The sequence below is a fragment of the Thermobia domestica genome, chromosome 3, assembly GCF_964235325.1.
Source record: "Thermobia domestica chromosome 3, izTheDome1.hap1.1, whole genome shotgun sequence".
Lineage (NCBI taxonomy): Eukaryota > Metazoa > Arthropoda > Insecta > Zygentoma > Lepismatidae > Thermobia > Thermobia domestica.
Window position 1 is genome coordinate 334972227 of NC_137456.1, and position 72089 is coordinate 335044315.

At 36.8% G+C, this 72089-nt stretch overlaps 1 protein-coding gene and 1 long non-coding RNA gene across 3 annotated transcripts; one reads left to right on the plus strand and one right to left on the minus strand.

The window, feature by feature from the left end:
• The first annotated feature begins 18238 nt into the window (after positions 1–18238).
• Positions 18239–36583, plus strand: LOC145681231 (uncharacterized). Of its 2 annotated transcripts, none has more exons than XM_081752783.1 (2): positions 18239–18768; positions 33497–34915. In XM_081752783.1, exons 1-2 carry the CDS (start codon positions 18359–18361, stop codon positions 33522–33524), a joined length of 438 nt encoding a protein of 145 aa, XP_081608909.1. In that variant the 5' UTR covers positions 18239–18358; the 3' UTR covers positions 33525–34915. The 2 variants fall into 2 exon arrangements, with proteins under 2 accessions (XP_081608909.1, XP_081608908.1); XM_081752782.1 differs by lacking the exon at positions 33497–34915 and adding an exon at positions 34934–36583 and having other exon boundaries at positions 18242–18768.
• An 898-nt stretch (positions 36584–37481) lies between these two features.
• LOC145681234 (uncharacterized) lies at positions 37482–57235 on the minus strand. Its single transcript, XR_014130743.1, has 4 exons — positions 57052–57235; positions 43460–43566; positions 40983–42420; positions 37482–37662 (listed from the first exon to the last, which is right to left on the minus strand). It is a non-coding gene; the product is annotated as an uncharacterized LOC145681234 (long non-coding RNA).
• Positions 57236–72089: the final 14854 nt, after the last annotated feature.

Genomic DNA, 72089 nt, shown 5'->3' on the forward strand with positions numbered 1-72089 from the left:
CTGGACAACGTTTTTTTTCTGTGAATTGATGATCTGAATTAAGTTTTTTTTTTAAATCTATTTCAACTTGGAAGAAAGCTGTTTTCTCCAAATGCCATATTCTTTTGTGAATTTGCCAACCGAGAGTAGAATAGACTCCAGTGTGAGGCCCGAGTTGAAGCAAGAGGTCTAAGTCTGTTACCACATCACAGTTGGATCTAGAAGGATTCTCGGTATTGCATTGTACGAAAAAGAAGCTGGAAAACAGGATAAGACCATTAAAAAGTATTCAACTTTAGTTCTCGTTAAGTTGTACGTTGAGAAGAATGAGAAAACTTGGGTAACTGGAACTACAAACCAATATAAAGCATTAGGGATAAAAGGAGTAAAAGATTATAATTTAAAACTTGTAATAGAAAAGTGTTAGAAAATTGTTCGAGAATAAAATCTACCGAGTGATGTGGTAGACGTGCGATGAAAGGAAAACAAGAATGGAAGAGAAATATATAATTAATATGTAGTGTTAATGACATTCGTGTAACGTGGGTTCTTCCCACCACGGCATGACGCATCCTCAGATTAGGGATTAGGGAGAACGCATCTAGATACAGAGGTTAGCTGCGAATATATTGGAAAGCAGTCGGGGACAGACGGCAAAGGGTGGTCCTCCAGCTTGGCGTTTGGCATGATGCTAAGAACCTCATTCTGTGAAAATGGCTCTCGTTCATAAAGGTACAAAAAAGCTTCGGACCGGGACTGATAACTTGGCACGATTAGTAATGGTAAATTCACGGGAAGATATTTTTAGGGAGTGTTCCCGGGAAGATTCCCAAAATTTGGAATCTTCCGGTAATTTATATACCATCACAAAGAATATATACAATACATTCTATTACTATATAATGATTTCAGAATTAAATTGTTTTTTTTTTATCACTGTATATTATTACTGTTGTCTCCAAAGGATTCTTTAAAATGTATATTTTGGACGGTATTATGATATTTTATTAATATTTTTATTATATTTAGAGTATAAGCATAAACATATATTTACTTACAATATGCAAGTAAATGTGTGGAAAAAATGATATAGTAAGTCCACATACTATTACACCGCTAAAAAGATTAAATTTATATGTAAGTGGATTTTCTAAACTTCACTCTACTATTTATATTATAAACATATTGAATTTTTAAATGTTATAAACAAATTAGGTTAGGTAACTGCCAGAAGACACATGTCTTTCCATTTTATCAACATTTGCGTATAAATATTTATGTTCACAATATTTGCAAAATACTGACTGATCTTTATAATTTTACACCTAACATTGCCACACACGATCTTTCTTCCCACCTATTTCTCGAAATTTGATGCGTTAATTCACATGTAAAAGAAGTCCCAGCACCTTTTCAGAAACTCGAGTCGTAGATAGGAGAAAGGCCTACGTCTATTACTAGCGATGGTTCAGGGTGTATTAATAGTACTTCATCTCTATTTCTACATAATTTCTACATTACGTTACAAACTGGTTCCTTTTCATCATTTATAAATTAGTACTTTGATAGCTTTTAGTGCAAATGGAAATGGAACTTAAAAATCATGTTATTAGTTATATAAAGTACAGTCAAAGAATTTTATTTTTTTAACATCCAAAATTATTTAACACCTAGAAGTAAATCATAATAAATGTAAATAAAGTAATTAGTCATATGGTTCTTATAATTTGGAAGATAAAGTAAAGAAATGGAAATAAATTTCTTCCCGGGAATTTATACGCCAGGGAAAACCCCCGGGAATGTTCCCATTTTTTTATTTTCCTTCCCACCAGTGGCGGATGTATAAGGTAAAAGCTGGAAGGACCGGCTAGTACCCACACAATGATAGGTATATCGTATCATAAACTTTCAAAAATATAAAAAAAACTAACAGCACAGGATGTGCTAGGCACGTGCCATTTAGGTGTCCCAGCTACTTTTAGATACCCGACACTTGGCACATATTATATTCATGTGCTAAGTATTTACTTCAGCTACCTACAGGTGTAGGTGCTTGTTACACCTAATTGATATTTGCAACTATGTGCCACAAATATAGCATTTATATACATGGCTTAGTTTCGCACTCTAACAGTCATTTGTTTTTATGTCTTCACTTGGGACATGAATCTTTCATGTTCTAGGTACGTCCTTTAGGTACATACTGTTTCAGATACTCTAACAGCACAAGATGTGCTAGGCATGCAACATTTAGGTGTTCTAAATTCATCTCCCACATTGGGTTCATTTGTTGCTTCTTTTTCTAAGCGATTGTGTACCAAGCAACAAACGTACCGACTTAAACATGTGTAAAACAATTATTTAACTTTTAATGTTTTTTTTTATTTGTAATACTCTTTACGTTTAATGGTTTTATACTCTTACGATAATTATTATTGCCGTTATGAGATATCTACAGGAATTTTGTCAGTATCATTATATTTACTATTATGTATAATAATATAAATATTATATGAACTATCTATATTAAGTACCTTCTGTAATTGGGGATTCTATCCTCCGTTGAAAGAGAAAAGATAAATAAGCTTTATTAGAGGGAAACTGTCACCGATCATTTGAAAGTGAATATGGAAGAACTATGAAGTAAAGTAAATAGACACTCGTCATTTTGTTATAAAATTACATCGCGAATAGATTTTATCTGATCCCAAACGGTTATCGTCGAATATACGCGGCTAAAGGAGCACTCTGATTAGCCCAATTCAAATGACCTCAAAAAAGTTTTCCCTCTACAAGCGACATTGTGTTCTTCGCCTCCGTGGCCAAGTCGGTAGAGCACGTGGCCAGTAATCCTAAGATTGGCGGTTCGCACCCCTCCTAGGGTAGCCCTACCTCTCTTCTTACTTGTTCAAAGTGTTCTTTAGACTCACCTTAATGTAAACACATTACGCATATAGGCGATGTAACTTTTTTGGGGGGAATAATATTGTGGTTCATTGACGCTTACGGCACATGGAACATAAGTAGAACATACTAAGCACATTCCCCAGATATGTCAGACATGTACCTAGAGGCGGACGTAGACTGTGGCTATCACTTGCCATCCCTGTGATTTCTTTCTCAGCGGTACACTCATATCCAAAGTGATTGTTGCATATCTATAACTGTCATCTTGTAACAATATAATATGTTAATGATTTTGCAGGGTACTTTTAATACTGATACTATGTATATGATCGGGAAATGTATATTTGTGGCAAATTTCATAGCAAAAGAGTTATAAATACGAAAATTAGAATGAGTAAAACAAAATGTTGATAAAAGGACAAGAAAGTTTTATTTTCGTTCTATTGTTCTTCTTTACTGCTCTTTTGACATGACATTTGCCACACACATGTGTTTGGAGCCTATACAAATACTAACAATATAAGAAACATAAGGCAAATTCGTTAGCAAATTATATTGCTACAACAACATATTTATAGACATGCGACAATAATTTTGGACATAAGTGTACATAAGGCACATACTGGACACATTCGCAGGTACGTGAGGGAATATAAAAGGCATATGCCTGCTATGTGATTGTGCTGTTAGGTTAATAGCTTAAATTATTTTGTCACTGAAAAAACTGGAGGGCCTAGAAACAGGAATCCAAAATTGAGAACGGGTTCAGTTGGCTAAAAAAAGAAGTCAAAATGGAAATCTTTTCTGAACGCGGCATTGAATATCGGGGTTCCACAGACCACAGTGTTAGCTAGTTAGTTTAGTTGGTATTAATGATATAATCCCTACCTCAAGACGAAGATCCATAAGAATTATATAGGATGGAAACTTCACAAAATGGAAGAAGTTATCTATTATAGTAGTCGGCCCGAGTCGTCCTGCTTGACCTAGATCTGCCGATTTCACCACCCAATAGCACGTGAGGGTGTGTTCCAGTTGTCAACCCCCACTCATCAAATTTTGTTACTGCCGTCTCTTGCGCTAGACGGAAGACATCTTCCGAGACAACAGTGTTGTAGGATTGGCGCCAAGTTTAGTTTTGTTAATTGTTTATAGTTGCGTTATATTTTTGTTGTTACTATTCGTGTTATTATTACCGTTTTAGAATAATTGTAACAGTTGTTATTTTGTGCTGTGTTATTATTGGTAATTTTAAGTGTTTCCGTGGGCCTCTGTGTATTGTGATATACGTGTATACTATTATACGCGTACTTGTTATTGGATTCGTTTATTCCCTCTTTCACCTTGTGTTCGTGTTCTGTTCTCGAGATATGCAATACAAGTGACATCAGATACAATAAGAAGGTAATTCACAAGCAAAGGAGATATATATAGTATTCTTCAGTTTTTAAAAAGAAGCCAAAGTAGGAGCTCCTCTAATCAGCATAAACGAAGTAAAGGAGAGACCTGCAGAAGCTTGTGGGGTAAGCAGGAGCTCTGTTCAACTCATAACAGGAGAGGCAAAGGGAGCACAAGCTTCAGTAGGTGAAACATCTTTTGTTTTCTAGGCGTTCCTCTAATCAGCATAAACAAAGTGAAGGAGGGAACTGCAGAAGCTTGTAGGGTAAGCAGGAGCTCTCTTCAACTCATAACTGGAGAGGCAGAGGGAGTACAAGCTTCAGCAGGCGAAACATCCTTTGTTTCTCTAGGAGTTCCTCTCATCAGCATAAACAAAGTAAAGGAATGAACTGCAGAAGCTTGTAGGGTAAGCAGGAGCTCTCTTCAACTCATAACTGGAGAGGCAGAGGGAGTACAAGCTTCAGCAGGTGAAACATCTTTTGTTTCTCTAGGCGTTCCTCTAATCAGCATAAACAAAGTGAAGGAATGAACTGCAGAAGCTTGTAGGGTCAGCAGGAGCTCTCTTCAACTCATAACTGGAGAGGCAGAGGGAGTACAAGCTTCAGCAGGTGAAACATCTTTTGTTTCTCTAGGAGTTCCTCTAATCAGCATAAACAAAGTAAAGGAGAGAACTGCAGAAGCTTGTGGGGTAAGCAGGAGCTCTGTTCAACTCATAACAGGAGAGGCAAAGGGAGCACAAGCTTCAGTAAGTGAAACATCTTTTGTTTCTCTAGGCGTTCCTCTAATCAGCATAAACAAAGTGAAGGAATGAACTGCAGAAGCTTGTAGGGTAAGCACGAGCTCTCTTCAACTCATAACTGGAGAGGCAGAGGGAGTACAAGCTTCAGCAGGCGAAACATCCTTTGTTTCTCTAGGAGTTCCTCTCATCAGCATAAACAAAGTAAAGGAATGAACTGCAGAAGCTTGTAGGGTAAGCAGGAGCTCTCTTCAACTCATAACTGGAGAGGCAGAGGGAGTACAAGCTTCAGCAGGTGAAACATCTTTTGTTTCTCTAGGCGTTCCTCTAATCAGCATAAACAAAGTGAAGGAATGAACTGCAGAAGCTTGTAGGGTCAGCAGGAGCTCTCTTCAACTCATAACTGGAGAGGCAGAGGGAGTACAAGCTTCAGCAGGTGAAACATCTTTTGTTTCTCTAGGAGTTCCTCTAATCAGCATAAACAAAGTGAAGGAATGAACTGCAGAAGCTTGTAGGGTAAGCAGGAGCTCTCTTCAACTCATAACTGGAGAGGCAGAGGGAGTACAAGCTTCAGCAGGCGAAACATCCTTTGTTTCTCTAGGAGTTCCTCTAATCAGCATAAACAAAGTAAAGGAGAGAACTGCTGAAGCTTGTGGAGTAAGCAGGAGCTTTGTTCAACTCATAACTGGAGAGGGAAGGGGAGCACAAGCTTCAGCAGGTGAGACATCCTTTTTTCTCCAGGCGTTCCTCTAATCAGCATAAACAAAGTGAAGGATAGAACTGCAGAAGCTTGTGGGGTAAGCAGGAGCTCTCTTCAACTCATAACTAGGGAGGCAGAGGGAGTACAAGCGTCAGCAGGCGAAACATCCTTTGTTTCTCTAGGAGTTCCTCTAATCAGCATAAACAAAGTAAAGGAGAGAACTGCAGAAGCTTGTGGGGTAAGCAGGAGCTCTGTCCAACTCATAACTGGAGAGGGAAAGGTAGCACAAGCTTGAACAGGTGAAACATCCTTTGTTTCTCTAGGAGTTCTTCTAATCATCATAAACAATGTGAAGGAGAGAACTGCAAAAGCTTATGGGGTAAACAGGTGCTCTGTTCAACTCATAACTGGAGAGGCAATGGGAGCACAAGCTTCAGCAGGTGAAACATCCTTCGTTTCTCAAAGGAAACGAAGAAACAGAAGATCAGTTATCAGTGATCTGGTTGATTTTGATAAAAAATGTTCTCAGGAGGAGAATATTCCACTAATATGAGAAGGGTGAGTATCCCACGGTGGATAAACTTCTTCGTGATATGAGGAATGAAATTAAGGGGTAAGTAACATCCTTACGTTTCATTTTGAAGTCAATGGGTTTCCATTACTGGAATACAAACGGTGGTCGAAATTATCTTCTTGAAAGAAACGAAATTGCAGCTTCTCGTTTAACATTTTTATGCAAAATCTGCAAGGCAAAAGAAGAGGGGGGGAGATATTTTAACGTAATGAGACATTTGTACAAAACCACTCTCATTCCAAGGTGGCAAGATGAAGACGGAAGAGGTGGTTTAAACGTGCCTGTGGGAAAAGGGAAAAGAATAACAGAGTGCCATGTGGGTACGGGAAAAGGAAATTTCTGCCAGGATTCAAATTAGTTTTCCGTGGAAAACAGAGCTCGGCTGATTAATACCATGAAATGAACGCAGCTGTTTCCAAGGAATGGTTTTTAAAGTTCCTTAATAAATTACTTCACTTAGAGGTGAAAAATGGGGTAATTGTGATGGACAACGCTAGTTACTATTCAGTAATCTTGAATAGATCGTCAACTTCGAACACAAAGAAAAGTAACATGGTTAAGTGGTTATCAAGAAACAATATTCCACACGATCCGAGGCAAACGCGTGTTGAGCTTTTGAAAACTGTGCTGATGTCCAAACCTCGCGTTAAGATGTACGAATTGGACGAAATTGATTCAAGTTTAGGGCACACTGTAATTGGACTGCCTACCTATCATTGCCAATACAATTCAATAGAAATGATATGGGCACAAGTGAAGTGATCGATTGCAGAGAGAAAAAACACGTTTAGGCTAAACGATGTAGAAAATCTCGTAAATATTGCTTTGGACAGCATATCTATACATCAGTGGGAAACATGTGTTGGTCACGCGGAAAAATTACAAGACGAAGATTTTCCTCTTTAATTGGTTGCTGATAGCACAATGGAAAATATAAATTTACAAGACAGCGATACAGAGAGCGACGTTTGCGTAGAAGCAGACGAAGATGTACAAGAGGATAAAGATGAAGAACAACTTGCTGTCCCTCTGGAATAGGTAACAAGTTTTCTTTCTCTCTCTCTTTCTCTCTTTTTGTTCTGACTTACTATGTCATAAGTTTGGCAACATTGTTAGTGATTTTAAGCTGTTTGACGTTTCGGCAAGTGCGCGCTCGGGAAGCGACTCCACGAATTGTACGGAAGTTTTCCGATGCATCGGAGCTCAAGCAAAATATTTCTATGGTTGGTTTAGATCCGAAGCTTCACGACTGGGTGCGACTACTATAGTGATGGAAAAATTGTAAAATAATATTGAAATGATAGAGATAGAAATTGGATCCCACTAGGTCTGATTTGAAGTAGCTTTTAATTTACGAGTTGGAAAACACAAGCCTTCTTTATTCTACTCGTCTCTCTCATTTTTACATGTCACAAACATCTATGATTTAAAAAAAAAATAAATGTGTTTGAACACGACAAAGTTAGTGATGAAATGACACATTCGACTGGGAAGAAAATCATATGTGAGCCAACCGTTAATAATCGTTATATAAGAAATGATATAGACAGAACATTAGCTAGGGGAAGAGACAATAGGGGCAATTGCCCAGGCGCTCGTAGCAAGAAGAAAGATAAAGTGTTGGAAATGTGTCAACTACGCAACACTTCGAAAAGGTACTGGAGCCCTAATAAATCAAAATTGTTGTCAGTTGGTAAGAAATAGATTTGTTAAAAATGTTCTTACAATCTCCGTTCGCAACCCAAAAGTTTCAATAATAGTCACAAGAAACTTTTACTTATTACTTAAAGAAAGTTTGTTAATGACCATATGATATACAAGGCGTCAAGTAATGAATCATACAATGTGCGCAGGAGCAAGTGTGAAGTACGTATTCGGCGGTTTCACAGTGATGGGTTTGATCAGTTAATCACGCTTTTCTACGACGTTGAGAATAAAGGTATGACAATTGAGAGGAGTGAAGAGAAACAAGCAGGCTGCTGTTTGCGCGGGAATATTAACAGTGAAGGTAAATAAGGGGGAAAATAACATTTTCGAACTTCCTGTTGATTCTTGAAGAGTAGCACCACGGTTGGATTGTGATATGCTAGAAGTCATACTAATAATTCGTGCAATATTGAGCTCCAACAAGTATTCCTGAGTTAGAAATGTCACAAATCATTGACTTTCGGTATTATTGATGTTATTGACTTACGACGTTTATGAAATCAGCTACTAAATTGTAAGAAATGCAGAAGTCATATTAAACGCTTGCAGAGACACGAGTTTAGAAATAAATGCACAAAAAAGAAAAGACGTCGAACTTCGCCGTATCGTAGTACTGCAAATTGTGAATTCGTTAAAATATCAAATAATACTTTCGATACATTGGATACTTTCGAATATCTAGAATCCTGATATTAACAAACCAAAACCATATCAACGAGGAAATTAAATGTCGATGGAAAGTAGAGAAGTCCTATTATTCAGTTCAAAATTTTTGTACTCGCGATGACCATGCCTGTTGTCCTGTATGGTTGCGGAACATGGTCGCTTACTCTGAGAGGAGAGCCCAAACTGGAAGTATTAGAGAACAAGATCCTGAGACTAATATTTGCACTGAAGAGGAACGGGAATGGTGCATGGCGAAAACTTCACAACGAGGAACTGGATAATTCATACCGTTTAACAGACTGTTAGGGTCATTAAGTCTAGTAAGCTTGGTGGGCCAACCTTGTAGCAAGAATCGAAGAAAATACGAACGCTTTCAAAGATTTAACTGCAAATCTAATCGGAAAATGACTATTACGAAGACCTACTGGCAGGTGGGAAAACAATATTAATATGGATCTCGCAGAAATAGGAATACAAAGTCGGAACTCTATCAAGATGGCTATGGACAACAGTCAAATTAGAGCTTCTTGTGAACGTGACGTTGAACCTTCTGGTTTCATTGTCCATAGAATTATGGTTAGTTAGTTACTTAGTTTAGTTATTAATGATATAATTTCTAAATCCAGACGTAGATCTAATGATCATATTACTTTATACGGAAAGTCCAATAAATGCAGCAAGTGACCTAATAATAATGGAGGAAACCATAATTAATAGTACTGATAGAGACCGAAATCGTATCCTAACAGTTTTGAATTCAAGTAGCTTTGAATTTATCTAACTTTTTTTAACGTAAATTTAGCTCTCGCCTACATATATTCTTTGTTCTACTCCTCCCACTTAATTTTTACATGCCATGGACGCCCATGATATAGAAAAAAACTTTAAAATCTGTTTGAACTGGATGATGAAATTAAACATCCAACCTTAAAAACTTGAATAGCTATAAGAAATTATATAGAATAATGAAGTCAGGATAGATACTGAACAATTTATTATCTTTTGAGTGACATATGTTCATCATACTATCTTGAGTAGTGTAAAAGAGTTTGATTACGGAACAGTTAATTGACAGAAACTAGAGGAACTAGTATCAAACGATAGTATGTTTGGTTTCCAACTGATATGGCTGCTTTTGGAAATTGAATCGGAAATAAACATGATGTCTGAAAAGTTAAAACATGTAGAAATCATTTGACATTTAAAAGAAAAATATGAAATAAATTAAAAGAATAGTGGGTGGGGTCATTGAGACTGTAGCATTTGTACAAGTCTGAGCAAAGAAAGTTAAAAAGGTGGCTAATTCTCAATACTTGTGAAGTTCTATTATTAACGAAGGTATGAAATATAAAACAACAAATAAAAAGTAACAAGAAATGGTGAAATATTTTTAAGATGATTATTATAATAATGGTGAGAGCACACTAGATGCTATTCACTGACTTAACAGTTACAAACATACGCGAAGATAGAAAGACAAAGCTGGGGGGGAGGGGGCAGCAACACACACACACACACACACACACACACATATATATATATATATATATATATATATATATATATATATATATATATATATATATATATATATATATATATATATATATATATATATAATATGTGTGTGTGTGTGATTGGCTACTATCCTGTACAGCCGTGCATCTACAGTTTGAGGTAGAACCAAAAACACCGTAAAGGGTTTTCCTTCGGAGGTATTTTAATGCTCTCCCAGTGGGAATTTAACTTAGGACTACGTTCATCAAAACCCTATGCGCTAGCCACTGGGCCACTTTTACGGTTACAGAGTCCATCTATACGTAAGGTACGTGTGCTAATCATCCAGCTATGCTGGAGATTGTAAAGGCAACATAAACAATCAAAATATCTACAAGCATTACCAGTACATAATAATTATCAAACACAATAGTGGATTGTTACTTTTTGATCTTATTATCAGAAGCGTTTATCACGGATTGACAAGAGATAAGTTGTGTATACATGTAAAACACAATAATTAGAAAATGAAGAATAACGGGAATTTTCTATTTGTTTACATAACTAATACCTTCTTTAAAAAATGAAAAATTCGTGGAGTAATTTAATTGGAATCGGGAGAAACCCACGAACGCTATGTTGTCTACCACAGACTCACTTGGCCTGGAATCGAATCAGAGACCCCCTTGTACAGTGGGACACTTAAATACTATTGTCTTAAGACTTTATCTTATGTAACCTATTTGAGATGATATTCCACAGGTTGCTGCGAAGCCAACTTAACCTTAAACTAACGCCTGAAAGGCAAGTAGCCTCCGAAGCAGTGGCGGAGCCAAGGGACGGCCAAGGGGGGCCAGTCCCCCTTGCTCAAATTCTTGGCCTCCCAAGTGCCCCCCACACACAGAGTGATACTGCTATAGATCGACAAACGGAGTCGCCACAAGTCGCCTAGTTGATAGGCGAAACAGCAGAGTTACCAACTGCAGAATACCGTATGTTGCAGTAGTCTGCGTTCCGAGCAGGGGCGGATCCAGGACCGACTTCTGGGGGGACGGTGGGTTATCATACTGTTACTTTTAAGGGCTCCAAACTTTCGCTAAATGTGGAAACAATATCTCAATACGTTGCTTCATTTCAAGTCATTCGGGTTTAAATATTTGACCTTTGACCTCGATGGTCAGTACTTCTGGGACATGTAGTAGTTCGTAATCTATCACTAAATGTGGAAACAGCACCACAATATGTGACACCGTTTACGAGTTATTTGACCTTTGACCTCGATGGTTAATACTTTTGGCACATGTAGTACTAGATGACCTATTATTAAATGTGGAGACAGCACCTCAATATTTTGCTGCGTTTACGAGTTATTTCACCTTTGACATCGATCATCAGTACTTTTGGGACATGTAGTAGTAGATGACCTATTACTAAACGTGGAAACAACACCTCAATATGTTGCTCCGTTTACGATTTATTTGACCTTAGACCTCGATGGTCAATATTTTTGGGACATATAGTAGTTTATGACCTATTACTCAATGTGGAAACACCACCTCAATATGTGGCTCCGTTTCCGAGTTATTAGGCTTTATGTATTTTGACCTTTAAACTCGATGGTCAGTGTTTTTGGAACTTGCAGTAGTTGATGACCAATTACTAAATGTGGAAACACCACCTCAATATGTGGCTTTGTTTTCGAGTTATTAGGTTTTAAGTGTTTTGACCTTTGACCTCGATGGTCATTATTTTTGGAACTTGCAGTACTTGATGACCAATTACTAAATGTGGAAACACCACCTCAATATGTGGATCCGTTTTCGAGTTATTAGGTTTTAAGTATTTTGACCTTTGACCTTTATGGTCAGTATTTTTGGAACTTGTTGTAGTTGATGACCAATTACTAAATGTGGAAACACCACCGCAATATGTGGATCCGTTTTCGAGTTTGTCCTTTGAGCTCGATGGTCAACACTTTTGGGACATGTGCTCTTTGATGATCAATTACTAAATGTGGCTTCGGTTACGAGTTTGACCTTTGTTCACGATGGTCAGTAGTTTGGGGAAAGGCTTTTGTCATTTCTGCTATGTTAAATTAAGGTTTGGGAACGAAATCTGTGGGGTGGAGATTGTGTTCATAATGTTATGTATATTCTGCTATGTTAAAATAGGGGGTTGAACGAATACAGCCCTGCTATGTTAAATAGTAGTGTGTTCGTACCCGCTTTGCTATGTTACATAGGTATTCATTGTCTTAAAATAGGGGTTGAAAAAATGCTCATAAAGGAGAATGAATACACCCCTGCTATGTTTCGTAGTCTTATGTAATTTCTGCTATGCTAAGATAGGGGTTGGAAAATAAGCCATACTGTGCTATGTTTAAATAGGGGTGGAACGAATACAGCCCTACTATGGTAAATAGTTGTGTGTTCGAACCCCTTTTGCTATGATACATAGGTATTCATTGTCTTAAAATAGGGGTTGAAAAAATGCTGATAAAAGAGAACGAGTACACCCCTTCTATATTTCGTAGTCTTATGTATTCCCTGCTCTGCTATGTGTTCGTAGTCTTATGTATTCTCTGCTAAGTTTGAATAGGGGTTGGGAAACGATGCTATGTTAAAATAGGGGATGGAAAATATGCTCATAAAAGAGAACGAGTCCACCCCTAAAATGGACTATGTTCAAATAGGGTGAAAAATAGGTCAACTGCTATGTTAAAATAGGGGTTGAAAATATGCTCATAAAAAGAACGAGTACACCCCTGCTATGTTATGTTCAATTAGGGGTGGATTCTAATTTCTGTTATGTAAAATAAAGGTTGGAAAAGTTCTCGTAAAAGAGAACGAATACACCCCCTTATTATGTTACGTAGTCTTATGTATTATCTGCTATGTTATGTGTTCTGTGCTATTATAAATAGTGGTTATTAGCTCTGCTATGTTCATAGGGGTTGAAAAAGTGATCATAAAAGAGAACGAGTACACCCCTAAAAAGTGCTCAAAAAAGGGAACAAATACACCCCTAAAATGGGGGTCGTAAAACACCGTGGGTGGACGGTTCAAGGTGCTCGATTTCCCATATCCCCCCTGTGTCCCCCGGCATAGTGTATCAGGCGGCACTGGGAAATTCATTGTCTGCTTCAGGCGGGACTGAGAAAGTGGGTAGAGGGTCAGTGGTGCAGAAGCCCTATTTGTCTACTACTGTAATGCTATTTTATGTAAAAGTGGTAGTTAGTCCCGTGGCCAGGTTGTTTCATCCCGTTTTCTAATGTTTAGTAATCAGAGAGATATGAGGAGTTATGTGAGACTGGCCCACGGATATTTCATACAGTGAATTCAGTCAGTCAGTGAATACTCAATTTTTTCGCATATTAATATTTGTTCTTTGTTAAAATATGAATTTCTAAGAAAATTAAGCTTTCAGCATTTCTGACAAAATTACATTGTAGGAATTATGCAGAAGAGTAAATCAGTGGTGACGAATTTTTAACAGGATATTCTAACTAATGGCCCTCCTTCAAATCTAATCCGAAAACAAACAATATTAATTTAGTATCGACTACAGGATAATAGCAGAATTTTCTAAAGATAATGTACTAAGAGGCATTTTTTGCCTACTATTGATAAAGCAATCACTGATACGGAAAAACGCTTTGGATCACGTAGCAAAATCATTAGATCAATCACCACGCCACATCCAAAAAGTGAAAACTTCCTAAATTACAACATTGTCGAGCCTATGTACCAGCATTATGGAAATGATATGGAAATATTTAAATGTGAATACAAAACAATTAAGTCGTATGAAGACGAGAGAAATTCAAAGTTGATTTTTTGATGAATTTAAATCCTTAGATCTTGTTGAAGTTGTTGATAAGTTTACTGCTGTCCACAAGAATAGAAAGATCCTCTTTTAAGTAGAGGCATGAGCCTATGAGTTATTTTCTTTACCTGTAAAAGTGTATTTCTCTGTTTCCACTTAAATCAACAAGCCACACTTCTTTTAAACGCAGTGATTAAATAACTACTTATATTAGAAATTAATTCTATAAATGTACCCTAGTTGTTTGAGGTAGTAGATTCTTACATTTTCACTGTAAAAGAGAAAACACACACACACACACACACACAAACACACACACACACACACACACATATATATATATATATATATATATATATATATATATATATATATATATAGGGTAACTTCGGAAAATAACGCCAGTCGGGTAATAACGCCATTTAAAGCTTTCCACAATGCTAGTTTAAACGCGTGGTTCGTAAGGTGACCACTTATGAGTGTATGATAAACAGTGATGCGTATTGTGTTTGTAAGCATAAAGACTAGAGGCAAGCCAGGCGTCAGTAAAGAGAAACCGGTGAACAAATGTTAACGTGACAGCCGCGGAGCAGAGGAAACAGCTCGCAAATTTTTAGTATGTGAAACGAGGTAGGCGAATTGTTTGGGTAAAAGTGAGATTTTACTATTACTAAAGGTATGCGTTGATAGGGACCTACTTGCATAATATTATGAAATAGATAAAATATGCAGGACCACTATTCTTGGTATAGAAATAATGACCAAAACAAAGTCTATTGTTTCTGGAAATAACGCCACTATCGCGTCGGGAAATAACGCCATTCCATCTAATTGCTAATCGAAACTAATACTAGTGTTAAAAGTTTGCATTTCTTTGTCGTAGTTGTAGAGCCGGAAAAGTCTAGTTTTATGCTTTCATGGCAAGACACTCGAATATCGTGTGCAGAAAGGCGGAGAATTTGAGCTATGGTAATCTAATGCGTTTCAAAAGAACTACGTGAACGAATTGTATACGATATTGGGAAATACACTTGATGCTATGAATCTTTTGTGACAATCATGAACTTATTTGCAATGCAGATTAAATGCAGGACTATAACTAGCATACAACAGTAGCCTAACAATATTGGCACATAAAGGGAGCAAGCGAGTATTTAATGCCACACATGGCGAAAAAGGTGAAACTGTGAGTGCTAGTGCGTGCACTAATGCATCAGGTTCAAATTAGATCCCTCCGATGGTGTTATACAAGAGAAACTATTAAAAAAATTGTTTAGTGAGTGATGATCTTCCTCCAGATAACACTTATGCAATGACACCTAAAGGCTGTGTTACAAAGGGAGAATTCCGTACATTTCTGGAACATTTCAACAGACATCGGATCCCTGGCCGAGCGCTGCATGTTGTAGACTGCCATCGCAATCATCTTGATATTACAATTTTAAATGCTGCTGAGACCATGTATATTAAACTGCTGTGCTTGCCTGCACATTGCACCCATGAACTTGAACCACTCGACAAAAGCTTCTTCAAATTCGTTAAAACTGTAACTGTTCTGAAACAGTTGACAGTTATCGACGAACGCATCCCGGAATAACACTTGGGAAGCTACAGTTTCCAAAACTGTTTTCACAGCCATGATTCCGTTCAGCAACACCTCAGGCCACAATTTTGGGCTTCAGCGTTACAGGGCATCCTTTTAACAAAAATGCTATACCCGATGTCGCTTTTTCTCCAAATGATGTCTCAGAGCAACAGCAACCTCCACCAACACCTCCAAACACATGACCAGCCTCCATCTCTCCTTCAACACTACCGAGTGCCTTCTCCATCCACGAGCTTCTACCTACAGCTAAAATAACTAGGAGCAAATCTCATCCCAGAGGGATTTCTCTTACTGCCAGAGGAGTATTGGTAACACTAGAACTATTCGCAAGAGCTGGCTCTCTAACTTCTTCCGGCACGAAGAAACAAGCATCCTCTGGAAACACAAAGGATGGAAATATGCTCCGTGGATACTTTGGAGGCTATTACTACGATCTCAGGGGTCTTAAAACGTGGATTCAATGTATTGAATGCAAGATTATGGTTTCACGACTTTTGTGATTCTGACAGCATTGTTAAATGTGGCTTCTGAACATTTTGTGACGCTGGTTGTGCATTGTTGTCTGCCTCCGACGAGTAGTGCTCCATATGACTGCAGCTGTTATGTTAAGAGGTTCGTAACCATCACAAGAGTTACCGGTTAACATGTACGATGACTATGAGTTTTGTGTACCAGCAAAGCAGGTAGCACATTGCCAAGAACATTATTTAGTTGTGTTCAAAATGTATTTCATTACGATTCCAACACCTTTCTGTTGTTGTAAAGCAAGTGGCGTTATTTGCCGACACGTCTGGTAATAACGCCATCTCATACTCCGATTCTCAGTGCATTGTGGTCGACATTGTATGTGTAGGATCTTTGTTTTCTCATTTCATTATACCGGAGGGTTCACTCCATCTTCCATGTAATGTGCACAGCTCTAGATATAAGAGCACTTGAACACCAGAACAATATGTTGAATTGGTGGCGTTATTTGCCGAAGTTACCCTACATATATATGTCTCATTATGTTTTTCTATTGGCGCGAAATTGCCTTTAGCCTCATTGGTTCCCTCCGACCAATGAGAGAGAAGAAAAGGGCGTGGCCTTTCACTTTCTCAAGTATATAAGATCTGCTGTCACCTGTCTTTTCTCAGTGTTTGTGTCTGATGAAAAGGACGTTAGGTCCTTGAAACTTAACACATTGTAAGTATAGTTTTTAATATATTTCATTCTGCTCTGGTCAGAACTGTGTCTTATTTATTACTCTTCAAAAGTGTTGTTTTAAAAGAGTAATTCAGTGTTGCCAAGCGTAGCAGAATTCCGCTAAACGTAGGGACTTTTGGTTGCCCTGGCGACAAATTGGCGACGGACAAAATATATGGAAAATGTAGCTACTTTTGACAACCTATCTTAAAACTTCGAATTTTCCGCCATAGCTTGAAAGAAGTTAAGAAATTAGGTTATTACAAAACATTTATATTAGGTTAGAAAACATGTGACAAAATTTAATCAATTTGGGCTTGATGCAGAGTTGTTCTGACGTTTGATTAGCGCCATACTAAAGAGATCGACTAACATATTTCCAGCAATAATCAGGCCTTTAGTATGACGCTAATCACACTTCTAAACGACTTTGCATAAGGCCAAATCTATCTTCTGCATTTAATGCTGGTCCAGCCTTAATGAGAGTATTGTTTTGGGGAAAGAGGGTTCACTTGTTGTAAGGTATAAGTACTATTGAGACAAAAGTATAGAATTTTTTATGATGTTAAATAGTATTTTATAGTAGTTTCTTGGGGAGAGAAATTAAAAACAAAGTAGGATTAAACGAAAAACTTCTTTTTTTAAAATAATTGTAATGAAACATTTTATAAATTTTATATTTGATACATGTATCGACATTATTTGCACGCTCATCTTTGTTTAATTTATGTCAAGTGACATTATTGTAATTATTCTTACATTAAAATTTAGAAGTTATTGTACGCAATAAGAATAAAACATATGTGTCCCTTTTCTTTCATTTCTTCTATTTTTTAGAAGAAAAAGATGTTTACAATTGCAACTGATGTTACATAATGTTAGTATGTTAGTATAAAATGAAATGAAATCTTTGAGTTTTACGTCCCTCGATTATGCCAGTTAGGCTAAAGGAGACGGTGATTATGAGAAATGAGTGAAATGGTGGAATGAAGAACGTGGAAGACCCAGAATACCCACAAGCACGGTGTTTGTCCACCACAAGGTCCACACGGCACAAGCTGAGATCGAACCAGGGACCGAGCTGAACGATCCACCACTGAGCTACCGCGTCCCATTAATATGTTAATAAACAAAGTTATAATAAAAGAACGATAAGTATTGACCATGACTTTTACTTTAATAATATTAACTGAAATAAGACTGAAGATCTTTTTTTTAATTCATGAAATTTAATGAAGTACTAAATCAGGGCTTTCCGTTTAGAATTTAGTCCTATTATTAATTTGTGAAATATTTTGCACTTTTGTTAACAGCGTTCTTTTTTTCTTTTTCTTTATTTTTAAAATTTATGTTTAATTTTATAATGCAGTGAAAAATAGCGGAATTTCAGTAAGGGTAGCGGAACGTGGCGGATTTTTGGCGGCCCAGTAGTGACTTCTCGACTTAGGGACCTGGCAACACTGGAGTAATTATTCTGTAATTTTAAAAGATGTGATTGCATGTTTGGTTGCAAGTATAAAATTGCTTCTATGAACGTTCTTGTAAGCCATTTCATTAACACATGTACCATAAAATAAAATGGAAGTATCAAGCATTTTGCAAGTTCGTATTAAATTTGTAGCCATAATGGCTGGTGAAGCATCTGTTAAGGTGGAATTTTTGTACAAAGAAGAAATTGATTATGGTTTTCCTCAGGAAGATCCACTCGAAGGGAAAGGATGGACATACGAAATGATAAATGACAGCAAAGAATTAATATTATCTTCAACCGAAGGAGAGCAAACAAGAGAGAAAGATGTAGCTATGTATTCTTCGGATGTCAAAATAAAAATTGGTATGATGAAATCTGAATTTGCAGTAAAAGATCCTGCCTTTGAAAATAATATAGAAACACCAAGAAAAGTAGAGGTTGAAGAGACTTGTGCTTCTTACTGTGATGACTACAAACAATTAACTACAAGTAGTTCAAATTCAGTTGGGACAGAAAGGTAATGTTAAATTTTATATACAATAACTGGTTCAGATTGATAATACAGTTACTTGGGTACGAAATTTTATAGTTGTATGGAATACTTTTCGAGAAATAGTTACGGGAGGTAGGCCTACGTCTAACATAAATTAATAATCAACAGTTTGGAAGTGGCGCGGCACACATAGACTAGTTGTACCCAGAAACACAATTGAGTGCACCCATCTTAATGAAGGAATCATTACCTAAAAATGAATACACATTTCAAACCAATTCTTGTAGATATTTTTGATATGGGTACTTTGCGATAGTGTTCCATATATAGAGACTTGTTTAAGAAAAAACCTCCGTGGCTGAATGGGATCAGAAAATTTTCGAAATTCTACCGTGATTTTTTTATACCGGACCAAACGTATAGATGTTTGTAACTTTATCCCCAAGTTATCTCGAATACGCCACTTATCCGAAGGTCTTCCAAAGTCATTAATAAAACATAAGTCTAACTAAAAAAAGGTGGATATTTATTGAAAAACCTTTACATAAATTCACTGCATATATTACTTCATTTGCTGAAAGTCTGCTGTTTTTATTTTCAAAATCACTTTTGGGGGACGGAATTGCACTCATCCATATAGTTTCACATCAGCACTTTAGTGTACGTATACAATAAGAATTATTATGTAAAAGACACGAATCAAATTGTGCTGGCTTGCCACTAGAAAGAAGTATGGCTATGTAGGCAGTACCGCAGGACCGCAGCTATGTAGGCAGTTCAGGGCAGGACCGCAGGATGTTGGCCGGAGAAGGAGCGAATTGTTGCGTAGGGAACAGGCGCGTTACAAAAGGTCAATATACATGTAAACAAGCATAGGACAAAACACACTATATGGCATAAAGTGTATTATTTTTCATGCTGAATTGTGTATTTGTACGTTAGTAAAGATGTTATATGAAACATTCCAATATGTTGCCATTGCTTACATATTTGTGTTCCAGTATAATACATTACTAACGTAAATTTTGCAATTATCTTGATCCCTTAAGTCTCGGATATTTCTCTAGTACCGCGACAATTACATTTATACTTCATTTCATTTACAATGGTTAATCGCTTCTTTGTGTGTGAATCCGCGTATAGCAGGTTCGATCATGATTAATTTATTTTTATGAAGGTAGGTATCTTAGAAGTAAGAACACAAGATATTTAAGATATCTATGTACTAGTCTATTAAAATATTATTTCGAATTGGGTCAAGATTTTACTTTGGCTCGGGCAATGACTTCAATCGGTTCTTATGGGTTCAGTCACTTCCTGGAACTGTTTCTGCCTCAGTCAGTTCTTGGAACTGTTTGTGCCTTTGGAGCTTTCACGTGGTATATACCTTTCACACGCAAATTCACTAACAGTTTGGGTACATTGGTACCTCGCGTTTGCAAAATTAACGTCTTAGTTTTACTTTCACAACACTTTCTCTGATTATTTAATTAATTAATTACATTAATGAATTTCATACAGTCCACGTTTCTATGACTTCATTACACAAAGTCACGCATATATATATATATATATATATATATATATATATATATATATATATATATATATATATATATATATATATATATATATATATACGAAATACGATTTGCTTATTTTCCCTACACGTTACATATATTAATACTTTGAAGTAAAATAAGACATTGTTTATACACGGAGCAAATTCAAATATGTCTAACATTTCTTCTCTTGTTACATTTGTGGTACACATGAGGGTAAATATATATTGGAGGGCTCGACGTTTTTACGCATGAGTACACTTGAATACCTACAAGCTTTTATTTTAGATATATATTTACTATTCTTACAATTCACTTACTCTTAGTATATGTACCTGTATTTATTAGTATTTTTATAAGCTATATAACTAGTACTTTTTAGGAAATTGAAAAACTTATAATAGCAAAAAAAGTGTTTCAAATTCGATACTAGTCATGAATTTTGCTGAACATAAACTAACAGCCTTTTTTCAGGTCTTTGAAAAGATGCTTACAACCCATGGTTCTTTGGAGAACACTTCTGGTGTAATCTCTCTTGACACAGAAAACACATTTTTCTTGTATAAGATTTGCACACTACTCATCGTTCTTGTAATGCATCTACAATGTAATGCGTGTCAGAGTTTCTAGCTTCGATAGGGATATACGATCTTGGACCTGGCCTAATTGATGTCATGTTTCCAATGCGAAAAAGACACATGATAACTTCCCTCAAAAACTAGATGTGTGAGTTCATTGTTCGTGTTAAATTCGCAATGCAATTTCCAATGCAATGAAGAATCAACTGCTAAATCGAGCGCATTATTGAAAAGATTCCACCACCGTTTCTTGGATCTGAGTTTGGGTCTGTATGATGCAAGAAGACGATCCATAACGTCAACTCCTTCCATTCCTTCCTTGTACTTTTGAATAACGAATAGTTGACTAATTGGAACCTTTATTTTATGTACACGAGAGTATCTCCTCACTGATTCTACTGGCAAGTTTGTAAAACAGTTTGAACCAATAGTTACAACCGCACATATTACCTCTATTTCCGCCTTACAAAGCACACATTACCATCACTTTTGTCGTCAAACTTTCCTTTTTCGTCCTTAGCAAGTTTTTCTGTGGAGTCAGAGGACACTGTTGAACACGATTATCTCTTACTGTTTTGTTGCTCGATTGCCTTTTCCTTCTAATTCTAAAACATCATCATAAGATGTGAAGAAATTATAGAAAAGGACTTCGTGCTGGGCATTGTTTTATGTTGGCTATGATTGATGTGAGACTACGAATAACTCGTTCTAATGGGATATCCTCAGTAACGTTATCAGTACTATTGTCGTTTACACCATAGAGGTCCATTGCATATGGATAACCGTCAGAAGAACATAAAAACCATATTTTGTAACCAAAACGGAGTGGTTTTCTACTAATAAACAGTTTGCAGATGTGATGCCTATAGTACGAAACGATGCTTTCATCAATGCTCAGAGATTGGTGAAAGATATCAAACTACTGCAAGTTCTTCTGTAGTTCATCGTATATAGGTCTTATTTTCCCAAATTTGTCTCCTCTTGGTAAGTTAGAATTGTCAACAATATGGTAATATTTTTTGTTCGAAACGGGCTCTTGGCTTTACGGATGACACATTCGGTATGCACAGGTCGTCTGCTGTACTCCAATAGGACTTCTCAGAAGGAAAATATGATACCCACTGAGAAGTAATAAACCAAAAAATTGTAGTAACTGTTCATATGATACTTTTATGTGTGGAGCTCACTTCTGCTGTGCGTACAAATTACACATTTGAACAAGGTGCTCAGTGTATGATGGAGGCAAGATCTTGAAGAAAATATCTATCGGAGAACTACCGTCAAGATTAGGATGAGAAACCACAAGTTTTTCTGGTGAACAAGAAATGGGATTGAGGCTAATTTTCGCAAAGTTTTTGCACTTAGGCACACACTGTTTCCCTTCCTTTTTTAGATGATCAAGTTTATGGTATATTTTTGAGCTCATTTGCGTCATAGATGTTATTATTCACTGCCTCTATCAACTCATCACATACGTCCTTACGCATGACAGGAACTAATTCGTCTTCATTTATGTGCTCCTCGTTTGAAATGTCATCTGTTCAATCTGGAGGGAGAATGTAAATATTCATTTGCTCATGATCAGAAACACACAAAGTGTTCAACGTGCCTACTATTTCATCCAGCGTAAAAAATTACCTTGCCATTTCGCGATTTTATACAACAAATATTCAAACTAACTCGCTACGTACCAATGTTCCCAAATGTGAACATTAAAATATATCATTTGCGCAATAAGAAACGATGGCCTCAGACGCACGTTCTCACCCTAATAAAAAGCACAAACATTGAACTCTCAACTGTCCACAGAAAGTCTTGCCAACTTCTATATTACGTCGTAAGCACTCAGTAATACAACCTCTTGTAAAAAGCACGAAAACATCAATTGTAAAAAAATCGAAATAAATTATTTAATATACATTTTTGTGAAATTAAGGCAAATAAAACAATTAACCATTCTTTCATTTATAATACCACTCAATGTTAGGCCAGAAATATAGAAAATATACAACGCTAGAGCACTGAAAATTTCCTGCTTCGAAAAGGGAAAATGGTACCTAAATGGTTAACGAAAAAGTTACCTATTTCCGTACGAATCAGCTGAGCGTTCGAAGGGAGTTAGAAGCCACGCAGGTGTAATTTCATTGCACTTTTGCCACCATGATAATTCCACACGGCGTTACGTCACGATCGGTCGGAGCGACTGGAATGTAATTCCTAAACTGCTTCGGGAACCGGGTAAGAGAAATCGGTTGCACTGTCCGGGTCAAAGTAAAAGCTTGCCCGAATTTTTTATATGTTGTTTATAATTCTGTGGATTTTACAGTAAATCTGTAAAAAATGAATGCTTGCGTGTTGATTCCTCTGGTGTAGAAATTCACAGAGTAGAGTTTTAGTAGAGTTCGATAGTTTAAAGTAGTTGTATCTAGAACATCATAGTTTGGAAAAAATCGTAGCCTTTTTATAAACGTTTGGTTGTAAACTTTAACTGGAGACAAGGAAACATAACGAAATAGGGTTGGTTCAAAATTTACACACACTCCCACTTATATATATAAATATATATAAACAAATCAATCACGTGTCAAAGATGGAACTCGGTTCGTAGTCTGATTTCAATCAATGAGTTGAAATACACATGTAACTTACAAACCAGGAGAAAAGTACTATCTAGGTGAGAGACCCCCTAGGGTTTGGAATGGGGGAAGATATGAGAACAATCGAAAAGGGCTGCTGTCGGTATCTAATCCATTGTCTTGGCGGTCACTAAACTAATTGGTGATAGATTCAGTAACTAAACCTGAAGTAAGTCAAGAACAATCGCAATTTGCACATTGATATTAATTTTGCTCATTCATAATAATAATAATAAATATATTAATATCTATTATTGTTATTATTAATAGTGAATTGTAATTTTACCGGATGAGGCACGGATAACGCAAAAATAATACTCTTCTGTGTTTATTTTTGTCAGTATCTTTAAAATTATTTTCATGCAGCTGCTGGTGTTTCAACTGGAAATGATGAAATAGAAGTTAATGCCGTTGACAATAACAATTTTTAGCTAACCAAGTGCAATAAGAATTATTTATTTTAAATTACTTTTTGACAAAGCACACAAGAAATATAATTGCAAAATGTATATTGATAATCATATTCGTTGAGTATTTGAGGAAATCACAGGATGCAGTTTTTTTACTGATATGAAGAACAAACCTAAGAAATAATCTTCTTCTTTAATATTGAGAATGACGCCAATGATCCGTAATGTTTCGAAACCCGTTTCAAGGAGGAAAAGCTAGGAAATAGTTCGTGACATATCTAGGTCGATATTTACACTCCTATAGATTCTAGAAAAGATAATAACAACAAAATTGACGTGATTTCAAATTGTACCCTATATTAAAAGATAATATCCGCCATTAATCGTTCAAAATTGAAGGCGTGTATCTATTAGAACTATTGGTAATTTTTTCATGCCTCATACCTATGCCTCCGTACACTTTTCCAAATTCTAAAAAGAAAAACAACTCAATTTTTTTCATTGTTTAAATTTCAATATGATTATTTAAAATGAAACACTTCAATGGTAGTTTTTTCATATTGGCATAAATAACAGGTCAAAATTTAGAATAAATGGAAAATAGAAGAAGAAAAGATTTTCGTTGCTGGTATCTGATGACATTATTACATTAGATTGCATAAAATTATATATATATATTTTTACTGAGGCAGTAGATACAAGAAAATTTCAAATTATATCCTTTGCATTGAGAAACAGAAAATCTACCATTACAAATTCGAAGTTTGATAACATTTCAAATAGTATGATTGGTAACGTTTTCTGGAGTTGTAGTTTTTAAACGGAACGATTCAACTTCAAAGTGCGAAATGTATGATTTTTTATCTTGTAATTTTTATGAGATATGTGTAGTAAATTTCGAGGTTTATCTTTCCGGATGTGAGAAAAATGTTAAAATGTACCTAGCTACAAGTTACAAAGAGAGTTTAGTTCGTTCTATTTCAAACACATTCGGGCTTAGAAAATCTTGTTTGCACCCTATTGGAAACTATCGTCAAAGTATATATTTGGCATGACGCTAACTCTACTGGCAAGCTTTAAAAACATTTTGGATCGTTGTATATAATCTTGTTGTAAGGTTGGGTATCTAAAGTGCTGCTTTTCGGCTTGTAACTGCGGATGGTTAAAATAGAGATCCTGTCATTTTTTCGGTGAGTGACAAATATTGATATCATTTTTGGGAATTTAGGAAACATAAAAGATCTCTAGTACAAGCCTCGAAAAATTTCCCAACCGCTCTATTTCAAGTATATTTTAAGATTCAGCCATCTTCTGTATTGCATTTTTTTCTTCTAACTTCAGAAAATGGAACCTGAGGTCAGTCTTTCTTACTAGAAGAATAAAATAAATTATCTGTTGTTGTTTTTCTAGATTTTGGACGTGAGAATGACCCTAGATACAAAACAACCATATTTTTTTTATCTGTTTCGTTTGAAAGTCTTTTGACATTATGCGGATTATTCTCGCCACTGTAGCTTGTAACTATATGTACTTTCGGCCTTATTTTACTTTTATTATACGAGTGAAATAAATATTTTTGTAATCTCTTAGCAGTGAATGAATCACACTCTGCATTTTGTAGAAATGTTTCTTGTATGCTTTAGTAGAAAATATATTTTAAAATCAAGGATTTTTTTCATTTCTTAAAACGGTTTCGAATCTGAAATTCGAAAATTGATCCTTCTGGTTTGGAATCTGATATAATACCACCTCTAGTTTTATGAACTGTATACAGAAGTCTTTTTGGTAAGTAATATTACATAATGTCCATAAAACCAAAGCAGCTTTTGAGACTTTTAAGGTGTTACATGCATAAGTTTAATATATTTAAGTTTAATAGAAAATTTTATTATATCGAGAAGCGAATGTTTGTGCATGATTCATCGTCTTAGCACAACATTCAAGGCTATTCAATTTATTTATTTATTTATTTAACAATCACCAAATACAGCTCAGAGGCCATTTTATAGTGGATACCTAGCAACAGCAATAAAAATCAAAAGAAATAGGCAGATGTGGGCCAGGGCCTATTTAGTTGGTACTATCCTGGTATTTGCCTAGTAGGACTGAGGGAGACTGGAAAACCCCAGTCAGGATGGTCAGCAACGGGAATGGAACCCAAGACCTCCCGAATGCGAAGGAAACGCTCTACTACTTGCGCTATTTCGCTCAGTTCTCCCGAAACGGAAAGTAGTTCAAATTTACTATGACGTCCGGTTCATGACTGACTTCCGTACAAGATAAACGGTCAATGCTTTCAAGATGATTTTATTATAAGTATTTCAGTGTCTTAAGAATAGGTCCTATTTCGTCCGTTAACCTTGTTTTCAAACCGAACTTTATTCAGTTTAGTCATTTTGATTTTAGCCTTTATTGCCACAGAAGGTAGCTGTAACACACAACGAGAAGTGATTGTTTGTAAACGATTCAGTATCTATATATAACATACGTATCATGACTGTCTGTTACTCTGGCAAAACCGGATATTGTTCAAATTAACTATTACTTCAGCTTCTTACATTTTCTGCTAACTCCTATTCAAACCGGAGCGATTAAAACCGAGTATGATGCGTTTCGGTTTAAATATTTGTCACCATAGAACGGGAACGATAACACATATTGACAAATGTTTTTTTTTTTTTTTTTTTTTTTTTACATTCAATGGACGGTTTAAAAATGACATACTACACGCGCAACAATCTAGCAAATTCGGAAGTGTTTGAAATTTAAAAATATAATTCGTTTCTATACTGACTTCTATCTACAAAAGACGGTAAGGGATATCGAGATATGCTTTGTTACAATCGGTTCAGTTCCCAAATGTCGGTACCATCTTCTCCGTTAAGCCTTTATACCGACCGCTAGTTTTTTAAATGACCATTTCCAGTTTCAACATTATAGCTTCTTAACAAAGACAGACAAGCGTGTGTATGTGGATTTTTCTTGGTTCTTTTTTGTTCATTTGAATATTCATTCCTTTCTCATCATTCCTTTGTCTTTAGACTAGCCGACATACCCGTGAGAAGTGAAACTAAAGAATTCATTTAATTTCATTTTGAATGAAAACGGGTCAATGGTTGAACATTCACCTCTGATATACCTGGGTAGTGCTGCAATCCTAGTTCGCGCCAATCAGACTTTGTGGTAGACAAACACCGTGTAAGTAGGTTTCCTTGGGGTTCTATTTTCTTCGTTTCAATATTTCATTCATTTCTCATAATCCCTGTCCCGTTTAGCCTGGTCGGCATAAGCGTGTGACATAAGAGTTAGATTTCATTTTCGTATCAAAACGAAAACGGTAGCAGGTAGGGTAACGCGGATCTCTGAAAACAATTCGGCGTTTAATTGCAACATATGATTAAGAGAAACACTTGGGCAGAGGATTCAGCTTCGCAACACAATGTATAATGACTATCCTCAACATTCTTAAAGTGAGGACGCACTGGCTCAGTAGTAGAGCGTTCGCTTCTGGTGCATGGGTCTTTGTTTCGAACGCAAGTGCTGCCAAGTGAATTTTGTGTTGGACAAACACCGTGTGCGTGTGTTATGTCGGGCTAATTCCCCCATCCCGCTACTATCATTCCACAATTTCTTTCATTTCTTATCATCACTGTCTCCTTTAGCCAAGCCGGTGGAAACGTTGACCATAAAACTCAAAGAATTTTAAAATGGCAAGTTGATCCCATTTACAATTACATCCAATTTCAGAACTGATTTTTTTACAGCAAAAGCGCTAAAAGCTATTAACTTGCGGTTTCTTGCAATCGATTTGGCATTTAAAGAACATGTTCAATTCCTGCGTTGAAATTCTATTCGAACGAGAAGTGATTAGAAATAACGAGAAATGGTTTCAACATTTATCGCCACAGAACAAACTCTAATAAATGGGGAGAGGTATTTTCTTCAAACTGTTCAACGTGACTATTTACAGCACTATACGAGAAACGGAAATCTTAGATTTACCATTGCTGTTTAAACACTGATTTCCGTAGAGCCAAAACGCTAAAAAATATGGATGTGTTCTTCGACTCGAGTTTGCTGGTCGAGAAAACATTACTTTCCGTTGAAGCTCTATTCAAACCATAGGTGTTTAAAATTACCAGTTTCCAGTTTTAACTTTTATCGACGTAAAACGAAAATTGTGACAAATAGCGTGTAATTATTTTATTTAAAAAGATTTCAGCCATTTCCAGCGTCTCAGGTCAAGTTAGCATAACTATCGACAACACTGTTCCAAAACAGAAATTGTTTCAAGCTTACAATATTACCAGTTTTATTAAAACGATAAAACATATTAATATAAGTGCTTTTTAATTCATTAATTTGACAACAAGTGGTTTTGTTTTACGTTAACTCTAAGATGAAACCGGAAGAGGTTGAAACTGTCCATTTCTGGTTTCAAAGGTTATCATAAAAAACCCAAATGATAATAGATGTCGACAAGTTATATTTGGAAAGAATATAAGTTCTGTTTCTTATATAAAAGCTCACAACCCGCAGCAGCGCATCGAAACCGGAAGTGGTTGAATTTATTGGTACTTCTGTTATCAGATTTTCATACAGAAAAACTCGAAAAGATGTAGAGGGATGTTTTTGAGACCTTTTCAGCGTCCCAAGTGTAGCTTGTATCTCATCCCTCCACCCTCTATTCAAATTGGAAGTGCTTTAAATTAACGATAGTTTTCAAGATTTATTTGGACAGAATTAATAGCGTAAGAAAAAATAACCCCTTCTTTATATGGAATCAGTGTCCAAGGAACAAACACTATTTTTGACCTTGTTCTCTATTGCAGCCAGTATTTACAGATGTATTACCTCCAGTCTGAATATTGAATTCGCTTAGTTTGGAAGTCTTAGTTTCACACTTTAAATCTATATTCACTTGTTTAACTTGGGTATTGGCACTGATGATTCGTGTAATATATGTCACTAGGTTGACCCCTAGTCATAGATGAAAAAATTCGAGTAGTGTAACAGATTTGTGGCAGACGTGCGAATTATTAAGGACGATGTAGCTGCTTCACCCTTTTTTCCTCCAGTGCCACCAGTTATTGTTATTTTAACTACTATCCAAAAGTAAAGCAACGATATTTAATTCGTCGTTAAGACAATGATATATTGTTACCCACGCCACGTTCTTACCATTTCGACATTTACTTTGTATATCTCACACATTCGCTAACATCCTATCACTTATTCAATCAATTAAAAGCATTTCACGAACTCGTTTAACTTGATCATTTGTAGTTCTCTTACTGTACCAAAATATTTCGGTGAGATTTTTGAACAGCTGTTTATTTCCTCATTTTCATATGTACGCGATACTTTGTCCGCTTCTATCATTTTGCTAAGTATCATAAATGAAAGCTAAAGCTATTAGGCTCTATGCAGAATCGTTCTGACGTGTCATTAGAGCCATGCTGAAGGGTTCGACGGCCCCTAGTATGACGGTAATCATACGTCAGAACTACTCTGCATTAGCGTCCGGTAACGCACCGGACTTACGAGTGTAAGGTCGTGAGTTCGATTCTAATTTGGGTCACATTTTTTGCTATGCAATGATATAATCGTTAGCACATGTGTAATTATATCAGTAAACTTTCGTCCCGTTCAATGAATTTTATTCATGTGTGTGTTACAAAAGTTTACTAGCTTGTATAATTCTAAAGCAAAATACCAGTGGTGTGTTGTAGAAGAAATTTCCTTTGGATGTATAATAATTTTTGTAAGTGATAGTTGTTGATGTAATCATGGAGATAAATGTAGATATTTGTATAGACCTATCACACAGCTACAGTTGTATTTTTAACATATGGCCTGTAAACATTACTTGTAATCGAGTAGAAAGAAGATACTGTCTGTTGAACAGATTCACAAGATATCTCAACTGTAAATAATGCACATGCAATACTACGTTGAAAAATGGATCATTTACCCAACTATCTCGCCTCTAATTAAGCTGAATATCATTACATTTTGCAATATATTGTATTATATAGATGGTTAATAACATGCAGGAAATAAGACCTACGAATTTTCAAAACAAAATTTGAGTAAGTTACTTAACGTTATGTGAAGTAAATGAAGGTTCACGTCACTAAATGTAGAGTCGATGTTCATAAAAGAAAGATATCAGATATATTTACAAAAGTAATGCAAAGAAAATATCTAAGCTAATAGTTTCACTTTGTTTGCGACAGAAATATGCATGGGAATTGTAATATTCTTCTTAAAGTGTAAAACTATGTAGGCGGGTTTGTAGGTCAGAAGCGACAAGAGAGATTATACAACAGAAGCCTATTAAAGTGCGTGATAGAAAACCAGTGTAGTTTATTTTAATCGTGGATTATATCCAGTAGAGGTGTTCTTTATCTGACGCCATGAGCCTACGGAACCACTTAACCACAGGGTGTTTGTGTTTTGTATATTACCGTATGTATACTTAAGTTTAACGATGAAGAGTATATTGCATTTTCTTCAGTTCTCACATATGCAGGTAAAATTACACAGCAAAAATTACTATCAAAACTCCTATTGGAACCATGGTCTGTTGGAAATATTTAACTCTTTAGGCTCTCATTCATAATTTCGTGAACGTATGCACAATAAGTTCTTTGCTTTTAGCCAGTGAAACAAGCACCCGACACCTCTACAACAGTATATCAAAAATACCAATGCTTAACTTCAACTTTTGAATTCTACAGATCGTTCCGTATACAGAGCCAGGGTAAACTTATTGTACACTGGCTCAGGATCGTTGCACTTTCACAGTCATACTTTTGGCTGGATTGAAATATTGACCTGTTTCAAGATGCATTTCTACAAAGATAAAGAAACTTTAACTAAGAAAGTATAAGTGTAATGTGTATTTTCTTCGGAATCCGTTGGTGAAGCCTCGAAATAAGATATTTTTAAAATTTTTATTTTAAATGTGTTCTTCTTCTTTAGTTTCGGCCTTTTAAATATTTATATAGGTTAAGTGTTAATCTCAACATTAAAAATATTGTATCATAATTTTCAATCCCTCTATCGCGTAAAAAAGGTTATACCATGTATAAACCATTAAAACTAAGTAGATGTACTGAAGAAAAATTTCCCACAAGGTGCTCTCCCTTGAATATTTTTGTGTATTAACTCGCGAACAAAACCGGCAATTCGAACTAGATTTACTTAGGAAAAAATTGTGATTCTGTTTTGCCAGTTCACATAAGTTAACATGAAATTGCGTTATCTATATGAAAAATGATGAAAATATTTTGTTTGCCTGATTTTTTTTCTTTTTTAAATTTTGTGCCACGAGGCCTTCTGCAGTTTTAGACGTTTCACATATTAGAATACCGAAACTAGTCTATATGTAGTGTTTAAGATGTATGGGTTCACAGCTGTATAATTTTTTTTGGCATTCCAACAGAAATGTAGGTATCCTAGTTAATTTTTTTTATATGCTGGCAAAGCTGTGATCACTAAACTGCATCAGATGATGTGTAATGGATATCTGTGCAATACATCTTATTCGGAGGTCAGATCGGAAAGCAACGTGCAATATTTTTTCCCAAAAAATTTTAATATGCAAAAACCAAACAAAGCACAAATAAAGTTACGTATTTGATCCACTTTTCTACAGTCACCAACTTTCTCAATACGTTTCTATGAGCGTGGTACCGGATTAAGGATGCCCTGTTCGTAAAGTCTGTTATGGTGGAGTATAGGAATGTGCGGACTGCTGTTTTAACTTCCGCATCTGTCGTAAAATTTTGACCGGTGAGGAATTTCTTCATGAGAACATAGAGATGTGAAAGTGTGAGACATAAGAGACTTGTGGACTGGCAGTAATGATGAAGTTTAACGTTGTCACCATTATTGTAGCGGCGTTTGTCACGCAGGGCACGACGCAACAGTAACCAAAGTTTTAATTTACGTTGCAGCATTTACAGTTGTCCTGTGTTTAACAAATCCCCAATAAAACAACAAAAGTCGCAGAACACTGTCACAAGCACTTTTCTCGCAAATTGAATTACGTTTAGTTTTTGTCGTGTTGGAAACCAGTATGTTTCCACTCCATAAAGACGTGCTTGGTCTCGGGCGTCTAATAGTATGCCCAAGACATCCACGATTGAATACAGAGGGCATAACGCTTTAGATGATCCAAGCATGTCATCATTCGCTGAACTTAGTGGTTATCTGTCAGGTTCTTAAGCACCTTGGGAGCACCAACTTTATGGAATTGCAACGTGTCCTGAGCAAGGTCGTACACTACAGCATAGTAAATGTTGAATTTCTGCAATAAGGTTCGCAGGTGCACACGACGGTCACTAAGAATTGCTGGCTGGATGGCGCTGATAATCTGCAATGTTGAAGCTGTTACCGGGCGCCTGGAGCTTGGCTGAATGCACAATAACTGGAAACATTGCAACAGTCCATATAATCGTCCCAAGAAAATATACGGTACGCATGTTACAGTAATTTTCTCTTGGTGTATGCCCTTTGATTCATTGAAATCTAATCATAACTGGCTTCTCTTCACAATTGGGGGACAGTAACAGGGCGCCATATTTCTTTCGTAGTTCAAGTATGTGTTACTAGAGCTACATAGGAAAACAAAGAAATCTCAGTAGCGCAAATGTCAAACTCTCTCGTCATGCAATTTCACAATTCCAATGGAACACATGGGGAGAAAAAATTATTGTGGTATACATTCTGCCCTCGAATTTAAATCATATGGTAATTTTATGCATTTAGGAAACAATGGGAATTTCCCGTTTTCGTTCCTGAAATCCAATAACACTTGTCAACTGGTTTTCAGGAAACATTTCAATTACGAGACCCGGCAATAACGTAAGAAGAATGTCTTTTTTAGCTGATACTGGAAACCCTGCAAACTTAAACCGCCACTACAAACGGGTTAAGGGAGCTTGTGCGAGGCAGTTAATATCAGACGCACATTTTCTCGATTTATGTTCAGTTTATCCTCAATCATTTTCACGGTTAATCGTCTATCCTCTGAGAGAAGTTCCCTCTCTCTGTCTGTGCCCTCCTCCATCCATATTGTTGTGAGTCGCCCACTACGATGTTCATCTTCGATTTCTGTTCTGCCTTCCGCAAAAATTTTGTACCAACAATACACCTCTGCTATTGATAACAGTTTATTTCCAAAGGCCTGCTAAATCTTCCGGTACGTTATCGAGGCAGTTTCACCAAGTTTCATACAGAAGGCGATTGCGTAGCACTGGTCAATATTACGTGCTTTCGTTGTTGTGACAGGGGTCGAACACACGATCGCACTCTTTAACTTCTAACTTCAGAGTGAAAAATATTTCGTGCGTGCCACGTGCTGTGCTATTGGAGCAGGCCCAATGCCACACTCTGGCGACGGTTTCACACTGCAGCGTTGCTAGCAGAAGCTAAAACAGTTTTCTTATTACTTTCTTGTCGAACTTCGTATATTGTAAATTTAACCTTCGTAACGTAATCCACTTGTCTGATACTCTGCTTTCGCGTACAATTTAAAGTTTTTCTCTTACTCATAGGACACTAATTCTAATGATAGTAACGTAAAAAGACAATAAAAAGTAACAAAAGAGGGAGACAGAGTGCGCATCTGTGTAAAGTATACTTTCAAGGTATTCACATGTGTCCTGAAATTATAGCAGAGAATTTGTAGCTCAACTGTAAGTACTGATAATTTTATGTTCAATGTTACTCTTCTCCCTGTTGAATATAGCATTTTCCAATACACCTGTGCATGCAACCGTTTATTTTAAACGATAAGCTTATGTTAATTTTCCTTCTTTGACAAGCGAGACACATGAGATGATAATTTTTGACGTATATTTGTTGATCCTCCTTCTCTCCTTACAATATCAATTTGAATGGAAGTAACATGATAAAAACTTAAGTAAAGATAGGTACTCAACAAAATAGCTAACTTATTTTAAATAGTAAAGATGACTTTCTTTCATAATTAAATATATACCATGTTTCTTTCATTTTATTAATATTCAGGGCGTAGCATTCTCAAACGTTCTTATTTAACAAGAGTGCTTTTTTCACCTAGACGTATATCAATAGACTTAAAGATTGTATAACGGTTTAAAATTTAATATCTCAGAGTATTCAAATGATATTAGAAGCACTAGTAGAGACTAGCATACTGTTTGAAATGACGTGTTTTCTACAAAATTTATAAAAATGGTGTTAGTCTTGTTTTCTTTCTTTGTCATAATACGAACTGTTTTGGTAGTTGTAATTTCAAAAATCTCTCGCAATTACTAAATGTTATACCACAAAAAATAATGATATAGTACACAAGTACTGTCAGTGAGAGCGTGCCATGCCACCATTTTCACCTGTAATATTCAGATGTTCATTCGATAGTGTAACGTGGTAATATGCATTTAAGTTAAATCCGATAACTGATAGATAAATGTAGATACGATTTTAGATATCAAACTAAAGGACATCCTTTTCTTCGGAGATTAGAAATGATACTGGAACACCTCAATAGTTCTCTTCTTCTAATATCTACAAGATTTTATGTAATATTACAATAGTATTATAAATCAGTTTATCGGGGGAAAGTGCAAAACATCGTATCTCCACTTTTTATGGAATTTTAGATTTTGGTTGCATTCAATTTCCCACATCTGATTCTACGTGCGTGTGAAAGATCGTAAACCAAAACCCGGTAAAAAAAAACGTGAAAAAACTAACTTTTAAAGCCTGTTATCGCATATAAGATAGGGTAAAAACAGAACAGATTTATTGCTCTCCTGAAAGTTTGGTTTTGGTGAGTTATGAGGTTTAGCACTTTCGCCATTCTAAAACTTATGATTACCTTCAAAAGCCTCACGATAAAAATGCAATATTTTTGTTGCTCTTTTTTTAGATGCAAACTTATGCATTTCTTTGTTGTTCCATATAGTGTACCTAGATTTCCACTCCCAATTTTACTGAATTTATTACAGGATCCATACAAATGAAATACCTCACACATGCCAAGAGTGTGGAAACCAATTTAATTACCGTTCTGATTTAGCTAGACACATATTAATACATACAGGTGCAAAACCTCATACATGCAAACAGTGTGGCCACAAATTTCGTCACCGTTCAAATTTAGCTAGACACATGTTAACACATACAAATGAAAAATCTCACACATGTCTAGAGTGTGGAAAGAAATTTAAACACCGTTCTAATTTAGCTAGACACATGTCAATACATATAAATGATAAACCTCACACATGCCAAGAGTGTGGAAAAAAGCATAATTCCCGTTCTGATTTAGCTAGGCACATATTAATACATACTGGTGAAAAACCTCACACATGCAAAGAGTGTGGAAAAAATTTTCGTCAGCGTTCAGATTTAGCTAGACACATATTAGTACATACAGGTGCAAAACCTCATAAATGCAGACAGTGTGGTGGAAAATTTAGTCAGCGTTCACATTTAGTTAAACACATGTTAACACATGCAAATGAAAAACCTCACACATGCCAATGGTGTGGAAACAAATTTAATTACCGTTCTGATTTATCTAGACACATATTAATACATACAGGTGCAAAACCTCACACATGCAAAGAGTGTGGTCACAAATTTCGTCAGCGTTCAAATCTGGCTAGACACATATTAACACATACAAATGATAAACCTCTGACATGCCAAGAGTGTGGGAAAAAGTTTAATTGCCGTTCTGATTTAGCTAGACACGTATTAATACATACAGGTGAAAAACCTCACACATGTATAGACTGTGGTAGAAAGTTTAGACAACGTCGACATTTAACTAGGCACATGCTAATACATACAAGTTAAAAATTTCAAATATGCTAGACAGAAGTTAAAACATGCAAATGCATGTACATAACCTCATAAATGGGAAGAGCGTGGAAACAAATTCTGTCAGCGTTCAAATTTAGTTGCACACATGTTAGTACCTACAGGTGAAAATCCTCACAGATGCTAAAAGTATAGGAATAAATTTATTCGACGTTCACATTGAGCTCCACACATGTTAATACATACAGGTGTGAAAATTTCACATGTGCGAAGAGTCGAATGAAATTTAGTGAACGATCAAAGTTGGTTAAACATACGTTGATACATGCATGTGAAAAACATTACTTATACCAACGGTTTGGGATACTTTGTCGACGTTCAAACTTGACTAAACATATCCTGATACACAGTTAAGAATCCTCATACACGGCAAGACTGTCAGTAGAGATTTCGTCAAACTGGATTGGTTGTACACACGTTATTACACATAGGTGAAATTTTTTTTCAATGCCAAGAGTTTGAAGTTGATTTTGAGTTTAACGTCCCGTTCTGCATCGAGATTATGTGGACCTTCTTATAAGCGTGGTATCCAAACCACGAGCTACCGCCGGGAATCGAATCCAGGATTCCAACACCAAAGGTGCGTACGGTAACCGCTTAGCCATGAAGGAGCTCCCATGGAAAAAGTGTGGGATACGATTTGTGCAAAATTAGCATTCGGCAGAAGGCAGTAATTAACACAGGAAGAAGAGTTCAGTGTGTGAAAAGTGATTTAGTTTAAGTTCAATTTTGGCAAAGCATATGTTAGCACACAGTAATGAGAAACCTGATATATCGAAGGAGTGTGGAAAAGAAAGATTTTGGAAAAGATCAAACACTGCAAAAGATATTAAAACATGAATGTTATAAAGCTCACAGGTGCCATAAGTTTATAAATTTTTCTCGCAAATTCAATTTTTGTAACACACCCACCCAGCACAGGCAAGTCCAAATATGATCTAGGAATTTATCCGCTTTAGGTCGTCTGAATGTAAGATGGACCAACATGTTACGTGCAAACTGCGTCCATCAGAAAGTAAACATCCATTGATACTTGACCATGAACATATAGTGTACCTTAACAGAACACTAAGAGGATGTCTTCTGAACGTTTGTATAGATCTTAATAGTACCCCATGGAACGTCCATTACATGTCCGCTTTTTGATAGTCAGTGGGTCAGTGAGGGACATATCGGACGTAAGTAGATGTTCAGTATATGTCATTAAAACATTGATGTGTACGCTTATAGACGTTCATTTGTCGTGGATGTGAACCTTAACAGAGGTAAACCTTTTGTCGAAAATTTTTCCAGTAAACCTTCAGGAATTCAAATGTGTGCCCAGTGCAATATATGTCGTGCAATATATGCAATATACGTACCTGTATAAAAGTGCAATATATGTCGTGCCGATGTCAGTAACTGAGTTTTGTGAACGTACACAGACGCCCAGTAATCTGCCGTAGACGTAAAACGCAGGTAAAACGAACGTTTGGTCCAGTGGGCTATTCATACGTATACCGAGGGTCGTTTCATAAGAATATAGAGAGACGTCCACTAGATGTTAGACAATCTCTGTGTGTGCGAATGTGGATGTGAACAGGCGTCGAATGTTCAAATTAAAGGCAGCACGTAAGGGAAATCTTATAGGTAAAAATATAGTTTTCTCGCGTCGAACTCATCCGTTAAACGTATATTTTAATATAACAATATACAACATTAATTCAGTAGAAAAGGTTGCTTTTCTTTCCTTAGTTCCAGGCAAGAAACCTCTTGATTTTACAGAAATGCTTTCCCTTAAGAGACGCCTCAAATTTTGGCTCTATGCTTCGTCTGTAGCGGTAAAACACAGCTCGTCATACCAACGCACCTGTGGAAACGAAATTGACCAAATCAAAACATTGAAGTCTACAACAAAAACTATATAAAAAGTGGATACCAATCAAGCAGTACCTCAAGAAACATTGTAAAATGTACTTCAGCAATCAGGTCTTTGACTTTTACGCGGATATTATATTTGTATTACATGAACTCTTGAATACATTAAGTAACTAAACAACTGTTAAGAATTACTCAACTACATATTAAAACATTTCTACAAACAAAGAGAAAAGTATATACGCCCTTGGTTTGGCTTTACTCTTCAAGATAATATCTACTACAAAACAAAGAATTAAACACTAATTACATGCGCCTATAATACGTGCAATTCTTCCCCACGTGCATGCAAAGCTTGATAGTATAATTATGAATACATGCATTCCATGTAATTAAATTATAATGGACAGGAGTGACTGTATTTACGTGATTGACTGTACAAAATTGACTTCAATTTTGGTTATTATGTCCACTTGCTTCACAACAACAATAAAAAAAATCACATATTAAGACACATAATGTCATTAATCCCTTCACATTCAGTTACACATACACATTCATCAATATAGTTATAACTAAAATAAAACAGGTAATTGTCATGAATAAAAAGACACAACACATACAGCATACATATGCCTAAATATGTCCAGTGGAGATTCAATGTACGTGTACGGTGCCTTAATCAAGGGTTTTGGGACACCCAAGAACGTGACCCCTTGCGACGGCTTAGTTTTTATTTACCGAGTACATCATCTTTTCGAGAGATTCATAAGTTTGCCAAACAATCATATATAAAATTTAAAAGCATTTAGTTGCTCTGGTTAATAAAATACTTTCATTTCCTCTGTATTTTTCAGCTTTTAAAATTAAATCATCTATTTTGAATGAACTGTGTATTGTGCGAATTCTTCCTATATTTCCATGCCCAAACCTACTGCTGGGCTCCATATTTGCGGAAAAAAAGTAAATTATTACGTAAAGAATTTGTCGGGTACATTACGAAGATAAGCATATCATACCTTCCTTTTCTATGACAGAGGACACAGTAAATAATCTGAGACACTTTTCAACGAACAGTTACATGGAAATCAATGTATAATATTTTCTGTCTCCTCATCAAAGACAAACATCGGCTAAACATTATGTTGTAAAAACAGTCACAACATCCGAGTTAATATGTAAATTAGAAATAAAGTTTTTCATTAAGGCTCGGATTTCTATGAGGTCATATCTTCATCCTATCTTTTTATATGTATAATTAAATATAAACATATTTGTGATTGTTGTAATAAAGAAAATGTTTTTGTTAGTTATATATATGTATATTTGAACCATATTTTGGCGTGAGGCCATGTGGGCTTGAAGTGATACAAAAACTTATTTTTGATTATATTTTAGACGGGTTTCATTTTTGTTTAAATAGATATATGTCATTATTAGGATTGAGGAGATGGTCATTCAGCTTTTGTCTTATAATGTCAGTAATATGCTGTGATCTATTCTTCAGAGCTTACAGATATTCATTCAGGCCAAAATAACTACGTAAATGCCTTAACAAATGATTATTCTTAGAAATATATTTGTTAAAAATTCAAGTTTAAATGCATTTTCAGTAAAAAATGATTTACTTCGTGTGTATTTGAGCACATTTTAAGTCATAGTTTGTATGTTTTCGGTCATAAAACATGCATATTTTCAACTTATTGGTCATAGAGATTCGAACCCTAGTTGTTATATTTCTCCGATTATGATTGGTAACCTATACCAGTTAATTGCTGAGGACAGGATTCCATCTTTGTTCCTTATGTAGGTGATTATTCAACAAGATATAAAAAGCTGGTCTAAGAGAAACAATCACCTTTTCAGATATCCTGGATGCGGACCTACGTACTCCAGAAGTAGCCATTTCAAACATACCTTATATTGCTTCCTAGCATTTGCAAATATTACAAAGAAAAATTAAATTTAAGGGTAGTTTACACTGTCTTATGATCTATATATAAGGAGATAAGTTAGTTTGCATTAATTCTATACGTTTGCTTGTAACTTTGCTGTCTGACCACGGAATTTTATCAGATAACTTTCATTCTCTATTCACATCTCAGAGCATATGTTATACTTTTTGAGTAGCATTCTGGTTGTCTGGTTGTAATCTTAAAAAAAAATCGAAAACTTTAATCGCCTTGGGAAAATCATCGATTTTCCATTATTTTACCTAGTAAAGGATTTTTTATCTATATAAAAACATAAACAAGAATTTTCAATGTAAAAATAGTAGCACAATTTTTATATCTGGACATGATAAGTACTACCCACACAGCAATGAAATATTTTCAAAACGTTTCTATAACATGCCATCATTTTCCTTCAGAAAATGTATCCTACTTCCCTTAAGGAAATATATTCCATATGTTGTTGAAAACATTTTCCACATAATACTGAAAATATTCTCTGAATACCCTCAAAAACGTTGTAGTAATATTTTATACGCCGTTAGAAAAGTTTTCACATAAATATTTTTTGTACGATTTCCAAACATTACTGAAAAGGTATTTGAAACGTTTTATACAATGTTACCGGAATGTTTTTTAAAATATTTCTCATGGAATATTTTAAAATTATTTACTAATAACGCAGACAACATTTTCTTACATATGCCAAAATATTTTCTTTACATGACAGAATATATTTAGTGAATATTTCTTGTACATCACAGAAAATATTTAGAGAATAGTTTCTGTGCATGACAAAATATTTAGGGAATATTTTCTGTATATGACAAAATATTTACAGAATATTTTCTGTACATGATAAAACCCAAAGCCCATAGGCCAACTCTGTTACTATTGCAGATACGAAAACAAGGTAAGATGAAGAAGGAAATTTTTAAAATGCAGCAAGTTTTGTTTTTATATTAGTATACTGCCCAATAATAACGAAAATTACAACGCTGCTACTGTTGGACAACACTGAATGAAAGAAAGTGTGGTTTAAAATTATTTGGACCAAAGGGAACGGAAAGACACAATGAAAAATATAGTGCAAGACCCAATTTCGCGTCCTTTGTATCTGCACTCCCCCCTGTCCCCCCAACTCCGTGGTTCCTATACCACTAGCGTGGATATTGCATTTGCATGTTTATCGTTCACTGTGTCTCCTTTCAATTCTTCTCGGTGTAGATAATTTCAAACCACGCATTCAGTCACTCGTGTAGCCCGACATGATGTATGGTAACGCATTTTCTTTATTGAGTGCTACACTAGTACAAAAACAAGTGTTGCTGGAAGTTAAAAGAGTCCTTACATATCTTACCTTGTTTCCATACCTGCAATAGTAACCGAGTTGGCCTATGGGCTCCGGACTTTTTCGTCACTCTGCATATATGACGGCTTCTTGCTGGGAACAAATAGTGGGTTGAAAACAAGGCGGCCAGGCTGTGACATAGCAGCTAGAAGAAAACATAAGATTCTTCTGTACAATTTTACCTGCTTAGACATCTTTGCCTCATTCTGTCTTCATGACGAGGAACCATAGCGGTCCACACTCAGACTAAATAAATAAATAAAAACAAAATAAAATAATAATAATAAACAGTGTAAATTGTAACTACATAATGTTAGCTTGCTCTCATAATTTTAAGCATTTTTTTTTACTCAAAATCTTATTTACACAGAATGTTTCTGGGTGTTTCACTGGTACTACTGGTATGTGGCCACGCCGTGCATATATGTTGGGGGGTCTTACGTGACTTACGAGATTCAAACTGCATATCAGTGTGTTCACAATCGTCGCCTGCCAGTTTTGAAAGCGGCTGTATTGGATTTTTTTTAAATACGAAAAGGATTGAAGTTTAGACATCCATTTCAAGAAACAATTGTTGGCAATCCTTTTCCTATGTTAAAAATAATAAATCCAGTATAGCCGCTTTGAAAACTGGCACGCGATGATTGTGAAGGCTCTAATTTGCAGTCTCAACGTCGCAACATCACATAAGACACCCCAACATACATAGACGGCGTGGCAACATACCAGTAGTAGCAGTGGAACACCCACAAGCATTCTGTGTGTAAATAAGTTTGAGTTAATAATAATAATAATAATAATAATAATAATAATAATAATAATAATAATAAAGCAGCTTATTACGAGAGCAAGCTAACATTATGTAGTTATAATTTACACTGTCCACTATAATAAATATACATATATATCAGTTTATATCGGTTAGTAGTTAAATAAAAATATAAATGTACACTATTCTGGCTTTATTTATTTAAATTCTCTTCAGCAGCATCTTCATGCTGCTCGTATTATTTGTTTCTATACATTAAGAACAATCTTCTCAAATATCAGAAATTCACATTTTAACTTAGAAACACTTGTTCTAGAAAATTATGTCACTGACACTAATTAAATAAAAATCAACAACAATATTTACTGAAAATATGTTTTACAAATCTACGGCGCATAGGCAATAGATCTTTTCACGAAATGTTACTTTTTGCTACTTTCAAGAAATATCACATTGCTGAATAACCAGAAATATATATTTGCTTCTTTATAACGTCACTTTTGATTACCACAACTAACTATAATTTCGATGCTGTGTATTGTCAGTTAAAGTTCTGTGGAACTGTAGCTGAATTCTTAACTGATCTTCTTGTTCGTCCCTGTATGACATGCTGAACCCATATCCCAATAATCTACGCGATCTCATCGTTAGTTACGTTTCTCTTGTGTTACACAGTTTCTGAAAATAATAATAGACAGTGTTTAATAACATAATAACAACAGGGAATGATTAAAGATCAATTATTACATCTTAAACTTACAAAAATATTTAAAATGTTTGTGTAGGACCTACAGCAGCTTGTGAAAACAATATTGTGTTACAAAACTAAAATCCTGAAGAAAATGTAAATGGCAAGGAAGACAACAGCTACAGGTGAAAGTGACATACCTCAGATTGTAGCTTACTTACGGACGTTGTAACATGTTGAAGCGGTCACACATTTATTTTTTAAAAGTATAGCATCCTATAAACATTAAACCTAATATTAAAAAATAATAATAATAATAATTTGAAAACATGTGGCAGCATTTGAGTTGATGAAGAACTAGCGTCTCATTCCGAAGGCTCTGATATCATATCTGGACCCGATCATTCTTTTTCCCTCAGTCGCACCAGGTGAATGCCGAGGTGGTTACTAAGGCCTTGATGACCGCTACCTTGCTCGATTTCTTTCCCCACGGAGCAGGCCATACATATTACTTTGCCTTATACAAATGAATAATTTTGTTAACGTTGCATTGCAAAGAATACAAAAAAATCGCGAATGTAGGAATGAATCATGAAATGCTCAAGAAAACTACCAACATGACAGAACAATTCAGTAAAAGGATGAAATATACTCTATACATATTCAGCTCTCTCTTCCACGGACACTTAAATATAGCGTGTCACTTGAAGATGGGAAAATTGCACATTTTGCTAAAAATAAGTATTTTCAAAGTGTTTTAAATGTTATAACAGCGCTTGTAGTACATGCTTTTGGGAAGTAAAGTTTACAGGAAGATGAGTCTGAGAAGTATTCATGGCACAACAGTATGTATTTAAAAAGGGCACCAGAAAGTTTTTCCTTTTTTTTTACAAGAATTTAAACATAGTGTATCGCTCTTCAAATGACAACTTCTATAATTTTTTTCCACTCTGAAAATGAAATTAAAGAACAGTAGGGAGAGTTTCTTATCTATTATTGTGTTAGTGATTAATGAGTGAAAGCTGTTACCTTTTGCAGCGTGCCAACTAAATTGCTCAGCTATTACACTTGTCTTTTTATGGTGTTTCATGTGATGGCTTCTGAGCTGTGACCTCCAAGTTTGTCATTTCTTAGACCTGTAACGAAATACACACTAAGCACTCAAGTAATAGTAATGGAAATTTAGCGCATACAACTGATGTCCTTAAACAAATTACATTGATTTTAGAGGACAGTGTCACCGAGTCACTTGCAATTGGCGCATCCTCAACAATTAATATTTGAACTGACGTTTCGTTTTTCCAATAAAAGAAAGTTACATACTAATTTTCAAGCAGTTGTACAGGGTTGGCAAAAACCATGGTTTTTATTGAAAAAAAAAACAAAAAACCAGGTTTTTTGTTTAAATAATTTACTCTATGTATTTATATTAGATATGGACAGAAATTAGTTTGTTGCGTCTTGGTGTTATTATGCAACAACAAGGTTATGCTGGAAGGGAATCCAAACCGTTTCTCAGCTTACATTCAAGAAAAATTGTATATTTCGACACGTAACCGGGATTAATTGGTCACAAATGAAATTGCCGACTCACTCACAGACGCCTGATAAAAATTCGTTGTACTGAACTTTACATAGGCCTAGTTGTTAATATAATTGTCAAGAGTCATTTCAGAATTACAAAAAGATAAGCAGTTACACAAGTAAAAACATTATACTGAATTACATATAAATCGAGAAGCTCCCGCCTTAGCCACTGGGAAAATCCTGTTATTAGTTTAGATGTGTTTGTATGTAAAATTTTAAGGTCAACGTATCATATTAATTACAAATTTATGTAGATAACATTCAACAAAATTAAAAAAAAAAGTCGAATCCAAGTTGAAGCTGTTGGAAGCTACGTAGGCAGTTGATACATTTTGCCAATTTCTATCAATATATTTAAGCAACCTTGGCTTCTTTATAAAACAACAGGTAGAAATATATAATTTGGTTTCGTTTCGTATGTTTAGGCTTAACATCCTTATAAAATACCAAGGTTATCATGGAAAAGACTTTCGCTTAAAGGGACACCTTGAATCGCTACTTGGTTTACACTTGAGAGATGCGTTACAAGGGGTTCGACCGAGAATTGAACACGGGACCCCTTGATTAAAAGGGGAAAAGTAGATAAACGTAATGCAGATAGTGCGATATGTGAAGACGTCACCATGAAGTTCACATGATTTAAAGTTTTTTTTTTTTGTTTAAGCCAGCCAACCCTGCAGTTGTAAATTAGGAATTGATGAAAGCAACGTATCGATAAAAAATATTACGAAATCTACAGGAAGACAAGGAATAATTTAACAGTTTCAGAATATACACGGTGCTTGTAAAGTCAATACCTATTTTTAATCTAGATTATCCTAGAAACTAGCATCAGCTTTAGCTGGCGTGTAATACTGTTAACATTTTAGAAGTTGTGAAAAATGCGGGTGTATACTTTGAAATTTAACTTAACCAAATGGTACACTCCAATAATGTATTCCATGAAAATAAAACTGTGATAGGTTGTTTACTTTTAGAAATATACATTACAAATAAGAACTGACTTTACACGCACGCTGTATTCAGGCAGTAGTAATGCAGAAACCACAAACTATTCGCGAACTTCAACATGGATGAGAGATACTTTCCGGCATGCATTGAACAAGTCACGTCTTTCCAAATTACTTCCAAAGTAAAGCCTACACGAAGTTGTTCTATCAGAATTCATAAATATGAGGAAAAAAAATGAAATTTTTGAGTGTTATGTTCCACGATTATGCCGGTTAGCCTAAAGGAGACGGTGATGATGAGAGATGAATGAAATGGTGGAATGAAGAAAGTGGGAGGAAACGGGAGAACTCCGAGAAAACCCACGCACACAGTGCTTGTCCACCACATCATAAATATCAGAATTGTAGGCACTATAACGTCCGCAACCTATATTAATACACAAGTTTACCATTGTTCACGGATTGAAAATATTATGTATAACTCAAGAAGCAGGTACTTTTACATGGAAATTAAGATGAAATGAAACATTTAGTTTAACGTCCCACGTTTATGCATCGAGGTTAAGTGAGACGCTGATGAGAAATGAATGAAATAGTGGAATAAAGTAAGTGGGAGGAAACGGGACAGCCCCAAGAAAACACACGCACACGGTTTGTCTACCACAAAGCCCGCTTGGCGCGAGCTGGGATTGAACCAAGGACCCCATGCAGCAGAGATGAACTACGTACTTTCTAATCGTTTCAACTAGTTTTAAACGTACTCGTTTCGCTGTCAGACCAACAATTAAGCCCCTTTCACTCTAATATACAGAATTTTCAAAAACTCTTGGACACGTGCATAATAATTTTTACCAGCTCCATTCTCCCTCCATCGCCGTCAGCGCCATTCTTTCCTTCTAGGACATATATTTAAAAAAGAAATTTTAACTACGTACCTAATTATTTTAAATTAGAAGTCCAAATACCAAATTCCATGTTTCTAACCTTCAAACATAAACCTTTTTTTCCTTTGTCCTTCTTTTCTTCAAATTTTTACTAAAATATCAAAAATCAGTGAAACACGTACAAATTATTTTGAATGAGGAGCCTAAATACAAAACATCAAGTTTTTAAGCTTAAGGGATTCGGAGATGTGGCCATCATATTAAAATGCTTTCACTCCTTTCCGCGTATCTGCCCTTTTTCTTCCATTCTAAGTTATGTCAAAAAAATGAGAAAAATGAAATCTTTGAGTTTTACGTCCCACGATTATGCCGGTTAGGCTAAAGGAGACGGTGATAATGAGTAATGAATGAAATGGTGGAATGAAGAAAGTGGGAGGAAACGGGAGAACCCCGAGAGAAAACCCACGCACACGGTGTTTGTCCACCACAAAGTTCACTTGGCGGGGGCTGGGTTCGAACCCGGGGACCCCAAGCACCAGAGGTGAACCCTCTACCACTGAGCCACCGCGGCCCCCATTATGTCAAAAAGTATATATAACCTGTATATATGTTTGTTGTATATATGTTCCTAACCTTCAAATGTTCCGGGATATCGACATTTGATTATAATAATTGCAAACCCATCCCCTGTTTTTCATTTTCCTCTCATCTTCCCATTTTTACTAAAATATCAAAAACCTTTAAAAACGTATCAAATTATTTTAAATGAGAAGTCCAAATAAAACTTCAAGCATCTAAAGCTACGAGATTCAGAGATATGGCCACCTTATTAAAGTACTTCCCACCCCTTATTCCCCCTTTCCCGAATAATTACCAAAAAATCTTGTTTATTGGTACCATACGTCACAAATCCTATGTACTGTCTAAATTTCAAGTTTTTAAGTTAATCGGCTTGGCTTGTGCGAGGACCAATCAGTCGTCACTCAGACCTTTAAATTTTAGGTGCTGGTTTACTTTTGGCGCACCACATTTTGGAAGATATACAGGTAAAATTCAAAACTATTCAATACAGGTAGATTTAAATGTATAAATACGTACACATTCAATGTTCTTGTGACGTGTCCAACTCATACGTTCACGTTGTGAATAATTTGTATGAAAACGGGTAAAAATAAATACAATACAATCAGGGTTTGAAAACCCGGGCTTTATTTGAAAAAGCCCAACCCACCTGGGCGCATATGGGGGTTTTCGGGTTTGAGTTTTTTTAAAAAGTATTCCAATGCCTTTAGGGTAAAAGTGTTAAAATATGATTTATATTTCAAGATTATGATTGTCACAACTTGCAACGATTTTCTATTCTCTGCTGTTTTGAAAAATGACTGTCATTTTGAAATTGTATGTTGGATTGCCGCCAAAATATATACAGTTAATGTAGTGTCTTGTGCTTCTACTCTGAAAATTTCAACTTGAAAAACAAAAAATTGCGGCGTGGATACCCGCTATTTCGAAATTTTAGGTTAGAATGTTGCCAAAATCTGTACAGGAAATTAGTGTCTCTCGTACCCTGAAAATTTAAACTTAAAAGACGGAAAGTGGTACCCTGTTGTATGTGTGGTACAGGAAGACGAACGAACAAATGTAGAACGAATCAGCCCAATACCCTCAGTGACATTCGCCAAATATGAACACCAAATATATTTATTTAAAGCAAATATATTAATTTAATTTAGAACAACTCAATCTATAACTCATGTTTTATAAAATGCATGTTTCAAAATGTCTTAAAATAAAATTAAATATTTTCTCGCGTAAAATAAATGGTTTTATAAAATGAATGTTTCAAAATGTCTTAAAATAAAATTAAATATTTTCTCGCGTAAAATAAATGGTTTTATTATTGAAGTTCACTTCCGATACTTTGTGCGTTGAATTACGGGAATTTCCCGAGCACTTGTTGCAAGACCGTTCTCCCAGAAAATTAATTTAAAACAATATATATGCATAGTGTTTGAAAACAACACTGACAACGCTTGGGAGGTGATACCTGACACCAAGATAAGACAAAAGTATAGATCAACCTAGATGAACCAATGCTTCCTTTCGGAGTTATAAGCTGCCGAAAAGATGAAAAAGAGGTAGTTGGTGAGTACTTTAAATTATATGCCCGTAGCAAAGCTCCATCTATAAAAAATGTGTCGTGAGTACCGCAGGATTCTGAAACCTGTATTTTTTTATACTGCACATTTTAGTTCCTAAGTGAAGTCTCGACACGACTACGGTAGGTCCCATAGTTTTGGCGCTTTGGACCATTAAAGTTCATCTTTTCTTATTTTCGGCAGCCTATAAGTCCTAAAGGAAGCACTTGTGCACTCAGGTTGATCTATACTTTTTGTCTTATCTTGGTGTCAGGAATCCTCTCCCAAACGTTGTCGGTGTTGTTTTGAAACACTCTGTATAATTCATATTTTATAAAGTAAATATTTTTATTAGGGGCGCGGTGTTCAGTAAGTTGCTCGTCAGACGTCGTGCCGTTCACCTCGTTGTTCCGGTAGGTGTTCGAGTGGAAGCAGTGAGTGTGTTAACTTGCTTCAACTCAACCTGCATTGCCAAGTGGAGTATTTTCTACTACCAAGTAGTTCGGGTTCTATTTACTTTTTTCATCATATTGTCTAGTGTGAAGTACAGGTTTACCTACTAAGTGCATTATGTCTGTTATCCGAGTGAACACTTTACGTTTGTCATTTCAAGATGTTATGAACAAACCTAACACATTAGTCTTGCATGAATGGATCCGCAACACTCTTCATCTGCTTCCTGATCAAGTTGTCAGTATTGAGTTTGATTATAGTCGCAAACAGTTATATTTTAATCTCGCAACTGCTTTGTGAACAAATACTGTTTCGAGCGAATGGAAAGGTTAGTTATTCAGATGACCTTGGTACTTATAACATTTTAATCGATTCTGCCAGTTCCAATATTATGACTGTGCGCTTACATTTGGTACCCACCGAGTTGGAAGATCATCATATTTCTCGTGTGCTTTCTCAGTACGGTGAAATTAAGTCAATTGCAGACGAAATGTATTCTACTGGACACATCTATGAAGTAAGGACTGGAAGAAAGATAATACGTTTGAGCATTAAGCGCCCCATACCTTCTTATGTGACTATCTGTGGTTTACGTATGGAGGTCAAGTTAAAACCTGCGCCATTTGTGACTCACTTAATCCTTTTCTGACGGAATGTACAAAGCGCCGTATTCCTCCAACCGTACCAGCTTCCGTATGCAGATTCTCACCATCAAGAGCCCCGTCCATGCCCGGCAATTTGAATAAAGTGGATCCTCTACCAAACGTTCATTCGTTTACTAGTTTTCCTGTGTTAAGTGAAAAACGTCCTCAAACTTTACAGGAGAATCTTCCACCTCCCACTGCAACTTCTACAAATACTTTCGTTAAGGAACTCAATGAAACTGAATCCACTTGTCCGCTTGATGTTGCCCCAAATTCTACAGCTGCATCACACATCAGTTCTGATATTGCTTCCCAGCAGACTCTCATCCAGTTCCACTACCATAGCGCCTAATAGTTCGCATATTCCACAACAGAGTATTACTGTTTCAGCATCTTCCGCATCGGAGATGGATACGCACCCTGAAATCACGGTAAGTACTCCACCGTTAGTGGGCATTGATGACTCTCACCAGGAAGTGAGTGATTCTTTCGATAGAGATTCAGTATCTACAGAAGCATCCCAGTTTCCCTCTCTACCCGAGAAGAGGCGTCGCAAAGGTCGATCTCAGTCTTCCCCTCGTGATGCATCCAGTAGAGCCAATAAACTTCAGAAAACGAAGAGTGTTCTCCTGTAAACAACAATTGTGTGTCTGGTTTCACGAGGTCACGAGTAGATCCCCATCACAGTGAAGCAAGTACTAAGGCAAATGATAGTGCTGCCTCTTCGGACAAGTGATCATATCACCTTCCAGTATAGAACGAGAATGTGTGCGAGTGTTGCCCCCGTCTTTGTTTTTTCAAGTGTATTGTGTCATTCCCTTGTGTCGTGCTTTTTTGGTGTCTTTATTTTTCTGTCGCCATTCATGCCACGCGTATAGCGACTCTTACTGTCAACGGCATTTCTAGTCTCACCAAGCAAAAAGCGCTAGCCGATTACATCAACACATCGTCTCTGGATATAATTTTCCTTCAAGAATGCAACATTGACAATTTCTCCGTTCTTTTTAATCATTTGTAAGCAGTCAGTCCTTCCGAAACTGGTTCTGGAACAGCTATTATATATCGCAAAGATATCTTATTAACTGCCTTTTCAAAATTTCCGTCAGGTCGTATTATCACAGCCAATTATGAAAGCATACACTTTTGTAATTTATATTCGCCGTCCGGGAATAACAAACGTGCTGAGCGAAACTCCTATTTAACCGACGTTCCAACGGAGTTACTTTCTGGTGCCAGAGATTTGATTTGTGTAGGAGACTACAAGGCAGTGTTAGATCCTAAAGACTCAAGTTTTGGTTACAATACTTCTCCTACATTACTTAAATTGATTCAAGGCTTTAAGTTAGTTGACGTATGGCGTCATTATAAAGGTAACGCCCCAGGGCACAATTTTTTTCGACGAAATGGATCCTCACGTTTGGATAGGATCTATGTCAGTACCACTTTAATTAATTTTGTGCGCTCCATAAAGTTCAACCGGTATGCTTTTCTGATCACTGTGCTGTGGTTTGTACCATTGATCTACCTATCCGTAAGTACTTAAAGTCATCCCTTGTTTGGTCACTCAATAACAGCATTATAACTGACGAGGATCTACAGTTGCTAATTACCAATAGGTGGAACTATTTAATGCACTTTAAATCTCACAAGAAAAGTTTGTTTTCATGGTGGTTACATCACATTAAACCGTCCTTTCGATCTATCTGTAAATAGCACTGCAAAGACAGATCCTCTCTTCTTAAAGAGCAATATAATTATTACCATCACTTATTATGTGACTACTATAAAGAACTTGCTCAAGGAGTAGACGTACTCCCTCGTATTAAGGAAATTAAGGCATTCCTACTCACTTTACATCGTAAAAAAATCAAGGTTTTTTCACGAGAGGCAAAACAACGATGTTTCAGCATGAAGTTCCCTCTTTACATAAAGTTATCTGTGAAAGGCGCAGAGGTAAACAAAACCCTATTTCCAAGGTCTCCTTTCCTAACGGTGTTGTTCACGAGCATGATCAGGTAATCCCAGCTTTGTACGATGCATACCAGAACCTATATTCCCCCGTTCCAACCCAATCTTGTGACCCTTTCTTCGAGCGTCCAACCGGTACTTTCACCCCGGAGGCTCGTAACATTCAATGCGCCCTTTACAGAAAAAGAAGTCAAGCACGCTATTTTTGCGGGGAAGTTAAATAAATCTCCGGAACCCGATGGTCTTACACTAGAATTTTACCGCCAATTTCACAGCATTCTTACACTTTTCTCACAGAAATGTATAACGAAATCCGACTCACTCCCACGTGCATCTCTTCTTTTAACGCTGGCATTATGGTACTTGTGCCTAAACATGCAGGTGCGCATGACTTTTATAATTTTAGACCGATTACCCTCCTTAATGTTGACCAGAAAATTTTATCTCGTTGCCTTGCCTCTCGTTTAGAACCGTTTTTAAATCAAGTCTTACACAATGATCAGTATGGCTTAAAACATACAAAACCTGTTTTTAGCATTAAGTAATATACGAGAAGGTATTCATTGGTGTCAGAAAACAAGTTCTCCGCAGGTCGCTTTATTGGCTCTTGATTTTCATAAGGCATTTGACAGATTGTCACATGATTACATATTTAAGGTACTTGAAAACTATGGTTTCGGAGACAGTTTTCTTAATTTGATTAAATTTCTTTATACTCAACGATATGTAAGATTAAAGGTAAATGGTGCACTCACATATCCTATCAATGTACGTCGAGGTATTACACAAGGTTGCCCCTCTATATAGCTTGTCTTCCATTCTATATAGCTTGGTTCTTGTTCCCTTTCTTTTAACACTGGAACAACAAATTCAAGGTATACAGATTGGTGCAAAATTAAAATTACAAGCATTTATAGACGATATACATTGTTTCATTAACAGTCCCCAGGAACTGTCACGTGTTGAAATTCCCATATCGAACTATGAGTGCGTTTCAGGTGCTATTCTCAATAAATAAGTCACGCCTGATGTGTATAAATACGACTGACCAACACGTGTATATGTCTACGATCCCCTTTACTGATCGCACCAAAATCTTAGGCGTAACTTGGCAACGTCGCATTTTCATACCACAACCTGTACTTTGGTTGCACTCACACACCAAAGTAAAGTCCGACAGGTAAGTCTTGCAAGCAGAGTGTACCTTTTAAATGTTTTTATTTTTAGTCGTCTTTGGTTTCTGACTCAATTATTTTCCTTGCCGAAGAAATACCTCAGTATCATACGAAAACACTCAGGACTACTGCTGTGGCATAATTACTGCTTACGGGTAAGTCACGAGACTGCGTGTTTATCAAAACGTGATGGTGGCCTTGGCCTTAAAGACATTAAACTTCAGAGCTACTCGCTGCTGATACATCGCGTCTGCCAAACATTATGCTCCTACTCACCGTCATATCGAGTTACAAGCTCCCCTGCATATACAACCTTGGATTTCCGTTGTGCCATACCTCAAGGACGTATTTCTTGATATTAGTTACTCGCTTATCGCACGGAGTCACCTTGAAGATATTTCTGTTACACAATTATATAATCGTTATCATGTCACCACAATGTCGGTTCCCCGTATTGTAGAACATCACCCAATGTCAAACTGGGAGAAAATCTGGGCAAACATTCATACTCCAGTATTGTCTCCTGCCATGCAATCTCTTTGGTACAGTGTTGTTCATAATATATATCCTACTAACGGGAGACTTTATGAATTGGGTATCTGTAATATTTCTTTCTGTGGTACTTGTTATGTTCTCGATACTCTTCAACACCGGCTCGAAAGTTGCTTACGAAACACAGCTATATGGTTTCATTATCAAAAGAAAATCATTGCCCGTATCTGCAGAACACCATTTAATATTCACTGTACGCCATTCATCTTGCTTCCGGATTATCAATTTTATCCCAGCACTAAACATAACGCAATTTTATGGATCACGTCCCAAACAATCGATATTCTTTTATGCAATGATTTTAATAGTAATGTGACTCTGTATGTCAACCAACTGTTGTTCCGTATGCAAACTCTAACACTTTCAATTCGTAAACAAAAGTTTGCTAATTTTCTAGCAGCAATTTATTGATGTGTCTACTGTACTTTTTTTTGTTGGTATAATTGGATGCTCACAGTACAATTTTGTTTGTTAATCTTTTCTGATGTAATTGGCTAATAAGGGTACAATAAAGTATTTTAAAAAAAGTGGTAGAGCGTTCACCTCCGGTGCTTGGGGTCCCTGGTTCGATTCCAGCTCGCGCGGTCTCGACTTTTTGGAGGACAAACACCGTGCTCGTGGGTTTTCTCGGGGTTCTTCCCTTTCCTCCCACTTTGTTCATTTCACCATTTCATTCATTTCTCATAATCACCGTCTCCTTTAGCCTAACAGGTATAAGCGTGAAACGTAAAACTCGAAGATTTTATTTCATTTCTTGCCAATGGTTTTATTGTTGAAGTATTCAGTTCCGATGCTTTGTGCGTTTAATTGCGGGAATTTCCCGAGCACTTCTTTCGCGACGAAGGTTTATTATTATTTTCCGAAAATGCAAGTTTTCTTTACTGTACATCGAAACTTCCACTAGTGCGAAGTTTGAATGCAGCACTTGAAATAGGAAGCGTTACGTACTCTTCGAAACTCCGAGCATTAAGATTCTTAAATTTGACAGGAATTTTTACGCTATTGCTGCTGTTGATTCTACAGAAAGCTTATTTGAAAACTATCAACAAATAACTAAACTAAACTGTTTAATACACTACATATTTACTAGTAGTACCAGCACCTATGGCCCTAAATCTATCAGATTTATCAGGAATAATTTCCTTCGCGTCGGGGAGTGGGCGAGCACACTATTCACGGAAAGTATTTTCTAAAATATAAAATTGCATATTTTACTTCAAATAGGCTATAAGCAAAATCCATACATTACTTTGTTCTATAATTATCTCAATCTAAGGTACGGCTTTTTTAATGCATTCAGAACTTTATAAAGGTATTACGTTGAATGTTGTATATCTTAACGTGAAAGCAACTAATTCGCCAAGGAAAGTCCAAAATGTAATAAGAATCACTTCCAATGTGATCATCTTAATTGCACGAATAATATACTAACGAAAAGCTCAAAAATCCAGGTGGGTTTTTCCGGGCTGAGCCCACTTGGTCAAACCCTGAATACAACACGCACACACACACACACACACACACAAACATATATACATACATACATACATACACACACACACACACACACACACAAACATATATACATACATACATACATACACATATATATATATATATATATATATATATATATATATACGCAAATCGCAAAAGAATAACTGTAATCTTTCCGCAAATCTAGTCTGATGGCCCCCTTTTATTTTATATATGCCAAGTAAAATATTTACATGTCGCCTGCCGCAAACCATTTAAGAAACAATAAGAAAATTAGCGAAAGAATTATAATGTTTCAACAATTATTTCGAGCGGCACGCCAATAGTAAACCTCCACGCAGAATTAGGCAATACTAGAGGAGACAGTTTTACCAAATTTTGACGCATTTCTTGCATCTTTCGGTTCCTTTTTGCAAAACATGCACTAAACGAGAAGAAATCCTTAAGTTTAACGTCCCACGGTTATGCCGGTTAGGCTAAAGGAGTGATAATGAGTGAAATGATGGCATGAAGAAAGTAGGAGGAAACGGGAGAACCCCGAGAAAGTCCACACGGCGCGAGCTGGGATCGAACCACGGACCCCAAGCACCGGAGGTGAACGCTCTACCACTGAGCAACCGCGCCCGTCTATGCACTAAATGGGGAGTTCTAAAAAAAGCGAAACAACTTCTGGTAGGTGGCCAGTAAAAAAAGCACGAATGCTATCTAACTGAGTCAGGGCAGAAGCACAGCAGATGGGCTCGAGTGAAAGCGTAGCGAGCACGCACGTCAGCGACAATGGAAGGGGTACGCATAAACGAGAATGGTGGAAAAACCTTTACAATATTTGTAATTATTCTTATCTTCAAAAACACTTAATTTCGATCCTTAAAAAAACACCTTTCACAGCTAGTACACAAGTGTCGCACCCCCTTTCTTTCTTACCTTTACGACAGAAAATAGTGTATGTAGGGCAATTGACTCTGTTCTGAATTTTTCTTCTTCAATAAATCTTTTCCACACTTTGCGCAGTTGGTTTTACGCGCTTCACCATACCATGACTGCAGAAACTTTATAATCCTTCTCTCTTTATTACATAATTCTTTAAAATCAAATGTTTACATTACGGCCACCGCAATGTCCACAACTGACGTACAAACCGCAAATTCCCGGAGCTTACTTCTACCCTATTTGCATTCAAAATCCATTTCAATAAGCTGTGCAATGACAGAAATATTTACATTAACACTCTCATTCCTTCACGAAAAATATTTCACATCACATTTTATCTATAAAATTTGTTCTCGGTGTAAACGTCTGCTGGAGCGAACCCCAGAATTATAACCCAGTGGTGTATTTAAGGGGGGCTTAAGCCCCTTCAAATTGTTCTTACTATATTAAAGTAAATGAATTATCTTGCAGAACAAAGTTAGCCAAACCCTTCTACCTAAAAAAAAAAATCGTAAATACGTCATTAAAATAGTAATATACGCGCAATTAACCCGTCATCAAAATAAAAATGTACGTGCCTACTCCCTTCGGAAGCACCCCCTTGCCCCCCCTCTCACACTCCCTGACTCAGTTAGATCGTATTAGTGCTTTTTAGTAGCTCCCTAAAACATATTGGTTTGTATTTTTTGTACTGTACTTCTTATCCACACAACAGGAATCAGTATAGATACGCAAATCGTAAGAAAATTGTAATTTTTCGACAATTCTGACGGTCCCTTTGAATTTTTTCTATGCCGAGTGAAAAATTGATACGTCTCTTGGCGAAAATCATTAAATAGACAACAAGAAGGAAAATAGCGAAAGAATTATATTTCACTAAGTATTTCGAGCAGTGTTTCTTCCAGACCTGTTTTTGGGAGGGTGGTGGCTCTCGGAGCAGACCAAAATGATACGTTTACAATAATAACTAGCATAAGCAATGTCCCCGGAACAATACTTCTGAAACACTGCTTTCGAGTGGCACACCAGAAGTAAAACTGCCCGCAGAATTATTATAACCTGTCATAAGAATGGTTACGTACGCATCTTTTGTAACTCTTTACTTTTGGCATGGCAGTGATATTATGTCAGTATATAGTATTGTCGAGCGAGCGTTAGCGAGTGAAGCCGGGTTAGAGCCCCGCAGGGCACGTCGTTTTCTCTCTTTCCTTCTTGGGAAATGTTACTGCAGGAACCGGTTCAGATCATTTGGTTATTGTCACTGCCTTACCTAAAGTAAAGACTTGCTCGCATCTTTTCCCTTTGGAAGCATCCCCTCGCTCCTTATGTCCTCCACCTTCGCAATGCTTTGACTCAGGTAGTATCGGTGCGGGAAGGTTCTAGAACACAGGTCCTCCATATAGGTTAATAGATATTTTTTCTGTACCAAAGTAAAATATTTAATTCACATAATATTGCCGAGCGAGCGTTAGCAAGTGAAGGCGGGTTAGAGCCTCGCAGGACACGTTGATTTCTGTCTTTATTGCAGATAAATGTAAAGAGAAGCCTGGGTTCTAGAACCCTGCCCATTGGTGCTTTTTAGTGGTCACGTAGTACAGGCTCATTTATATTTTTTTGCACTGTAGTTTTTACGTCATACATCCGGCAGCGTATACATATACGCAAATCATAAAAGAATAACTATACTTTTTCGACAATTACTTCTGACGCACCTTTTGAATTTCATCTATGCCATGTGACGTATTTCAAATCACCTAGCGCAAATCATTTAGGAGACAACCTAGCATCCCACATGCCTTAGAGAAAATAAAACTAAATTATTTTATGTAGTCGTTATACTTACCGACTTTTCTTGTATGTTCTTTTCATTTCATTTCGGCCTCCAATTGGACACCTTCTTCATAAGCACGACCGTTTAATTCCAGTTGCCTTCTTCCTAATTATGTAATAAGTATAACTGCGAAATTATAACATTCGAATTAGTGCTTCACATGAACTTCATGTATGTTGTCATGTCTTCTTCTTCTTCTTCTGCGGTTGCAACTTGCCTTAGCGAAGATCGCTCTCCCGGCAATTATATACGGTATGATGAAAAGAAAAAGATGAGGAATTGAGATGAATCTTTAGAGATGCTTATAAGATGCTAAATAACTTAGTTCTTTGTAAATAAAGATAATAGGCAGTACGAACAGGTGGGGATAAAGTAAAAATGAACGAATCTACATTAAAAGGGCCAGAACCGTGAAATTTATGAAGAATAGAGAGAAATTGCGGGCGATATTGTTGATAGAGAGGGCAAGAGAAAATGAGATGATCGATAGAGCCAGTATCGAGACCACAATTACAAAGTGGAGTAGTACGTTTTCGGAGAAGATATAAGCGCTGAGGAGTATACAGAATGTGAAGTCTCTTACGGAGCAGAAAATGGAGGTAGGAGGGAGAGAAAGGATGTTGAATAAACCAAGATGGAGAGCGGAGAGAGCAAGGATGGTACCAGTACCAACGTGCCTTTGTACAGGAGGCATTATAAGCAGTCCAGCGTTGATAATGAAGTGTAATAAGTCGTGGAAAAAGGTCAATAGGCGAGACTGAAAGATCTATGGGAGTGCCTTGCAGGGCTCCGAAACCGGCTGCGGCATCTGCAAGAGAATTCCCGAGGATGTTGACATGGCCTTTGGACCAAATTAAGCAAGTAGTATAGTTGAGGGTAGTCCGGCGGTATAAAAGAAAACGGATTCCATAAAGAATCCAGGAGGATTTAGAAGTCCAGGAGGAAGATTGTAAGGATTGGAGGAGAGATTTAGAATCAGTGGCGATACAGATAGATGTATACTGATGCTGAAGAGAATGAAGAAGAGTCGCAAACAAGGCATAAGCTTCAGTGAGAAAGGTAGAGACATAATGGGGCAGTTGAAAGCTGAAACATTGTTGAAGAGAGGAATCGTAGAAGGCTGATCCCAAATGCACGCCCTGGGCAGAGCCATCGCAGTACAAATGAACAGTGTCCTGAGGGAGAGGAGGAATGGATGAGGAAAAGCAATGTTGGTAAATTGCGGGAGGGAAAAGTTGGGTAGAAGGGTATTGGGGAAAATTATAGAAAAAGATTGGGAAAGAACTGGATAGTCATGCAAGTAGCAAGGGAGAATATACGTGCGCTGGATGTGTAATAGATGTAATGCAAGATCTAGATAACTGGAGTATATGAAAGGGAGAGATGCGAGATATGGAGAACGTTTGCGGCCTGTATGAAGGTGTCGAAGCAGAGTGAGTTTAGGGAGGAGAGAGGATCGTGTAAATTGGAAACGTTGAAGACAGAATTTGTCTGAGAGGTGTTTCAAGTGAATTGCCTGAGGTGGAACTCGGGTCTCAGAATAAAGCGCAGTGGCAGCAGTGGTGGAAGGGAGACTAAGAGAACGGCAGAGAGTAGTATATTGAAGGGATTGGAATTTTAGAAAGACTCGAGAAGGAGATGGAGATAGAAAGAAACCACCATACGTTAAAATAGGTAAGTAAACCTGTTTATATAACAGGAGGAGAACACAAAAATCTGTAGACCAAGTAGAAGTAGAAATAGAACGAATTAAACGTAAGAAGGATGATGTTTTTTGATGTAGAAGATGATAATGGGGGGTCCAACGTAAAGAAGAGTCTAAAACGATTCCAAGGTATTTAACTGAAGGACGGCGAGGAAGAGTGATACCGGTGAAAGTAAGGGAGGGTAGGGCGGGAGAGCGTTTGCGAGTAAAGACTAGAAAGGAAGTTTTGTTCTAGTTTATTCTTAAGCCATGTGTACAACACCAGGTGGAGAAAGTGGTGAGAGCTGAAATGAGTTGGGGTATAGCTAGTTGAGGGGAGGGAAAAGTAATATAGAAGGTTAAATCATCACAATAGGAAAGAACCCGGACAGTGTTACTGGTTTGGCGAAGAATCGGGGCCAGAAAGAGATTGAACAAAAGAGGAGATAATACAGAACCTTGAGGAAGACCTTGGGAAGTGGTGCGACCTTCAGAGAGTTGGGAAGCGAGGCGAAGATACAAGATACGTTGGACCAGAAGGTTGTAAATGATGCGGAGATATTTCGAAGGGATGCCTTGTTGCCAAAGTATATCTATGAGATCATAAAGGGGAACAGAGTCATAAGCCTGAGAAAGATCAATAAATACGGCAAAAACAAACTGGGTACGGGAAAAAGCAAGCCATATATCAGAGATAAGAACAGACAGACAGTCAGAAACACTGGAACCTAATCGACAACCGTATTGATGTTTGTAAAATAAAAGGTGGTGTTCACAGAACCATTGGAGGCGTTGTTTCAGGAGATGTTCGAAGACCTTTAAAAGACATGAGGAGAGGGCAATAGGACGATAATGTTCAGCGATACCTGGTTGTTTTGTGGGTTTGAGGATGTGAATAATAACATAATCTTTCCATGGAGGGGGAATTCGTTCAGAAAACCATACAGTATTATATAAGGTGAGCAGGAAGTTCTGGTACAGTGGAGGAAGATGTTGTGGGTGGCGGTAATGTATACCGTCTTTGCCAGATGAGGAGTTGGGTAGACGGGATAAGATGAGAGAAAGTTCAGACATAGTGAAAGGAAGATGGATAGGGGTTGATGGTTCTGGAGAATAGAGAGGAGAAAGCCAGAGAGGAGGGAAGAGACATGTGGATGGCGCTAACTGGGAATGGAATTGATGAAGTCAGGGAGAGGAAATAGATTCACCAGAGGGAGGATGACATGTCTTCTTACGAAGGGACCGGTAAAATTTCCAAATGGAGGGTAAAGAGGAACCATAACGTAAGTTAGAACAAAATTGGCGCCAAGCATTACGACGGGTTTGTTGAAGAATACGGGTCGTAGTGGCTTGGGTTTGTTGATATACCAGGAAATTGGAGTAGGAGCGAATGGCGAGGTATGATTTAAGGGCTTGACGCCGTCGAAAAATCCATTGTTGACATTCCCTAGTCCACCATTTAGGATAATGAGAATGGACAAGAGAGGAACGAATGGAGGGAGAGGGATCAAGGTGCGAGTGTGATACTGCTTGGGAAAGGGGAGAACAAAAAGCAGTGTGAAGATGGAGAGGATCACTAGACGAGGGAGGGGGAGAGAAATGGTCAAAGCAGGAAGAATAAAGGGACCAATCGAGGTTAGTAGAATATGGGCGACCTATAGAGGAGGAGGATGAAAAGGAAGGAGAAGTAGAGTTATGTAAAATGATGGGAAAGTGATCACTGCCATAGGGATCGGAAGTAACAGTCCATGTAAGGTGGCTAGAGTAAGCTGAAGAACAAAAGGTGAGATCAGGTGCGGTAGGAAGTTCACGGGGACGGGGAAGACGCGTAGGAGTGCCAGTATTCAGAAGAGTACAGGGTAAGGTGGGAAGTAGACGATACAGGGCAGAGCCAGCGGGTTGGAAAAAGGAGCCCCCCAGAACGGGTGATTACAATTTACATCGCCACCTACAATCCAGGGAGGGGTAAGGAAATTAAAAAGATAGAGTCAGAGATGATCAGGAAGGTGAACGTGAGGAGGAATGTAGAGGTTAACCAGGGTGAGAGAGTGAACAGTGACCATTTGACATTGAACTTCTGGGTATTGGATGGGAGGAGGGTGTAGTACGTAAGGTAAAGAATTATGAATGCCGAGAGAGAGTCCCCCTCGACCGTCTGGGAGAACATCATGAAGCCAATGGTAGGAAGGGGTGTTAAAACGGTAGGAATCTGTAAGCCAGGTTTCTTGGAGTAAGAGAAAAGACGGATGAAATAGAGATATGAGGTGATGTAAGGCATACATTTTACTGCGAGAACTCCTCATGTTCCATTGTAAGAGAGTAGAAAAGCAGGAACCAGATGATTTTATAGTGAATGTGATTGTAATAGCTTGAGTATGGTGATGCAAGATTTATAGTCGGGAGGAGAAAATTTATGTTGCGATTTTTCTAAAATAGAAAGGATGGACGAAACAGCGGAGGAAAAAGAAGGTATAGGATGTGCCGCATTTGACGGTTTCTGAAAAGCTGTAACAGTGCTGAGAAGGGGAGAAAATGCTAAAGGGGATCGGTCAGTTGGAAGAGGTGGGGGACGGGCAGAAAAAGAAGGCGAAGAGTGAGGACTGAGAGAGCGCTTTTTTCTAACACCGGAAGGAGAGGAAGGAGAATGAGAAGTGGAAGGCCGAGAAGTAACAGCTGAATATGAAAAGGAAGCGGAGGTAGGGATAGAGGACGGAGTAAAGCTAGAATTGGCAAGAGAGGACGAAGTGGAATGGGGAAGTGGATCTCCCTTTAAGGAGCGCTGTGCAGGGGTCGTGGTTAAATAGCGTCGTTTGGCATCTGTATAGGATAGATGTTCTGTAGCCATCAGAGTATTAATTTGAATTTGTAGAAGGCGTTCAGGACACTGAGGGAAGGTAGCCACATGGTCACCAGCACAGTGCTTACATTTGGGAGGTGCAGAGCAGGAGGAAGAGGGGTGGTCGGGTAGGCCGCACCTAACACAAGATTGTTTACCACGACAGGCCTGCTTAAAATGGCCGTAAAAAAGGCAGTTAGTACATTGCTTGAGTCTCGGAATATATGTTTCGACGGGAAGGTGAAAATAGAAAAGGTTGCAATGGGAGGGGAGAGTGTTGGCATCAAAAGTAACTACAATTGTTCCGGTGGGGATGGAAGAATCCGTAACAGAAGGTGGAGAATCGGAGGTTGGAGGTAAAGAAGAGTCAGAGGGAGGGGGAACTGTAGAAGCATCAGACGAAGAACGTTTTCGAAACATACGGTGAACATGTAAGATTGGAGCGCTACTGCGTAACGCAGTGATGAGTTCATCGTCCGTTAAGGAGTGATCGACTCCTCGTAAGATACCCTGACATGAAACGGCGTAATTCGGAATATAAGCACGCCAATTATGTGCCGCTAATAAAGGGTGTTGTAGGAAATCGTTGGCTGCTTTGCCAGTTCGAAAAAAGACCTTTAAACCCTGAGGGCCAAGAGTGCGAATATCGGTGACATCTGTAAGATTGTTATTATATAAGAGTCGACCTAACTTCATAGGATGTTGTTTGCCCAAGGCAGACGTGGAGGACACGTGGACGACATAAGGTCCTAGATGGTGATTTTTATAACTGTTGTTGGTAGTGTGTGCATAGGGCACAGTTAATACATGAGAAGTAGAATTAGTAGATGATGAAGTATCCATATTAGTTGATTGGAGCCCATGTCCATCTGAGGAGGCTGCCATATTTGGCAGCGACGAAAGTGAAAAAAAAAATTAAAAAAAAACTTGCACTAATGCACCACACACGTATTAAATAAAAGGAAGAGAACACTATTCAAGTCAAATACACTATAATGCGAGAACAACGAAACTAAAGGGCACTCAAAATCGGCTGTAGACCTAGCACAGAATTACACTCAGTCGAAGCTCACAACGTCTCGTACGTTCGTAATAACACTTGCCATCATGTCTTAATTCAACATAGCGCGTAAGGAATGCAGGTACTTCTGATAAACAAATGACGGTTGATGTAGCGATGCTAATTTGCAATCTCACATAATGCCTATGCGATCTCAGACAGGATATCATAAATTTCAAATTTTTAACAAATATATTTCTTTGATGCTACTATAATTAGTGTAATGATTGGTAATAATGCTACTACGATACTCTCGTGAGAGAATTTATTCAACATTCGATCAAATATTATGGAAATAATTCTAAAATATTGCATGAAAATATTTCATTTAAGTTACAGGACAAGGTAACGAAAATATTTCCATACAAAATTAATAGGCGTTTTAAAAATATTTCTTATATTACGAACGAAATTATTTTTAAAATATTCGAAATATTTTAAAAATTATATTTTATGTTTTCTTGTAACAATAGAAAAGATTGTAAATGACGTGTTGGATAACATTTTATTCTGTTCATAGGCCTATTCTGTTTTCTTTATCATGCATGTAAAACATTTTTAGTGTTACTTCGAAAACATTTTCTCTCTCAACCAGTGGTAAAAGTGCGGGGGGACGCCGCCCCCACCTCGAAAAAATATATACGGCGTCTCCCCATTTTCTAAAAAACAAAAATACAATGGGCAGAGCAGGGGGAACGGCGTGACGTCTTACGATACCTACCGTCCCCCCAACTTTTCAGATCCACTTTTACCCCTGCTCTCAACATTGAAAACATATTACATTACATTCAACACAATATTTCCATTACAATTTGTGAAAATTGCCTGACATTATTTTCCTACTAACGTTCTAAAAATGCACATCCTGTCAGTGGCGTATTTACGATTTTGTTTCGTGGAGGAAATCTTTGCTAACTTTATTCCTCAAAATATGAAAATTGTGCAGGATATTTCATTTACTTTAATATAGTAAAACAATTTTTGGGGGGGTCTTAAGCGCGGAAAGCTTATTTAACGCCACTGCTTCCTGTACTTCATTAAATGTTCTCCAAACACATTTTAAAAAATATTTCCGGCAAATGTTTGGGATACTTCTCAGATATAACAATGAATATGTTTTCTCCAGTAACGGAAGAGTATATTCTGAAAACAATATAAAAATGTTTCTATAATAGACCTAGAACAGAAAATGTTGTTCACTAAAGACACAAAATATCTTCCAAAACACAATGGAAAACATTTACTATTCATTTTACCTGTTTTAAAGTTTTATATTCAAAATTCGATAAAATATTTTGGAAATAATACTAAAATATCACAAAAAAATATTTAATTTAAGTTATAGGAGAAGATTACCAAAATACTTTTGTAAAATTAAGTAAACCTTTTTAAAACATTTCTGAAAAAAATTTCTTATATTACAAAATAATTTATTTTTAAAATATTCTAAATGTGTTTAAAAAATATATATTTAATACGTTTTCTCGTAAAAGTAGAAAATATTACAAATAACGTATTAGAAAACATTTTTTAAATATGTGGAATATATTTCGTTTCATTGTTTTCCGTATCATATATGGAAAACATTTTTAGTATCATTTCGAAAATATTTCCCTTCTTAACAGTGAAAACATATTAAATTAGATCCAAAACAATATTTCTAATACATTTTGTGAATATTTTCCTGGTTTTACTTTCCGGCAAGCATTCTCAAAATGTACTCCTGGTAATTTCTAAAATCTTTTACAAACATTTTTGGGAAAATATTTTCGGGAAATATTCGGAATACATTGGGGAAATCAGCATGGAAATCTTCAGAGAAGAGGAAAACCTTTTGGAAACCAAGGAAAATATTTTCTTTTGATTGAGGAAATATTCCTTGCTGTGTGGGTATTAATATACTTTTGATTGTTGCATGTTGTACGTATGTTAGTTCATCATCAGAACTAATTAGAGAGATACAAATAACTCAGCAAGCTATCTATTCCGGTGATCCTGTAAGAGTAGTTCCATGGTAGTATATTTTTGTGAATTCTGACTCAACATGAAATCAAATTTAGAACATTGTTGCTGTTAAAATAACCATAATTCCCTTCTTATCAAGTCTTGAGGTCTGAAACTCGTTTTTTTTTTCTAAGTAGCACTTAAACTCTCTCAGCACCTAAATTCTTGATTTCCTGAGAAAAGTCAAGCCAGGAGCCATTCGTACCAATTGCGAAAACATGTTCACAAATCGTCAAGAACGTTTGCATTAAGCTTTCTCTCTCTCTCACCCGACACCCCATATGAATATATATATGTATCAAAGAGAGAGACAAAAAAACTTACCTATGCCCTGCTTTTAACCAAATCCAAGCTATGCGCTTGTACGTTTATGTACCTCTTAGTTGGTCCGTTCTGTTACGGATTTACAAATGGGTCCGTTGCGACGTTAATTGTCATCCAAATAAGTCTGTGTAGGTCCGTGGATGTAACCTGGACACTGCGGTGGGAAAAATAAATGTTTAGCGAATATGGATCATGAATTAAGCATACTACGTCAGTTATTTCCAATGGAATCTTCCCTGACATCACACATTGCTTCTGGGATTTTTAATGAATACCTCTCCCAGAGCAAAGAAAAGGCAACATAGATGGCGAAGATTGTGGTAATTTCACTGATAAACTGCTCGTGCGACTAACGAAACAACTAACCTTGTTTTTTTCAGTACCATTTACTTCGTTTCCATCTTCTTTCTCATCATGTTCTCTTCAGTATCATAATAAAAGCAAGACACAGATGACTGAAATTACTATACTAGAATATTCGCTTGATATCTTCTTCAACGGATCATTTAAGCTCCTGCAGATGAGTCCTTGTTTCTGCTATAACCTGAAGATGTTAGCAGAATGAATACCAAAGGAATCATCCATTGAACACGACAGAATTCCTATTCCTGGTTAGTTACGACTGTCGATTTATTGTAAAAATAAACAAATAAATGAACACTAGTAAATACCGTAAAGAGGATCATGGAATATTTTTCAACATGGAAACCGGATCTTTTCTTCCGGTTTGAGTATAGAGATTAGTGTTGATATGCGATATAATCTTGGGGCACTTCATGAATTACACAAAAGCCCTTCTAGCTGCATTATACAGACATTAACGTTAAAACGAAAACTGTTTCATTTTCCCCACCTTCGGTTTTAGTAGAAAGTTAGAGTCGAGATAGAACATTCTTAAAATACTTGATTAAACAAAGCTGCTTTTCGCTATCTTTTAATGTTTTTGATCTACCCATACCGATAGTTATCAACACTAAAAATCAGAAATGTTTTCCTTTTCACCACTTGTGGTTTGATTAGGAGTTTAACAGAGAGCAGGGGCGTGCCAGCCGGGGGGGATGAGGGGGACGCGTCCCCCCCCAGAAATTTTCTAGGAGGGGATTGTCCCCCCAAGAAAATTGTATATCAGGAATCCTTCCCCAGAAATTTTTCGTATCTCGGCAAAAATGATGAAATGCTGCAATGGGAACGTCGATTGTCAATTAATAACTCCTGGAATTGAAAGGGATTACAGTTTCATTGAAGAAAATTCTGTAACAATTTTCAGGGCATACAAATGAAGTACAGAACATAGGGACACTGTAATAGCTAAGCTACGTCGAAAACTACCATAAAACGTGCACACATTCATTTGCAGCAAAAAAGAAAATTTTGAAATATCTATATATTAAAATGCTACATTTACATGTTTGTGGTTAAGAAAAGTTTATATGTTTGTGGCAAATTCTTTTAACAATGATATCTCGGAAACTACAAACTCTGGAAAGATGCCGGTTTCACTGATCGATTGCAAATTTTGTGAAGACTGAGTTCTAATTTAATATTCTTTTTTAAATGTACGTTATTTCTTTATTACATTTTTAGGAGTACACGGAAGTATTGAAATTTTAAAAAGTAAAACATCATATCCTACGAGTTATACATCCCAACACCTTACATTTATATACCAGGTTAGTATATATATATATATATATATATATATATATATATATATATATATATATATATATCAGGCATTTGTTTCATGGTCAAATGATAATGAAAAACGAAGCATAACTATTTCTCCAGTGTAAGATGAATCTTTATTGTTTAGAGTGCTTGGTCCAGTGAACGCCATATAGCTTATCACTGACATTATAATTCATTGTGTGTGTAATGTGTTTGCTCATTGCATACTGCATGCAAGAAGAAAGAAAACACTGATCATACATGAATTAGAAACTCCAGCCGGAATTAGGCTCAAATCTTGCAAACGGTGCAAGATATTGAAAAAATAATCGAGAAAAGCTCCCCTTTATGATACCCTTTGCCGATTTTTATCAAGACATCCTTCACTTGTGTCTGTAGAGGGGCATGTACAAATGTTGTGAGGAATGACAAGGAGATTCATGTTCATATGTGAATGATGTTCTGTGTAGTGAGCGCAGGCTGAGCTATCTAATTGAAAATATGCAGTTCTTAGTGTCTCTTTTCATTTTAAACAGCTACCGCTTTGTGAAAGATTTACAACTTGGTTCCAAGGCAAAAATATTTCAAATTCGAATTAGCACTCATCAAAAGTTTCATGCTCAGTTTCAAATATTTCTGCCTTGAGATTTTATCTTTAGTCTTCCACGAAAGGGGTAGCCGGAAGAAAAAAAATGTCGCTATCTAAATATCAAAAAAGATTCCTTTCCCTCTACACTTATAGCATTACGAAGAGAAAAGAGAAAACGTGGAATGAATTTTTTAAATTTAATATACCGACTCTTGCTGTATCGGCTTCGTGTAAAAATACCACCATTATTGCATCAACCTTGACAATCGATGGAAGACTTACAACACTGTGTTTAGTTTCGGAAATTTAACTCAAAATCTGCCTAAAAAGACCTTTCTCTTCGTGTGCGGGTAACGTAGGTCACTTTTCGTGTCCTTTCTAATGTACTGTTGAACTTCGCAACTGGGCTGTGCGCAAGTGCCCCACTGTTTTTGAAATGACATGTTTTGCAGCGTATTTTCTCCAACAGTAATGTTATTTAGACAGCTGTGTTTATGTGTGTTACTGTGAATATAACGTTGATATGAAGTTTTTTATCTGTTGTTTCTGTTTATTGTTGTTTTATTTTTTGAAATGGATCAATCTGTCATAAGAAAGTGAAAAGAAGACAGCACGTGGGACAAAGCAGTGCCATTATTGAAGAAAAGAAGAAAAAAATAATTCAAATGATAGTTTTGCTGATGGATTACAACCTGAAAGTGACAATGGAAATTCAAATCTCGTATCGGCCACCATCACCCTCAATGTCTATAGAAGAAACCTCTCAATCTCCACGTCTAGCAAGTGGTTCAGATTCTCTCCACCCTTCGAAATTTCCAAAGCCCAATTAAACTTTAGTGTTACCTACAAATTTTCCACAACAGTCTCTGAAAGATATAACATTGAAATTTGTACGAACTTGGTTCTTTCCGTGGTTGCTCGTCGATCCAAACAAAATTAACGTCACTTTTTGTTTCTATTGTATGGACATCTTGAAAAACAATTTTAAAAAAAGTTCTTACTAAAACCATGGAAGATGCTTTCTCTACTGTAGGATTTTGCAACTAAAAGAAGGCTAAAGGAAAATTCCGTATACACGAAACTTCAGAATGCCACAAACTGGCTGTACTGCGCTACATGCAGAGAAAAAAATCCAATAGAAAACCAACTAAACAGACAAATTTTAGATGAACAACTGAAAACCAGGAACTTCCTGGAAAAAATGTAATCTCAAGTATACATTATCTTGCAAGACAAGGACTTGCATTTAGAGGACATGACTCCCGGTTCAGGAATTTCTTTAAGTCGATGAGCCTTCGTTCTGAAGATTTTCCACAATTGAAGAGCTGGATAAAGGAAAACACGAAGAGATGTAGTTTCATGTATGTTAAAATCCAGAACGAAATCTCGAAACCATGGGCCAAGAAATTGCTTTTCATATATGTAACAAAATCAAATCTCAAAACCATCCTATGTTCTCTATCGTGTATGATGGTTCCCGTGATGTGAATGGTGAAGAACAATTAAGTGAAATGAAATGAAATCTTTGAGTTTTACGTCCCACGGTTATGCCGGTTAGGCTAAAGGAGACGGTGATGATGAGTAATGAATGAAATGGTGGAATGAAGAAAGTGGGAGGAAACGGGAGAACCCCGAGAAAACCCACGCACACGATGTTTGTCCACCACAAAGTTCACTTGGCGGGGGCTGGGATCGAACCCGGGACCCCAAGCACCAGAGGTGAACGCTCTACCACTGAGCCACCGCGGCCCCCCAAGAACAATTAAGTATTTGTGCCTGGTGAGTTGATGAAGATCTCTGTTCTCATGAAAGTTTTCTTGTGTTCTACAATATATATATATATATATATATATATATATATATATATATATATATATATATATATATATGTAAACTACTGGTGAGTTTATAGCTTCAGTTATTCTGGATGAGATGGTGATACTCCAGCTTCCCATTGCTCAACTCAGAGGACAAGCTTATAATGGCTCTGGAAATACGAGTGGTGCAAACGTTAGTGTTCCATCTAAATTTATTATATGTAAACAGCAACTTCTTGTCTTGTACGTACATTGTGGAGCTCACAGTACTAATCTTGTGATTAAGGGTGCCTGTAGTGCGTCAGAAGTAGTGAGAAACTCTTTGTAGTGGGTGCATGAACTAGGAGTACTCTTTTCGCATTCACTTTTAGTAAGGTCAAGATTCTCTGCTCTGATCGAGGCTAATGCTGGTGGTCTCGCCTCAAACATTGTAAACATTAAACCCGGAAAAGATGAAGACTGACGGAATTGTCAAAACATTTTTAGGACCAGCAGCTGGGCTTTTGAGGCTTTCTGAAAAAGGATCTACGTTTCTTGGGCTCATATTGCTAGAGATATTATCAGAGGTTGAAGCTTCTTAACAGGACAGTTAAAGACCCAATTTCAGGGTCAAAATGGGAAACAATACAAATCATAAATGAAAACATGAACTTGAATAATATGCTTAGTCACTGATCATAAGTTCATTGTATTGTCATGAAACCTACAAATCAATCCCTGGAAACCCCATTAATTTTAATAAATATTGTCAATAGTACCATGAATAGGATTTTTCGTGTCGTTGGAATAGATTCTGTTATCATCATTGATAGGATTTATTTATTCTAAATTGCAGCACTTTAATTCATGTTGTGTGACATTTTGAAAATGAGGGGGGGTGCAATAACATCAGCCTTTCTTTAAATTTGGCTCACAATGTTGAGTGAATAGTACTGTCCTCCCCAGAAAATTTTTGGTGGGCACGCCTATGCAGAGAGGATGATAAATACTCCCACAACGCTAAATTGATCCCCAAAACAACAACTTCCTGCATCTTTGCTTTATGATGTAGGTTAAACTGGAACCGGAAGTTTCAGAGAATTTCTAGCACTGGAGTTTCTGTGAATTTCTATTCCATAACGATACCCGCAAAATTTGTGGATTGCAATATGAAAAGGAAAACGTAGTAAGCATAAATTCTATGTTGATATCGTTGATTAAAACACTCATTCCGTAACGATTTGCGTTGACGCTGAGAAAATTTGTGGTAAACTTCAACTGAAATTCTGTATATCTCGGGATCAAGAGAGCTTAGCGACTTGGTATTTACCCTGAAATTCGCGCTATATACCTGTTATCGCAAACTAAAACGTAAATTTTGCTATGTATTGATACAAAGCCACACGAATGTGGGTAGAATAAAACCCAGGGAAATCCACACTCATGATGACTGGTCTGAGAAACATTATACATTTTTCGACCGAGTTGCACTCCAACGTGCGAACACACTTGAGGAAACGTTAAACCACAGAAGTTCATAGACAATATTGGCAAATATAAGAGTGATGAATTCAAGCTTAAACATAGGCAAACCCGGAGGGAAACTAAGAAATTTTCCCCCTCCCTTCTAGCGGAAAACGTACAATCATGGGAAAGTTTGTCTCTCTTTACTAAAGTAACATCTCTAAATAGCAATGTTACAACTTTTTAACCGCATCGCACAATGGAGTATTTCTGTGAAAGTCCTGACCAATATTATTTTTTGAAGTATTTTAAAGTGGAAATCATTGCTGTTAAATTTCGACTTATTTCATATTGATAAATACATTGAATAAAACTTATATGCACAAAGATATGTATTTATTAGAAATAAGTACATACTACAAGTTTACATATATGTACAATATTGTCATATGAGACGCGTAAGCCTGATGGCCTGCTTTCGATCCCTAGATTGTGAACTCCGCGCCCCTCTGGAGGGATGTGCAAACATTAGTAAAGAAGGAGGAAGTTGAAATGAGGGTTTCGAGAAAAGAATTTATTGGTCATGTTAACCTGGTTAAAGTAGGCGTCCGGCCAGCTGAAGCAGAGAACTGGCTTCAGCGCTGAGGAAATCATGACAAATAAGTAAATAAAACAATCACGTTCTTGTCTAACAAAATGGTTACAAACAAGAAATTTAAAAGAAAGAAAAATATATAAAACATATAATTTGAAAAATGTGTAACATGAAAAACATCCTTGGCGACGCATTTCTATAGCTAATAAGCTGGCTGGATTTTCTTAATTTGCCGCCAGATGGAACCGTGGCGCTGGTGTAGCTTGTTCCAGCGCTCCCTCCACTCCCTCCTACCATCAACTTTTGTGGCTTCCCTCCAGATCCACCTCCTCTGTTCTGCTTTGGAGTCCCCTTGTTCTCTCTCTTCCACTATTCTTACCCAAGGTTAATCCAGGCGATAAACTATATAAGGAGTCTAGAGAGGACATAGATAAGTTCCGGTTAGCAGAAAACCGTGGACTATCGAACTGATCGGATGTGTTTTAAGCAGTCTCCGATAAATCAAGATATGGCGTGACTTACTTTTGCTGAGACTCACTGTAGCATGTAGAGTTTGACTTCAAGTAAGTAAGATGCACCACCCTTCACACAGCAGAGGTTAGTCCAACACACTACTCTTTCCTTTCGAGTTTTATTCTAATCGACTCTGTCTCTTTTTGCTATTTTTCTCTTTTACTACTTTTCCCTCATTCCCGAATTTGAACAATAAGTTGAAGAAATAACAGAAAGCGTGGACACATTCTTAAACTCGATTCTTTGGAACATAATGTTCATTTTACTCGGACCTCACTCACTCTCGCACTCACAGTGGCAGTTGGCCCTCGCCCTCGATCACCCTCTCCGTCGCAAAGGTAATTGTAAATCATCCTCCTGGTGACAGCTCTCACCCTCGTTATTATTGTCCTCATTCTGGAAACTTGTCCTCGCGAAGGGAGTTGTCCATCACCCTCGCCTCGTAGTGGAAGTTGGCCCTCGCTCTGGCAATGGAAATTGTCCATCGCCCTCGCTTGCCCTCACCCTCGTGCTTGAA

Excerpts from the sequence above, each read along its gene's own strand:
- LOC145681231 (XM_081752782.1), top strand. The coding sequence starts at position 18,359 with ATGGAAGTATCAAGCATTTTGCAAGTTCGTATTAAATTTGTAGCCATA. Across the intron at positions 18,769-34,933 it reads AATTCAGTTGGGACAGAAAG|GATCCATACAAATGAAATAC; the intron begins GTAATGTTAAAT and ends AATTTATTACAG.